Below are 72089 nucleotides of genomic sequence, written 5' to 3'. Positions count from 1 at the left end.
ATGGGTAAAAGATGTTATAATATCAATACAAAATGTTACATCTTTTTATCAGTATAACTTTTGAAAGAAGAAATAAGACCTCCGATATCCAAAAAAGTAGTTATCTGTAAAAATGCATAAAAGAAAAAAAAAATTTTCTCAAAAATTGTCTAAGATAGAAGCAGGTTTTACAAAGCTATTGACGACAATGGCAGAATTAATGGTCGCTATGTAATTTGCAATGCATGCGTGAAAAAAAGGTTGCCTTGGTTTGGCATAATCATGTAACAATTACCTAATGATTCCCATTCTTCACCCTACTGGTTATGTTCAACAGTAAAACCCATGCTAAAGTGGGGCGTCCGTTTGGCTGTGCGGGATGTAAAATTTGCAGTCACGTCCGGTCGGAATGGGGACGTTAAATCCGATGCCTCGTGTAAAGAGAGTGCCAAGCTCTTTGCACGATAAGAACCCTTGCAACAACTCTTTGAGGGGTCCGTAGGTGACCTGTTGCAAGGCTTAATTTCTGTCCCTATCCAATATACCCTCATGTCCCGTGGATGTCTAAATTTCCCCGACGCCCCTATTACAGAACCTACCTATTGTATTTATTGTTAATTTGTTCTCGTCCTGAATATACATGAAATATTTGCAACTGGACGTTAAGCAACCAACAGTCAATCAATCATCTTTCGAACAAGAGGCTCTCAAGAGCCTGAATCGCTCACCTGTATTTCAGAGGAGAAGATTTTTAAATGTTAGCAAACTTGATGAACAAATTGTGTAAAATTGTCTTTAAAGGGCAATAACTCCTTAAGGGGTCAATTGACAATTTTGGTCTTATTAACTTTTTTGTTGCTTACAATTTATATATATCTATAATAATATTCAAAATAATAACAAAAAACTGCAAAATTTTGTTAAAACTACCAATTCGGTGGCAGCAACCCAACAATGGGTTGTTCGATTCGTCTGATAATTTCAGGACCGATAGATCTTGACCAATTAAACAATTTTACCCCATGTCACATTTGCTCTAAATGATTTAGTTTTTGAGATATAAGCCAAAAACTGCATTTGACCCTTATGTTCTATTTTTAGCCATGACGGCCATGTTTGTCGATGGATACAAACTTCGGATACAATTTATAAACAAGATACCCTAAGGAACATTTAGTTAAAGTTTGAAGGTAATTGGCCCAGTTGTTTCAGAGAAGAAGATTTTTAAATGTTGGCAAACTTGATGAACAAATTGTGTAAAATTGTCTTTAAAGGGCAATAACTCCTCAAGGGGTCAATCGACAATTATGGTCATTTTACTTTTTTGTAGATCTTACTTTGCTGAACATTATTGCTGCTTACAGTTTATATATATCTATAATAATATTCAAAATAATAACAAAAAACTGCAAAATTTTGTTAAAACTACCAATTCGGTGGCAGCAACCCAACAATGGGTTGTTCGATTCGTCTGAAAATTTCCGGGCTGATAGATCTTGACCACTAGAACAATTTTTCCCCATGGCAGATTTGCTCTAAAAGCTTTAGTTTTTTTAGATATAAGCCAAAAACTGCATTTGACCCCTATGTTCTATTTTTAGCCATGGCGGCCATATTTGTCAATGGATCAAAACTTCGGATACAATTTATAAACTAGATACCATAAGGAACATTCAGTAAAAGATTGAAGGTATTTGGCCCAGTAGTTTCAGAGGAGAAGATTTTTAAATGTTAGCAAACTTGATGAACAAATTGTGTAAAATTGTCTTTAAAGGGCAATAACTCCTTAAGGGGTCAATTGACAATTATGGTCATATTAACTTTTTTGTAGATCTTACTTTGCTGAACATTATTGCTGCTTACAGTTTACATATATCTATAATAATATTCAAAATAATAACAAAAAACTGCAAAATTTTGTTAAAACTACCAATTCGGTGGCAGCAACCCAACAATGGGTTGTTCGATTCGTCTGAAAATTTCAGAGCTGATAGATCTTGACCAATTGAACAATTTTACCCCATGGCAGATTTGCTCTAAAAGCTTTAGTTTTTGAGATATAAGCCAAAAACTGCATTTTACCCCTATGTTCTATTTTTAGCCATGGCGGCCATGTTTGTCGATGGATCAAAACTTCGGATACAATTTATAAACAAGATACCATAAGGAACATTCAGTTAAAGTTTGAAGGTATTTGGCCCAGTAGTTTCAGAGGAGAAGATTTTTGAAATAGTTTACGACGACAGACGACGGACGCCAAGTGATGACATAAGCTCACATGGGGCCCTTTATGCCCCGGTGAGCTAAAAAGGATGTTTAGAAGAATTCATATTGATGACAGTTTGCATATCATCAGCACATTTGTGTTTGCTTAAAGGATTTTTTTCATTATTTACATGATATTAAATGCTCTGAACACATTTTGAGTCTCGTGGCTGATTTTTAGAGTCAAAGTTATCATTTTTAATCTGCTTGACGGATATACCAGCATCTATCTCTGATTTAACTTGCGATTTAGTCTCAGGTGAAGTTCTTGTATATACTTGATATGTTATATTAGAGTAACCATGCTTGTTAACTAATTCCAATTTCCTCGTCTGTCCCAAAAACCAGTTTTGACGTGTCAATACCGCGAAGTTTAACCTTTACATAGTTGAAAAAAAATATGAATCATTCGAAATCACTGTTGTGTAGAAATATAATACAGTATTATCCTAAACAAAAACTTGTGTAAGCATACTCACCAAAATGCATCCCTTTGATTTTTACCTCTTTTTTTGTTATAAAAAAGCACATGAAAGTTTCTAATGTTTTATTTATAAAAAAAAACATCAAATAAACTAACCTACCTTACAGTGTATTTACAAGTTATCACAGAAAGTTAATTTGCAAGATAATTTGTATCACAATGTTCCTAAATAAATGAAATTATTTCTTTGTAGGCAAAGGAGAGGTTGAAATAATTCTGCACTGTGACAGAAACCACATCAGAGGTTTTATTTACTGTCCTCTCCTTTGGCACTGTAACATGCCGGTCCATAGTTTGTTGGAATAACGGTATGTTTTAATAAATGCTTACTATCTTTCATATGATTTTGCAGAGGCATGCACTTCATCAACAAACTTGTAGAAACAATGGGGTTTCCTTTTAAGTTTCACAAAAGTAATGGTGGAAGCAAGCTGTGGGAGTGCATACTCCCTCATCACCATTAGTCTGAAGAATAAATTTATTAATGTCATTAAGGCATTGGTGAAGTTTCGTCTGCATCTCTCCATAATCTTTTTGGTTTTTTTTCTGGAACAATCTTGTGTTATTTCAGTCTTTTAGGCTCATGCCTGGAACAGTACAAAAGATGCAGACCACATCAATTCATGAGAAAAGGTTTTGTGGTATTTTCAATAGTGACTTGAAAATTAAACATAATTTGATTGTCATTAAAAATTACCTCACTGATTGTCATTAAAAATTACCTCACCATATTTTCCCTCTTTCCATACTTTTTGTCAGTTTTGTGGTGATGTTGGTTATACCAGCAATAAAATAAACCACCTTCTTCCCAGTTTTATCTTTGAGGCCATGTTATGCATAATGAGCTAGTTTCTCAATGGTGGCATCACGAAAATGTTTTATCTCAGCTGACTCTAAAATTAGACCAGCCCTCTACTGCTGGCATATATGTTTTTCATTCTGCAAAAAACATGATAATATATATTAAGCAAGCAATCTTACAAGTGAAATGGCCAATAAAGTTTTATTTTTGTTGTTTTTTTTCAACTTTTATCTTCACTGTTCACCTCCTGCATACTAGCATGACAAAACCTTGTTTTGTCAATACCAGTGCTAGCTCTTTTCAGGGATAACAGTTTTGTACAGTTGTAACCATATTGCATGACAGTTGGTTCACGACTACTAGCATACATGTTGCTGTGAAAACTGATTCAACAATATCTAGACTAAGCCTTTGGGGTATTGTGTGGGATTCAGATGGGTACATGGATTGGAATTGTTCAGAAGATATGTATTTTACTAAGTCTAGGAATGCAGATATTGTTAGGTGCACATCTTGCCTTGTTTGTCAATAAATGTGGTGCTTTTGAACTTCACTTGGCATGATTAATTTATTTTCAAGGTCATTTTCCCTATTTTGAGAACATAGCTTTTAAATCAGAAAGTTGCTAAAACTTGCATCACTATCACTTTTTATAGGAGTCTCACTATTTTTTGTAAGATGGGGGAGGGGGAGTCTGTCATGAAATATAGAGGGCCATTAGTATATGGGTTAATACGAAAATGTTTTTCTAATGATTTCAAGGAAACGTTGCAGTATTAGTAATGATGAACCTTCGGTTTTCTGAAGCACCTTTACAAATTCTGAGCAGAATATTAATTCCAAGTTATTAAGCAAAGAAACCCCTTCCCCAAAAGTTGAGCTGATCTGAAAACTAGTTAGATTTCGCACAGTTATATATGCACATTGATAATTAACATTTGAAAATAACTTTTCAAAGAAAAATTGCAAAATATTTTTTACTTCCCCAGCTATAAATATCTGTAAATCCTTATAATTCATTTGTTTTATGACTGATAAAATGGCCATGAATATTGTAAAATGCACAAAGCATTATATTTTTCATTAGTAAGATTTCATAACTGCCTTATTATTTTAAAGTTATCGCAAACAATCTGAGCTTTATCAAAAATATTTCATAACAATATATTGTTTATTCATAGCTTTGATCAGCTGATGTGCATTTACATGGGTAAAAGATGTTATAATATCAATACAAAATGTTACATCTTTTTATCAGTATATATTGAAAGAAGAAACAAGACCTCCGATATCCAAAAAAGTAGTAATCTGTAAAAATGCATAAAAGAAAAAAAAAAATTTTCTCCAAAATTGTCTAAGATAGAAGCAGGTTTTACAAAGCTATTGACGACAATGGCAGAATTAATGGTCGCTATGTAATTTGCAATGCATGCGTGAAAAAAAGGTTGCCTTGGTTTGGCATATTCATGTAACAATTACCTAATGATTCCCCTTCTTCACCCTACTGGTTATGTTCAACAGTCAAAGGGTTATGTATGTTGAATGTTTTCCTTGATGATTATAAGCTCCTTCCTTGCGTTCGAGTGTGAAGACGGGAGGAGACGAAATTCTTCTGGTATGATTCACTGTTCTTAATGTGGAGATAACAGGTGATGAAGATCTATTTCTAGACTGAAATGTTTCACTTAGGTAAAAAATTAGATGCAAATCTCACAATTATAATATTATAAAAAAACATGAAACTATATTTTCTGTATGAACAGTTTTTAGGAGTAAATTTTGTACATGTGTTAATACTGCTTTTACAATAGTTATTAATACTTTCAATACTTTTGACCCCCAAGGGTGACTTGGGAATAGAAGTATGGCCACCATTGGTCTTCCTCCGGCCGGCAGTAAAACCCATGCTAAAGTGGGGCGTCCGTTTGGCTGTGCGGGATGTAAAATTTGCAGTCACGTCCGGTCAGAAGGGGGACGTTAAATCCGATGCCTCGTGTAAAGAGAGTGCCACGCTCTTTGCACGTTAAGAACCCTTGCAACAACTCTTTGAGGGCTCTGTAGGTGACCCGTTGCAAGGCTTAATTTCTGTCCCTATCCAATATACCCTCATGTCCCGTAGAAGTCTAAATTTCCCCGACCTTAATCCCGGACGCCCCTATTACAGAACCTACCTATTGTATTTATTGTTAATTTGTTCTCGTCCTGAATATGCATGAAATATTTGCCACTGGACGTTAAGCAACCAACAATCAATCAATCAATACTTTTGTGTCCTGTATGTTGTAAAACAGCGGTCTCTGGCATTCCTTCATCAAATAATCTTGTTATAGTAGTTTTTCTACCTGAATGGTTTGCGAATTTTTTGCACTTGTCGACATTTTATTTCTTGACCGAATTTTTCATTAGATTTTGTAATTTTGTCACCAAGTGGTTGACATTTGTACCAATGTTTCACAGTGTAGATACTATTCTGTACACTATCTGGAAGTCGCAATTTTCGAAGCGATGATTTCCAACTGGCTAAGAGGACGGTTTTGCCTACGGTGACTTTTCTCATCATTTGTTTACTCCTATATCTATAAAGTGCTTTGAACATCTTCAAGGTATGTATAGCATCATAAATATGAGTAACTGTAACAAAAACATGCATAAGAATATAAAATATACGTGTGCATCACACCAACTTGATAGAAAAAAGTGAAATCGATGGACAATTTTGCCCTCGTAGTACAAAGCAAATAATCTTTTAATGCAAATATTTGCATCAGTTTACAGTTAAATATATACTGTTTCAATATTCTTTTCGTATTTAAGTAGAATATTCGTATTTCCCATAAAAAAATATGTATTTCTTGAGGATCCCAAAATAAATTACTGTACGATCAGTCTAGAACTGACTGTATTCTAGAAACGATTTCAGATTTTTTGATTGTATGACCAGTCGTGATTTTGAAAAAGAAACAACGGCAGTTTGAAGGTATATACGTGTCTATGTGATATTATGAACTGTCCAGGGAACTATAACGTGTAATTTCTTTCATCAGACAATACAAATATATTTCTGATGATTTTTGTAGACAGCATTTGTATGGGAACATATATTTGGAATCCCTTTTCTCCTGGATTGGACCCCCTCTCTATTTAAAAATGGCTGGAACCCACAACGTATATTAAGTGGATTATGAGGAGATGCACTTACAAAACCGACGAAACATATTGTACCGGTCCAACGGAAAGACGGACTTCATTCATTATCACCATAAACCCCCGCTTTACAAAGTGGTGTACAATTGAGTGTCAAAGAGACAGCTCTACATCCAAAACAAAGTGAAGGAACTGTGATCAATTATAGGCTACAGTACGGCCTCGTATGTGTGTAAATACATGCTATTTTATATAACAATTAGATCTGTGTGTTTGTACAATTTTAAGTATAACGGAGGACATTTCTGAAACTTATATATACAACAAACCTTCCTCTTATTTTAGCAACATTTAAACTTCCTTATACTTAATATAGTAAGTCGAGTACACCCCATCAAGCTAAAACATGTTTCATAAGTTTTCAGGATGTGAATTTATTGAAATATATTTGTGTTATTTAGAAAAATGCCACCTTCTAATGTATCATAAATAACTTTGAAATCACCACTAGAATACAGTGAAATAAAGACTGATCATACAGTTTCAAAATATACAAGCGAGACTGGTCGTACAGTGAGAAATTCAAACAAGTGTAATTTTCTTATTTCTTGCTTCAAAGATCTGGTTGAAACTTTTACCACCACTTGAAATATACTTCATTTAGTTAATTACGTCTGGTTTTTACGTCTGGTTTTTACGTTAATTTGTACACTAAGAGGGTAAAAAGATTGTTTTTAGGTTCACCGACTGATTTTCCTTAGTGATGCACTTGAAAATCTCTTGATTAAGGCAAAGATACGAATAATGAATGTGCTGAATTTAATTCTTAACCATTTGAGAATATCGATGTCAGCTGAATTAATCATTAAGCAATGTACAGATGATCAACTTACCGTTTAATTCAGTATATCCATCAAATTTAAAATGTGATCCAAAAAGTTCTCGCTTCGAAAATCGCGACTTCCGGATAGCATACAGAATAGTATCTACACTGTGTGTTTGGCCTTCAATGATCTGTTTACTCACAATTATAAAGGGGATTCAGAACGCTGGCAATTAACGGAACAAGTGAACAACAGCTGCCATTTTCCTGACTTGGCACAGGCATTTTCCGAAATAAATGTTGGTTTCGGTTTATTTACCATTGGCTTGTTATTGTTGCTCAATCCTAAACTGTTGTTAACATATTAGTCAGTTTGTTAGTGTTTTTTTATGACGCCGCCGTAGGCGAATAAGGCATCAAGTGTTATCGTTGACCTTCCAATTTTCGTTTCTGTACATAAACTTGAATAACAGAAGTGTTGTTTCCTTTTTACAGACCCCCAAGGGTGACTGGGGAATAGAAGTATGGTCACCATTGGTATTCCTCCGACCGGCAGTAAAACCCTTGCTAAAGTGGGGCGTCCGTTTGGCTGTGCGGGATGTACAAAGTTGCAGCCACGTCCGGTCAGAATGGGGACGTTACTTAGTCCATTTTCTGCCTCTCAGCTTTCAAAACAAGCTGTGATGATACCAGGTAAACAATGTACCAAAGCCATCATTACTCCAAACGAACTGTCGCTTCTAGGTTATTATTTACCCAAACAGATCAAGATAACTGTGCCGAATGATATGGGACAACAATTGATGTAACTGGTGACAAATAAAAGGAGACTAATTCAGATAAAGACTGAAAGAATTAATTGAAACTATTTGAAATGTATCAGGTACCCAAATATGACTTAACGAATTAGAATTATCACCGGGTTTGTACAAACATGAGCAACACGACGGATGTCATATATGGAGCAGGATCTGCTTACCCATTGGGAGCACCTGAGATGACCCCCAGTCTTTGGTTGGGTTCGTGTTGCTCAATCTTTGATTTTCTGTTATTTCTTTTTTCTGTTTGTCTTTTTTCTTTTAAGCCATGGGGTTGTCAGTTTATTTTCGACTTATGAGTTTGAATGTCTCTTTGGTATCCTTCGACTCTTTTTTGTTCCAAGGGGTCGATCAAAAGTAAACAGTGAAAAAATCAAACAACTCCATTGAAAAAAGACAGACAGGAATAAACTAAACCTCATTACAGACGACTCAGTATTTAGAAAAATGAACCCTACGAAAACCAGCTTGAAATCAGGCACTCTAGAAGGGTCAGCTGGAACTGTTTCTGTTCCACTTCTCTAAATAAGAGGGCATACTAATTTGCATTTGTCCGTCCGTCCGAAACATAACTCAGGTGTTGTAGAAGGGTAGGTAGTAACTGTTTCTGTTCCAAGGTTCTTAAGTAGAGCACATACTAATTTTCAGCTGTCTGTCCGTCCGTCCGTAACACAATTCAAGTGCCCGAGAAGGTAAAGCAGAAACCGTTTATGTTCAACGTTTCTAAAGTAGACAGACACATTTAAAGTAGAGTATACTTTTTTTATCTGTCTGTCCGTCCGTCTATAATACAACTCGGGCGCTTTAGAAGGGTAAGCAGTAATTGTTCCTGTTTCATTGTTCTGTAGTATTGGTCATACTAATGTTTATCTGGCCGTCCGTTTGCATAAAATTTCTATTGCATGTATTCGGCAAAAACCAAAGAGACAGAAAAGTTTGCCTTGCAACAGACCTACAGACCCTCAAAGAGTTTTTGCAGGATTTATTAACCCACAGAGATCGTGGCAGTCTGTGTATATCGGAGTAAACGTCCCCATTCTAACTGGACGCGGCTGCTTGCACATCCCCAACAGCCAAACGGACACCCAAAGTTGGCAAGGGTTGCTCTGAAGAAGCATTAAGTTACCATATTTCTATTCCACAGGCACCCTTTTTCACCCTTCGTGGTGGTGGTGGTTGGGGATGCTTTTATGGTATAGTTTTTGTCATCTATCAACATCGTAAAACTACCTAGTAAATTTTATCAGGTTTGAAATCAACACTGATAAAAGGGCTATTTACAATTACCAAAATCGTATATACGCCGATCTGCTTAAACAGATTCAATAATAAAGCTAATAAAGGGTCTACGTAATCTAACATCCCTGCCTTTCAATTGATGATTTTTAGCGTTCGCAATGAAGGTAAAACAAAAAAAGGCACTTCTGTCGAATGACATGTTTACCGAAAGAGACCAAAGGGTTATTCAATCTTATAAGTATCGGAGAACACAACATAGAAAACTAAAGACAAAGTACATCTACACTAACAATGTTAACTTGGACCGTATACGGAAATATTAATTTCTTCTTTATAAACAAGATTTTTCTTAAATTTCTAGAAAAGGATTAAAAAAAATGGATTTCTACATTTTTAATTGCATTAAAGTTGTTATGATTAATTACTTTAGTAAGTACATATCTAACCCATTATAGAGTCAAATGCATAATGTGAATCACTATTAAAAAAAATGAGATGTGGTATGATTGTCAATGTGCAAACTTTTCACCAAAGTTCAAAAGAAGTGGATATAAGCAGTTATAGACAACCGTTCTGCCTTCAACAATGAGAAAAACTCATACCGTATAGTTGGCTATAAACGGCCTCGACATGAAAAATATGAAATTAATCAAATGAGAAATCTAACGGCATAATATACGGAATTTTATGCGACTGTCGTACAAGTGAGAGGTTAAGCTAGCTATTAAACCAAGTTATATCCACCATTTTCTACATCAGGAAATGCTTGTACCAAGTCAGGAATATGACAGTCGTTTTCCATTAGTTTGATGTGTTTTAGCTTTTGATTATGCCATTTGATAGGGGACTTTCCGATTTGAAATGTTCTTGGAGTTCGGTATTTTTGTTATTTTAATTTTTAGCTCACCTCCCTTTGACATGTTTTTTCTCCGCTGCTCGTCGAAAGACCCGCGGTTGACCGCTAGAACGTGAGTTTTCCTCATCACTTGGCGTCCGTCGTCGTCCGTTAACTTTTACAACAATCTTCTGAAACTACTGGACCAAATAAAACCAAACTTTGCCTAAATCATCCTTAGGGTATCAAGTTTAAAAAATGTATCCGATGACCCCGCCCATCCACCAAGATGGTCGCCATGGCTAAAAATAGAACATGGGGGTAAAATGCAGTTTTTGACTTGTATCTCTGAAACTAAAGCATTTAGAGCATGGTAAAAAATGTTCATCAGGTCAAGATCTATCTACCTTGAAATTTTCTGACCCATCCGACAACCCGTTGTTGGTTTTGCTGCCCCTGAATTGGAAATTGTAAGGAAATTTTGCAGTTGTTGGTTATTATCGTGAATATAATAATAGATAGAGATACACTGTAAACAGTAAAATTGTTCAGCAAAGTAAGATTTACAAATAAGTCAACATGACCAAAATTGTCGATTGACCCCATAAGGTGTTATTGCCCTTTAAAGTAAATTTTTCACAATTTTACGTTAATGTTTGTAATCTTTTACAAAAATCTTCTCCTCTGAAACAACCGGGCCAAATTGAGCCAAACTTGACCTAAATCATCATTAGGGTATCTTGTTTGAAAGGCCAAGTGAGCTTTTCTATCATTTGTCGTCCGTCGTCGTCGTCGTTAACTTTTAACTCCTCTGAAACTACTGGGCCAAATAAAATCAAACTTAGCCACAATCATCATTGGGTTATCTTGTTTTAAAAAAGAGGCCACCGACCTCGCATGCCAACCAAGATGGCGGACATGGCTAAAAATTTAACATAGGGGTAAAATGTAGTTTTGGCTCATATCTCTGAAACTAAAGCATTTAGAGCAAATCTTACATGGGGTAAAAATGATAATCAGGTTGAGATCTGTCCTCTCTAACAATTTGCAGACGAATCGGGCAACCCGTTGTAAGGTTGCTGCCCTTGAATTGGTAATTTTAAGGAATTTTTGCAGTTTTTGGTTATTATTTTGAATATCATTATAGATAGAAATGAGCTATAAACAGCAATAATGTTCAGCAAAGTAAGATCTACAAATAAGTCAGCATGATCAAAATTGTCAATTGACCCCTTAAGGACCCCTTTAACAAAAACCTCCTCTGAAACTACTGAGACAAATTTTACCAAACTTGGCCATAATCATCATTAGGGTATCTAGTTTGAAAAATATGTCCGATGACCACGCCTGCCAACCAACATGGCTGACATGGCTAAACATAGTACATAGTGGTAAAATGCAGTTTTTGTCTTATATCTCTGAAACTATAGCATTTAGAGCAAATAGCGTGGGTAAAAATGTTCATCAGGTTAAAATCTGTCTGCCCTGCATTGGTAATATTTTACGGTAATTTTGCAGTTTTTGGTTATTGTCTTAAATATTATTATAGATAGAGATAAACTGTAAAAAGCAATAATGTTCAGCAAAGTACTATCGACAAATAAGTCAATATGATAAAAATTGTCAATTGACCCCTTAAGGACCCCTTTTACAAAAACCTCCTCTGAAACTACTGAGACAAATTTTACCAAACTTGGCCATAATCATCATTAGGGTATCTAGTTTAAAAAATATGTCCGATGACCACGCCTGCCAACCAACATGGCTGACATGGGTAAACATAGTACATAGTGGTAAAATGCAGTTTTTGTCTTATATCTCTGAAACTATAGCATTTAGAGCAAATCTGACGTGGGTAAAAATGTTCATCAGGTTAAGATCTGTCTGCCCTGCATTGGTAATTTTAAGATAATTTTGCAGTTTTTGGTTATTGTCTTAAATATTATTATAGATAGAGATAAACTGTAAAAAGCAATAATGTTCATGAAAGTACTATCGACAATTAAGTCAATATGACCAAAATAGTCAATTGCCCCTATAAGGAATTATTGCCCTTTATAATAATCTTTTCGTAAATTTTTGTAATCTTTTACAAAAATCTTCTCCACTTAATCTACTGGGCCAAATAGAATTAAAGTTAGCAAGAATTTTAAATAGGGTATCTTGATTGAAAAATGTATCTGATGACCCTGTCATCCAACCAACATGGCCGCCATGGCTCAAAATAGAACATAGGGGTTTACTATAGAAGTCGAAGGGAAAACTGTCAAAAAACAATTTCATATGGTCACAAATTAAAAACTAATTTAAATAATGATAAAAGGTCTTCAGTAACTATTGTAAGACTAAAATAGGATGACCTGCTTTGAATTTAACTACCGGGCCAATTTTGGCCTCAATCATTATTAGGGTATCTAATACTATTTATTATGATTTTAACCTTATTTTACATGATTTCCAAAAGAACACAGTAGATACAGGTGAGCCACACATTCTCTTGAGAGCCTCTAGTTTTTATATAACAAAATAGTTTAAGAAAAAATATGACATACATGAACCAACTACATCAACTTACTACAGGCTACTGACTTGGGACTGTGGTGACGTTCAACCTGTTTGAAGGCGCCGAACATAAAACTATAAATTTAAAATGAGGTTGATATTGATACAGGATGAAGTGTGTCAAAATAGTAGAAATAAATAGGCACCAATAGTGGAAATGCCGATCGATATATCAATTGATCAAAATGTTAACAAGTTTTGCGCAATTCAATGTCAAACATGTGCATATGATTATTGTGTCAATAGGTTGTTTTGTCATTGAGATTTACTTCAATATTTATATTTAATAACAAAAACAATATAATTCATATTTAAGATGTTTGAGAAAAACCGTTACAAACCAGTCCCATCGTTTTCAAATTAAAATCGTAGACAAACCCCTGTATTCGATACAAATCTATCAAAATAAACAATTTATCTTGCCATTTAAAAGCGTACTAATAACAAAGCGATAATTTCTGGCTCAAGGGTAATAAACAGATAGTTTTGGTTTTCCAATTTGTGCATACGTTTTTGAATGATAAATTAATGCTGGATTAAGTTTATTGAAAATTTTCAAAGAAAGGTAAATACAAAATGAATTAAATATATCAAATGTATTTTTATAAATTTGGAAAAAATTAATTAGCGTATTGTACATAAAATCAAACAATATCATACTTTTGTGCCTGTAAACAAATTATTTTACTTTCAAAGACTTCAAACTGACATTAAATGAAACACATGATGTAAGAACCAGAGTAACATATGTAGATTTTTTTTTCTTTCTTTTTTTTTTTTTTTATTTGTTTGGGTTTTTTTCGTCTTTAGTCCTCAATCTAACCTATTTTACTGATTTGTTTTTTTCTCAATTGTTTGAGTTTTGTGGTTTTAGTTTTTTTTTCTATAAAACAAGGCTTGGCATGGTCAAAGTAGAAGAAGATACATAGGTGGAAAGCATTGAGTTTCTTATTTCAAAAAATTCGTGAATGACATTATAATGACTGAAAATCGCAAATTGTTCAAATTTGATAATGAAGACTTGATTGAAATAAGCGCTATCGTGTATTTGTAAATTTGAAAGAAACACGAATGTGTCCATAGTACACGGATGCCTCATTCGCACTATCACTTTCTATGTTCAGTGGACCGTGAAATTGGGGTCAAAACTCTAATTTGGTATTAAATTAGAAAGATCATATAATGAGAAACATATGTACTAAGTTTCAAGTTGACTGGACTTCAACTTCATCAAAAACTACCTTGACCAAAAACTTTAAACTGAAACGGGACAGACGACGAACGAACGGACGCACATACCGGAAAACATAATGCCCTTTGGTGGGGCATAAAAAAGGCCAATGTTAAGTAAATACTATGGGATAGCAATGCATGTTTACATACGTAACATACAATATACGTGTATATAGCAAATAAATCTAGAAGTTATCGTCGAACATGTTTATACATTATGTTTTGGAAGGTGGTTTATTGTCATTTACATTGTACGTTACTGAGCTAATTTTTGGCCCATATTAAAGATTGGCAATGTAATGACCAAGATTTGAAAAGGTGAAGTCCGAGCTGCAGGTATTGAGGGGGGGGGGGGGCACATTTACTATATAACGAGTGTTAGGGTGTATTATGGCACTGTTTCAAGCTTCATGATATATGATAAGGTAAAAGAAAATTAAGAACAATGTATGACAAAGTTGCTGATTGAAGCATTTTTATAAGACATAGCTTAATTATGACAACTAAAGGTATTATTTTGCATTCCAAATAAAAAATAAAGGTGGGTACTGGATATCTCAGCTACCCTTTTTAATATAGACCTTATTTGTATTTGTGAATCTGTGATACTTGACCTGATAATTTTCGACGATTGAACAACATCTCATTATTTAATTTTTATTATAAAGTACTCTGTTAAAGATATTCACAATTCATCAGTGTATAGAGCTGAAGATGGCATAAACACCAACAATCAATCAATAACTCACTACAAAATATATACAGTCTTGTTAGCATATTTTTAACTGTTAGTCAATATCAAAAGTGTAAGTCTCCCGAATTAAAGACCAATGTCTGTTGTTCGACTAAAACTTACATGTTAAAATTTGACTGGGAAATTTGTGGAAGAAAATTAATTTCGGTTTGTTTGTTTTGTCCTGATCATTAAAATTTAAGAAGTACTTGTGTATTTTATGTCGTTTAAATTGTTCTATAGATTATTTTGTGTAATTTTAAAATGTTATTTTACGGGTAATTAACTGAATCTTTACTAAATTATATATAAGTCATGTTTCCACCAACCATGACGTTTCCATACGTGATAATTCAATTACATCCTTTTATATTAGCAGTTTAGACAACAACTACGAGAACGATATATTTTCTAACATAACATGTATCGTCTAAATAAAATGGCGAAAGACAAAATTAACAATAAGAAAAATACTACAATGTTTTTTAACTTAGAATTAGTGTGTGAATACTACATGTATTTACAGTAAGATACTCAGTCCTATATAGGTGCTGAGTATAGTAATAAGAATATGGATTCTTTATGGGCATAAATATTATTAACATTACACTATAATATGTCTTATTAAATTATCAATACAGTAAAAGATTTATAGATACTTCAAATCAAAAGATAGATGGTCGATTATAAATATTTTTAATTTTAAAAATACTTCGGCTTCGAGGTCACTGAACAGACATTATTTAAATGTCAAAAAGAGCATCTGGTTCAGTAAAGTTGGCATCGTTAAGGTAAATCTACACGCCATTTGTAAACAGTCATGCTATATATTGTTTTTTTCAGATTCATATCAAGTTTTATGGTTATAAATTTCCTTTGATTTGATTTTTGCTGATATAAATAATATTTTTATTTGCACTATTGTTTATAACTTGTCTACGACAGTAAAATGCAGCACCGATTCACATATAATTATTTAATGCTTGTAAATAAAAGATTGTTAAAAAATCATTGCGTAAATATTGTAAATACTTGCATATTAAAATTTTGAAATCCAGATTAAAGTAACCATACCTAATGTTCAAGAGAATTTAGAGCATAAGAGCCCTCATTATACAAGGTATAACGCATCTCCTATAACAAAATAATTTCAAAACACTAGTTTGCAAAAGACATGCGCAAATATTTAGCTGCTCACAAAGACGAAAGTCATAACCTATTCAAAGGGGCACTAGCTACGAGATATGAAAAAAAAATGATTTGTTTTGTTTATTCATTAATGAAAGTGAAATAATAATTCGCTTTTAGCAGCCAGTTTGGTCATATAACCCGATATAAACATATATATTGATATAAATAGCTAGCGAACTCGTGCAATTGGATTTTTCTTGGTCTGTTTGATTTCATATTATAGGTTTTAAATATGTGTTAATCATCGTTTCCCCCCGCAGTGTGACTGTGGAAAAGAACTATGGTCAATACAGGTCTTCTTCCGACCGGCAGTCTTCCGAGGTCACCTCGATGGTTAATTAGATAGCGTCTAGACTAAAACACACACGAAATGCTGATATATATTATCGACCCCATGCATTGTGGTTTGTTTATTTTAGAATTTTTACCCCCCGGTGGATCGCTATCCTTGCCGTGGTCGGGGAACTTGCGTGTCTTAGTGACCCCAAGAGCTATGCCAGCTGTAACATTGTCTCCTGATATGGTCACCCACGCTGGACAGGTCGAAGGGTAGAGGCCAGACTAAAGTGATCCGAACATCGTACGAGTTGCCCGATGTTTTGAATAAAATAGGCATTTCAACCCGTTGGTTGCTGACCGTGTCGGTGGTTTACTAGATCCTTGCGGATGAGGGCTGTAGCCAGACTCCTTTATGTCAGAAAAATATCCGAACGGACGAGACTATAGTTCAATAAGCTGCTTTGGCTCCGATATCACTTAAACGGGAGGTCGGATGGACCCGGTCCGATCAATCGGCTGGCCCTTTTGTCAATTCTTAACAATAAGCTTTGTGACAATATTAACTTTATTCACATGTATTTAAATTAAGCTATTTATATTTAGGATAACTGAAGAAGACGATGGCTCATGGGTCAATCAAGTGGTACGCTTTCTATTTCGCTTAAGGAAACGCCCTGCTTGAGTATACTATTATTGAAACATCTGGTGCTTTCCGCAGTGGATCTTGGGTTCTAATTTTGGGGACGAGCTACATTATACTTGAAGCTCGATTTCGGCATTAACACTTGACCCCGGCTCGCCACGGAAACTTGGCATTGCCCTTGTAGGCACTCCGAGGTGGATGGATGACAAGAATGGTGAACCTCTATCATTTCCTATGGCACACCTAAACCAACCCTCTAATAAAATTGAGAATGGAAATGGGGAATGTGTCAAAGAGACAACAACCCGACCATAGAGCAGACAACAGCCGAAGGCCACCAATGGGTCTTCAATGCAGCGAGAAACTCCCGCACCCGGAGGCGTCCTTCAGCTGGCCCCTAAACAAATATGTATACTAGTTCAGTGATAATGGACGTCATACTAAACTCCAAATTATACACAAGAAACTAAAATTAAAAATGATACAAGACTAACAAAGGCCAGAGGCTCCTGACTTTGGACAGGCGCAAAAAAAGCGGCGGGGTTAAACATGTTTTTTGAGATCTCAACCCTCCCCCTAAACCTCTAGCACATGTAGAAAAAACAAACGTGCAACAGTACGCACAGTAAAACTCAGTTTAAGAGAAGTCCGAGTCCGATGTCAGAATAGGAAACAAAAGAAAATAAACAAAATGACAATAATACATAAATAACAACAGACTACTAGCAGTTACTGACATGCCAGCTCCAGACCTCAATTAAACTGATTGAAAGATTATGTCTTCATCATATGAATATCAGGCACAATCCCTCCTGTTAGGGGTTTAGTATTATACCATCATAAAATATATGAGAAGAACATAACCCATGTCATGCCAACAACTGGTATTAGAATAAATATGTTAATTCCGATGCAAATACCCTATAAGTGAATCAATATTAAAGCCAAAATATGCAATATTTAATGACCTGACAACAGTATCGTAACTACCGTATAGCGGGTTATTTTCGCGGGTGTAAAATTTCGCGATTTAGGGGCAACAAAGTATACGAAAAATTTTGGCGGTTTTTATTTTGGTGAATTCTCAAATCCCAGTTAAATATTTTGGCGGATACTGAAATTGTTGCAGTTAAAAAGTTGTAAAACTTGACAAACTAGTAAGTGTTTATTGTTATGGAAAAATGATTTGTTTTTACCTAAATGACGTCTTATTAATTGATTATATTCTGATACAGTTAATAAACAGAATACCGATGACTTAGATATTTGTTACAGGTATTCAAACGTCTTGTAAATTTTACGGTTGATTAGTTACAAAATTGACCGGACCTTTGATGTACTTACTAATTAGGTTACAAAATTATCATGAGTGTTTACAACTCTTGTATAGTTTGACACTAATTAATAAGGGTAATTATCTGATCAGAGTACCTTACACTCTTATTCTAATTGACACTTATTAATAAGGGTATACACACCTGACAGTCATTTTATAAAATACATGTATGTACAATGCCCTTTGGCATTTATGTTGTTTAAACTAACATATACCGCTATTGACTTGCCGACCGGGAAAAATAGATCGTTTACAAAACGCTTTAGCTATTAGAAAGTACCCAACGTATGCATACATTTTCGCGGAATTTATTTTCGCGATTTTCGTTTATCCAAAATAAGCGAAAATAGACACCCAGCGACAATAACCCGCTATACGGTATATCCCTTCTTAATAAGTCTGTTTAAAGGTTTTGTTAGCTTTTGAGGTGAATACTGACATTTTTGTGCTTTGTAAAGATTATTACCATAAAAGATTGGATTTGAAATACCCGAACATATAAGATGTCTGCATGTTGAGTTATATTTACGAATGATGTCCTTATACCGATGATAAAATTTAGTAAATGTTTTGACTAGTTTATGATATCGAAAACCCTGGTGTAATAATTTTTCAGTAAGACATAAATTTCTCTCGCTAAAATCTAACACGTTGTTACATACACGAGCGAATCGTACAAGTTGAGATATATAAACACCATAAGATGGTGACCAGGGAACGTCATCATCTAAAAATGGATAATTAACGATAGGAAATGAAAAATCATCTCTTTTATCATAAATTTTTGTATTAAGCTTCCCGTTAATGATATAGATATCAAGATCGAGGAAAGGACAGTGGTCATTGTTAGTATTAGCTTTATTTAAAGTAAGTTCAACAGGATAAAATTCTTTAGTATACACACTGAAGTCGTCATTATTCAGAGCCAATATATCATCCAAATATCTAAAAGTATTGTTAAATTTTTGTATCAGATGTTGTTTCGATGGGTCTTTGCTGATTTTAGTCATCAATTGTAACTCGTAACAATACAAAAACAGGTCCGCAATAAGTGGTGCACAGTTAGTCCCCATTGGAATTCCGATAACTTGACGATATACGGAATCTCCAAAGCGAACAAAAATGTTATCAAGTAAAAATTCAAGGGCAGATGTAGTATCAAAGCATGGCCAATTGACATAGCTCTTTTGTTTGTTGCTACTAAAAAATGACATAAAAGAGTTCGAACATATGTATTCGCATTTCGACTTTTTAAATGCCCATTTAATTAGGTGTGTGAATTTTTTCTTAATAAGAATATGAGGCAAAGTGGTATATAGGGTAGAAAAATCAAAACTTTAAACAGATTCAAAATCACCAATATATGCATGCAATTTATCAAGTACTTCCAACGAGTTTTTGACACTCCAAAAGTAGTTAATTCCACTGTTTTCAAAGGCCTTATTTGAACAATTTATTATCAGGTTTTTGATTGTACCAAGTGTACTATTAAGTAGAATAGACAATTAAGTAGTGGAACAATGACTTGAAGACGAAATAAATCTATATTTGTAAGGTGATTTGTGTAGCTTCGGAAGCCAGTACATAGTTGGGACTTTCGTTGTATTTGGTTCTGCTTGTAAAGAAGTAGCTAATAGTTTATGTTTGTTACAGATATCGTTTTCTGAAAATGAAGTCAGTTGGAATGTTGGTGAATTCGTGATTTCCTTTTGCAGAACCTCAATGTAAAATTTACGTCAAACTATAATGATATTATTAGCAGCTTTATCAGCCGTACACAAAAACAAATTCCTTGGCTAGTTCTTTTAGTTTATGTTTGATACGAGAAATAGGATTTTTATGGTTGTTGTTAAGAGTAAAATGTTCTTTAAAATGTAGTATACGTATATCAACTATCTTCATTACTGAATTAAAATAAGAGTTCAAAGATTTTTTGTCAGCCTTTTCCCGTTTTATCCATTTCAAACAGTAAGCACGAAGTGAGTCGTGGATGATATTACGACACTCATTCCAATTAATAATTGACGGGGGACGATATTTAGGTCTCTAAAACAGCTATAATAAATGAAAAAGGAAATGTGATGACTCAGCACCCTATCCGGAAGAAGACAGTTGGCCCCGATTTATAGTAAATACAGGTACAGATGAAAAACCTATTTCAAAGATATCTTCATTTGTGATTCACAAACAAATCCAAAGAATTGCTGGCACTGTGAAAAACGTTTCAAAGACGAGATCAGAAAATTAATTTGTTGGTTGAATATTCAAACAAAAGCGATTCAATAAATTTGCTGACAATAAAAATCATTACCAATTTTACTGTTTCTCCCTCTCCCCACAATAGTTTGAACAGTTGTAAAGGAATCATTCGAGACAGAAGTCAATATCTGGCTGACCTTACAGTAGAAGAAATTTGTGAAGAACTTTCAAACCAAGGTGTAACTGATGTTAGATTTCAAACCAAAAAGAATGGAATTATAATCGAACTAAACACTTATCTTTTAACCTTTAGAACTCCAACTCCTCCTACATCTATTAACTTGGGATGTTTCGGAATGAGAGTTGACAGGTTTATCCCTAATCCAATTCGATGCTTCAAATGTCAAAAGTTTGGTCATGAAACCAAACAATGCCGTGGTAGGCAGAAATGCTTAAAATGTTCTGACGAAGGATACGAGGAAACAACCTGTACCTCTGAATCTTCTAAATGTGTAAACTTTGGTGAATCCCATTTTTCATCTAGGTTTACCTTAAACCAAAAATTAAAATTAAAATCAAAACAGAAAGAAACATTAGTTACCCAGAAGCTTAACAGATAGCTTTTGTTTCATATGATCTTCCAGATTAATAAAAAACCATCGTATGACAGTAAAGTTGGCCGTTTATTCAGTTACGAGTCTACACAAAGTCGCATGACCTTGTTAATTGATGCTGACACTTTTACAATGTTGCCTACTGAAACTGTATCATCTGATAAAATTCTAACTCCAAACAAACCAAATTCTACTAAAACCAGTAATCAGTCAACTCAATCTTCCTTACAGAGCTCAATTGCATCCCCTAAAAAAAATAAGATAAGAAATCAAATAAAAAAGATGTAGATAAATCAGGCAGTTGGGGCAATGGATCTATCTGCGATCTTCCCGATGACATAGATGATTCATCCGTCGTAAATTGTCTTCCTACATCTGCATAAATAAAAAGTCTACTAGTTTATCTCTGCATGTCGTAAACAGTCTACTAAAGCCCCGTCTCCTCTTCGTTCTCCAAAACATCAGAACGTCCCCCAAAACCCCAGCAAATCCGTCCCCTCAGAAGGCTTCTGATAGGCGGTCGCGAGGTAGGGGTCGAGGTGGAGTAACATCAGCTGCGTCTAGTCAAGAAAATCGACGACTCTCCTCACAAAATAGATTTGCCACACTTAACGATGAATCAGAAATGAAATGCGAAAGTGTTGTGATACCCGAAAGATCACAATCGAAATAAGAATTCTGGCAAACTCGATAGCATTCGTCATTCTATTCATAAACCATGACAGATATCATTCAATGGAATTGCCGAGGTCTTAAAATAAATCTTCTGGAGTTAACGCTTCTAGTTTAGTCATTTTTAATTATTGCATCTTGTCTTCAGGAAACTCATCTAAAAGAGAGAGACAATGTATTTTTAAAAGGATACAACATCTTTAGCACATTTTCTAAGGAAGACGAACGTGCTGCAGGCAGATCAACCATTTTTGTGAAGGACAACGTCATTCATAGCACAGTCCAACTCAACACAGATCTGCAGGCAGTTGCAATTCGTTTATCATTATCATGTTAAAAAAAAAAAATATGTTAAAAAAAAAAGAATTACATTATGTTCTATATATATTCTACCTAATTCAAATATAGATAAAGCTAAACTCAAAAACCTTACTGATCAATTACTTTCACTCTTTATCCTTATGGGAGACTCCAATGCCCACAATTCCTTGTGGGAGAGCAAGTCTCATAATGCCAAATGTAAGATCGTTGAAGACTTTTAATGGATCAAAAACTTATCTTCAACCTGCAAACGTGTCTTATTCTGCTATTGATATCACTATTTGTGATCCGTCCTATCTTCTGGATTATTCATGGCGTCTCCATGATGATCTTTGTGGAAGTGATCACTTCCAAATAATACTTGAACATCTTTTTACCTCTGTTCAAGAGGGAGTTCCACGTTGGAAACTGGACAAGGTGGACTTTGTTTGAGAATCTCTGTCGAGCAGAACTTCAGTCAAAGATGTTTGAGACTACAGGATCCAATTTTAACTTTTAACACCGTTTTAACGTCAATTGCTGACAGAACAACTCCTAAGACCTCGGCAAATCCGAAGCATCCCAGCAAACCATGGTTTGATGACGCTTGTAATCAAGCCATAGATGACCGTAAAAAATCAACATCCTACGACGGAAAATTTAAGTAATGTCCGTATTTTTCTCGCTAAGACAGACGTCTTGGGAAAAATTTGTCTCAGCGATAACATCTCGCACTCCGATGACAAAAGCATGGAACATGATACAAAAGATAAAAGGTAAAATTTCTAAAGCCACGGAAAAACATTTGAAAGATGGCAATATTTTATTAACATCTGAAAAATATATTGCCAATAAGCTTGGTTAAACTTTTGCAAAATTTTCCTCTTCAAACAACTACAGGGAAGTTTTAAAAAAATGTTAAAAAAAAAAAACGATAGGTTCAAATAAAGTTGAACGTTAAATCGAAAAATGGTGAAAATTATAATAAACCCATTTCTCTGGAAGAACTTAAAGGAAACATCTTGGTCAAAGGCCCACGATACAGCCTGTAGGCCTGATAATATCCACTACCAACTAAAACACTTGCCAGATACTTTGCTGGAAGCTCTTTTGCAGTTCATGAATAACATCTGGGAATCTGAAGATTTGCCATCAATCTTGAAGCTTGCGAGCGTCGTGTCTATTCCAAAACCAAGTAAAGATCACACGAATCCTTTTAACTATCGACCAATTGCTCTTACCAGTTATGTCTGTAAAACATTAGAACGGATGGTCAGTGATCGCCTTGCTTGGTTCCTGGAATCAAATGGGCTATTAGCCAATATCCAGTGTGGATTCCGACAAGGCCGCAGTACTCTTGATCATCTTGTTCGATTCGAATCATTTGTCCGTAATGGTTTTGTCAAAAATGAACACGTGGAGTCAGTCTTTTTTTCGATCTTGAAAAGGCCTATGACACTACATGGAAGTATGGTATTTAAAAAGATCATTTTAATATGGGGTTGAAAGGCAATATGCCAAATTTTATTTCGAATTTTCTGTCTAATAAACAATTTAACGTAAGAGTAAATTCAACCATGTCTGATTTGTATGATCAAAAGATGGGTGTCCCTCAGGGGAGTATTTTATCTGTTACATTTTTTAGTCTTAAAACTAACAGCCTTGTTGAAGTTTTGAAAAGTAATATTGAAGGTTCATTGTACGTTGATGAGTTTTATGCCCCACTTAGGGGCGTTATGTTTTTCGGTCTGCGTCGTCCGTTCATTCATCCGTCTGTCCCGATTCAGGTTAAAGTTTTTGGTCAAGGTAGTGTTTGATGAAGTTGAAGTTCAATCAACTTGAAACTTAGTACACATACTCCCTATGATATGATCTTTCTAATTTTTATGTCAAATTAGAGTTTTGACCCCAATTTCACGGTCAACTGAACATAAAAAAATTATAGTGCGTGTGAGGCATCCGTGGGCTATGGAAACATTCTTGTTTAATATGTTACAGAGGCAAACATATGAACAACATAGAACGACAATTACAACTGTGTCTTGGAAGAATTAAAAAATGAGCCTCGGAAAATAGTTTTAAATTTTCTACATCAAAAACGGTTGGGATGCATTTTTGTAACAAAAGGAAATTCCATCTTGATCCAGAAGTCACCGTTAACGGAAACCCTATTAAAATGGTTGATGAAACCAAATTCCTGGGTTAGTTTTTGATAAAAAGTTAACCTTTCTACCCCATATCAATATGTTAAAATCAAGATGTTTAATCTCATTAAATATTTTAAAAGTTAAAAGCACTGACTGGGGTACTGATCGCGACATTTTACTTTATTTATACATATATCTAGTTAGATCTCAACTAGATTATGGCTCAATAGTGTATGGCTCTGCAAGAAAGTCCTAGAATCAGATTCTCGATGCTTATCATCACCAGGGTTTGCGTCTCTGTCTTGTCGCCTTTAAAACCTCACCAGTTGAAAGTCTGTACGTAGAAGCTGATGAGCACTCACTCTCCAACAGACGTTTGTCGCTGTGTTTTTAATCCAATTGATGAAGATATATTTACAAAACCTGAAAATAAAATTCCTCCTTAAGGAATTCGTTTAAAACCACTTTTAACCACTTTTGATTTAATCTTTTGCTTAAGTTGAAACTTGCAAATGCCCTCCATGGGAACTTACCAAATCGAAAATGATATTTGATCTCTGTAAATACAATAAAACTGAAACAAACCATTTTTTAATTCAACATAATGCTGAATTTAAGGCAAAATATTCAGATTTTTCAACTGTCTATTCCGGTTGATTGAAGGATGAACCACAATGTATACATTGCAAAAAGTAAAATAACAAAAATACCGATCTCCGAGGAAAATTGCGAGTATACCATTAAACATGTTTTAATTAATTGTATTGATTTTGCTGATATTCGAAGGCAGCATTTCAATGTCAATAATATGTATGATTTATTTGCTAGTGTTCCAATTACAAATATTGTTTCATTCTTAAAAGAAGTTGGAATATATTATAAAATATGAAAATGTTGTATAAATTTAAATAGATTTTAATTTTTATCACGTTATCTTAGTGTAGAATTTTATTTGTAAATAAGCAATTTTGCTTTAGACTTGAGTTTTAGTATATTGAAGGACCGTTTGTTTGTTTTTATAATTTGGATATACGTTTTAGTATGTTATAAATCAAATATGTGAATTTGAGTCAAATCAGAGAACATGACATTGAAAGCTAATGCCTCTGAAAGTTTAATGGTTAGACTAGCGTTGGAATTAGGGAACATAGCATATGACTTCAATTAAATTTGTCGAAATGATTGTCCGTATTATAAGTATATCTAGCAACAGGTTTTTAAATTAGATTTTTCACAAATTGATAATTCCGTTAATACTGCTATTGATAATCAACAGGTTTGTCTATGTGAACTATGTCGGTCGGCATTAGAGTTGTTCGTGGTCCAGACTGGAATTATGGAGACAAAGATGGAGGAGAAGGTCACGTGGGCTCAATCATTGCTGTCAGTCAAGATAATTCCTGCGATGTAGTATGGGACAATGGCCGTGAAATGAAGTGTAACATCGGAAAAGGAGGAAAACGTGATCTGAGAGTCGTGGACAACGCACCAGCAGGTAATGTAGAAAAGAGTATATTAAGTATATTAAAAATGAGACAGCAACAACTCAAGAACAAAAACAAGTAACTTGTTATTACAATTCTAATTATTTACGCTTTTTCCCTCTATGCTAAGAGGATACATATGTACACGAGCAAACAAAATAGTAAAGGGTTTTCTCAGAACTATTTGGCCCCCAAGGGTGACTCGGGAATAGAAGTATGGTCACCATTGGTCTTCCTCCGACCGGCAGTAAAACCCGTGCTAAAGTGGGGCGTCCGTTTGGCTGTGCGGGATGTACAAATTTGCAGCCACGTCCGGTCAGAATGGGGACGTTAAATCCGATGCATCGTGTAAAGAGAGTGCCACGCTCTTTGCACGTTAAGAACCCTTGCTACAACTCTTTGATGGGTCCGTATGTGACCTGTTGCAATGATTAATTTCTGTCCTTATCCAATATACCCTCATTTCCCGTGGCAGTCTAAATTTCTCCGACCTTAATCCCTTAATTTATTACAGAACCTACCGATTGTATTTATTGTGAACTTGTTCTCGTCCTGAATATGCATGAAATATTTGCCACTGGACGTTAAGCAACAAACAATCTCAATCAATCTCAGAACTATTTAAAAGCAAACAAGTGTGATAAAAGGAATTAAACGGTTTCAGGTTTTGGTAACATCTATTGTTTTAATTCGATGCGAAAATTGTAAACGATTTAAAACAAATTAAATGTGATGACCAGATAAATTAAGTTACACAATTATGTTAATTATTTTATTAATAAAGCCGGAGGAGAATACTGCTGCTGCTGGTGATGACGATGATGATGCATTGTTTTTAAATGTGCAGTGGCAAATATAACATGTAATCAAGTCAAAAATTTGTCAATGTGATATGAATATGAAACTAACCTGATTATGATATAATAGTTTAAAGAAAGACTTGGCACCCTTTACCGATAAATTGTTCTCACCTCGAGCCGATCATTCTGCGCACTTACAATGTACTTCGAAATGTTGCTTGCGTAGCGGAGAAGCAGTAAATACACAAAATTTCAAGTCTTAGAGCTTTCATGCTATGGCGTATAGCCATCTTTGTGACCCAGATCAGAGACTCTGCCCAGATAAATCCAAAGTTTTTTTTAGCAGATTCCTGGTCTTTCATTCTAAAACTCCTATGTATGTTTTTTAATGCAATACATTAATTGAAACAACTGAAAAACACTAGTGGGTTTGAGATGTTTCAACATAAAGGGGACGACCGTTGACTATCAAAGAACATAGAAGTACGAGTGAAAAAGTGCATTTTTATACCTGCGATTTTGTTCTTGAGGTTTTTCAGCAAAATATTGAATCATATTAGTTGTTGATTTAATATTGAAAATTTGACTGAATTATCTCTTATATGGTTTTATGTTGTTTAATTCGTGTTGCTCTTGTTCATTCATAAAATTATCGTAAAATCACTACGCACGTTAAAGTAATGTAATCCTATCTCGCATTAGAAGTAGCACAGTTTACGCGTTCTAATTGATCTTACCATGTTTTAATACTGCCATGAAATAACGGGCCCTTTTATTTATTAAAGCTTTCCTGAATTGGTGTTGATACTGATAGACTCCACTCTGTAAGCAAATGATATAATGACAGTCTCAAATGTTATAATAACTAATGATTACCTGCTTGTTTACGTATCTAAAAATAGACAAACATAACTGACCTTGTAATTTTGTTTGTGCAAATAATTTTGAGGAACGAAACCTGTGTTAAAACACATATCAAAAGTTCGTTTTCCTTTTTTGTCATAAATCCGTAAGATTTATCGATCATCTAATAAGTGAAATGGACCCGTCCAAACGTCAAAGTTAATAGTATGAGATATATTCCCAAACAATTTTGAATTTTCTTGTTTCGTAGATTAAAAAAAAAGTTCGTCCATTTTGGATATCAAAAACGGGAATGCATGACAAATGATAAACCGATATCCTCGTCTTTCCAGTGGACGAGTCTACTTCGTTTTTGACACGGATCTGGTAAAGTCGGCGTGTTTGCAATTTTATGTCACACGTTTTCGAGCATGAAGATCATTATTCACCATGTTTCCTGAAAGTTGATAAAAAGCTATGTGGAGCTGTTTTTTCTAGTGCGTGAAATGACAATTTAATTTCATGTTTGTCCGTGATACCTCTTTTTCGAAATTGTATGACGATTGCACATATTGCATGTATAAAACAACTTAGCAATAGTGTTTGGCACTAAGATTAAAGAAATGATGACTAAGTAGCTTTACAAAAATATTGTTAGATTCTTAGTAAGCTGAAATATAAATTTAGTTTTACCTGTTTATGTATTGTCTTCTTTCCTGCCGACCGATCTGACTTTTTCATGTGAAAAATCCGTAAACCAACAAAATAAAATAGACACTGTCCTTAGTGATGAAAGGGGTAAAGCGTAAGCCAGTTCCAAGATTAATCGACAGTTAACGTGCATTCATGAAAATTTCAGAAGGTGGTCCCATCTTTAAACTCTGTAATCGGTATGTTTAATTGAATGATTCTTATTATAAAAAAAACCCCTACATTTCGGTAGAACATTCGCGTCAATAAAGTTGATATCATCAACTGAATCAGTGGCGGATCCAGGGGGTCGGGGGAATAACCCCCCCCCTCTTTTTGACGATCAATGCATTTGAATGGGGACATATAGTTGTAACCCCCCATTTATCTTGGGTTTGGACCCCCCGTTTGAAAATGGTTTGATCCGCCCCTGTGAATGCTTAAATTTAACCCACTTATGATACAATTGAAATTAAAGCAATAAAGATAGTGAAGCCTGGATGTTGCGTGGATTGTCGTGTAAATTATTGCTCAGTAATAAAAACTCTATAAGGGGATACTCTATTATGGTTTCTTCGTGAGTTATATGTTTCCACACACACATTTACTTCCACAGTTAGGCTGGTAAACGTGTCGTCCCCCTTGTAAATGTAAAATATTGTAAAAATGACTTTTTGCTGGATAAGTAATTTATTGATTCAATATATATAATAACTCATGTCAGGTTTAATTCTTTTACATGTGTATGGAAAATAAAAGTCACCAAAAACATTGACCTGACAGCAATTGCTTTAACAGCATTTAAGTCCATTATCTTAATGGATAGGGGCTCAAATTGTATCTAATAAAAGGTAAACCCACAGATCTTTCTTATAGTTGATGCTAGAGTTCGGTAACGTGTAGACACCGTGGGAATCTCTCTTTACATGGAATAAATGTCCTCATTTCGTCCTGATGTTTTTTTTATGTATCGCGCACAGTCAAACGGACAATCATGATGATCTTTACCAAATACTATACTGCCGAATGAAAACCGTCAAAGGGATGACAATAATTGTATACCACAGTCACCTCTGGGATTTCCTGCCTCGGGCATTGCTCCCACGAAGAAACATTGGAGGATTCATGGGGTTGGTTCCGGGTTTTTGACCCCCTTTCCAAAATGGCTGGATCCGCACCTGAGAAAATTTTAGATGTGTAATTAATATATTTGTATCGGGTATACTTATAGGTATCGGACTTATTTCAAATACGTAAAATGCATTATTTATGAGTTACAGGCCTCCGACTTATTTATTCAGGTTAAGGGCGTATCCACTATACGTTTCTTGTAAGTATTTTTAGTAATGGGACATTTATAGCGATCGATCAAATATAGCTCAATGGTATTTCGAAATGAGTTGGTATATTTTCTTGTACTAAGAAGTGAGCTTTTTTATTTCGTTTGACACTACGGTTTTACTGGGATCATTATAATTGTCCCAGGGTAATAATTGTAGTTTTTAAATTGATAAATTATACAAACATTTTTATCGTCTAGTAATGGCCTTCTGATTATACTTATTATACCCTATCTAGGGTATTATATAAATACCAGTAACCACTTTCTATTGACCAAGCACTCCTGAATGGGAAGTCACTGAACAAAATTAATACATAAAAACTGTCAAAGAAAAAATGAAATCACAGATACTTCATAAAAACCTTCAACCTAATATATAAGTATTAAAACCTAGAATAAAGCTATTTCTAAAAATGTTTATTACATACAATAACGTACGAGTTCAAAATTTTTGAAACTCGCCAAGCTGGCTAGTGGGATTTCAATTTCGCGAGTTGAAATGAAAAGCTGCTCGCCAAATTGGCGAGTTCCAAGAAAAAAGGGCATATTTTCTTTTTTATTTTCTTAAAACATAATATAAAACCCATCTTCTCACAATTTATTTCAATTCTATCTTATAGATTTCTTTTTATGCACAAAAATGTGTTTTTTCATGATTATTCTAAGCAAATTTAGTCAATTTTCAACGACTCATAGCTTGAAAAATAGCACGGTAACCCATCTTTTTTATTATATTTTTGAAAAGAGCATAGTAAAATCTTCATTTTGGCAAAGTATAAGAAAATTCTATCTCGGGGAAACATATACCTATGATCTACCTTAAACCCTCACTAAAAAGGTGATAAATTGTTAATTAAAATTGACTTTGATTTTGGCTTACAGTCACCTCCTGAGTTCTAAACATCTGTACATTTTGTTTTTCATTTATTTGTTGTTTGTGTCTATTTAGGGTGTCAAGATCTTTTCAACTCTGGTATTTTTTTTTACGGTTTGTTCTTATTTTGTCAGTTGTCCAAGTTAAAGGAGACGAAATATTTAACTAAAGGTCGATCATCGGTATATATTTTCTTAGATAAAATGTTCTTATACTTTGCAAAAACGAAGATATTTTTTTCACAACTATAATAAAAGTGAGGGTCGCTGTGCTATTTAACTACAAGTCGTGGATAAATTGCCCAAATTTGCATAGATTGTTCATGTAAAAACACATTTTTGTGAATAAAAGAAATCTATGAAATAGAATTTTTAAATAAAATATGACCATAAAATAAAAAGAAAACATGGCGTCACCGAATTTGTTTTCTTTCTACAATTAAATAAATTTTAGGTTACATCTATTAAAATTATCTAATAAAAGTGAGCGATTGATGGTTAAATTTTATACAATTATCTAAAAAAAAGATAGACAAATTTGTTGTAAGTATTAATAAAATCATCAATAAAGAAAATGGCCGATACAAGGTTACATCTTTTTAAATTATCTTTTGAAATTGCCTAAATGTATTGTAACATGTAGTAAAATTAGCAATCAAGAAATTGGCTCACTTAAGGTAAGTTATAGTAAGTGTATCACTAAAAAAGAGTTTGAGTTAAGCTAACGTTTAATGCATTTAAGAATTAAAATGTGGCCGATTGAAGAGTACAAAAAAAGTAAAATTATTAATCAATAAAGTTTCAAAAGTTAGGGTAAAAATTAGTAAAATGATCAGTTAAGAAAGGTGTCGATTTAAGGTTAAATCTATAAAATTATCTATAAAAAGTTGTCGAAATTATTGTAAAATAATCAATAGAGAAATTGACCGATTTAAAGGACATCGAATAATACTATCAAATAAAAGTGATCGATTTCAGGTTACATCCATTACAATGACTTCTAAAAAAGTGGTCGAATTCATTGTAAAATGATCAACAAAGAACGTGGCTGATTTAAGGTTACATATTAATAAAAATATCTAATAAAAGTGACCGATTTAAGGTTACTTCTAATACAATTATCTATAAAAAAAAATGGTTGAATTTATTTTAAAATGATCACTAAAGAAAGAGGCCGATTTAAGGTTACATCCAATAAAATTATCTAATAAAAGTGATGAATTCATGATAACATGTCGTACAATTATCTTTAAAAGAAGATAAATTTGTTGTAAATTATAGTAAAATTATCAATAAAGAAAACGGCCGATTTAAGGTTACACCAAACAAAATTTTCTAATAGAAATGACCAATTTTAGGTTAGGTCTTGTACAGATATCTATAAGAGAAGTAAAATTCATTGTAAAATGACCAATAAAAAAGTGGCCTTCTTAAGGTTACATCTAATAAAGTAATCTTATCAAAATGACCAAATTTAGGTTACATCTATTAAAATTATCTTTAATAAAAGTGACCTATATAAGGTTGCATCTTATACAATTATCTTTCAAAATAGGGTTAATTTATTGTAACCTGTAATAAAATTACCAATAAAGAAATTGGCTCACTCAAGGTAAATCATATTAAGTGTATCACTAAAGAGAGTTTGAGTTAAGCTAACGTGTAATGCATTTATAAATTAAAAAGTGGCCGATTTAAGAGTAACAAAAACAGTAAAATTATTAATCAATAAAGTTTCAACAGTAATGGTAAAAATATTAAAACTATCAGTTAAGAAAGTGGTTGATTTAAGGTTACATCTTATAAATGATATATAAAAAGTCGTCGAAATTATTGTAAAATAATCATTAGAGAAATTGGCCGATTTAGGGTACATCGAATAATACTATCTAATAAAGAAATTGGCTCACTCGAGGTAAATTATAGTAAGTGTATCACTAAAAAGAGTTTGAGTTAAGCTAATGTTTAATGCATTGATAAATTAAAAAGTGGCCGATTTAAGAGTAACAAAAATAGAGAATGGCCGATACAAGGTTACATCTTTTTAAATTATCTTTTAAAATTGGCTAAATGTAGTGTAACATGTATTAAAATTAGCAATCAAGAAAATTGCTCACTTAAGGTCTGTAATAGTAAGTGAGTCACTAAAAAAGAGTTTGAGTTAAGCTAACGTTTAATGCATTTAAGAATTAAAAATTGCTGATTTAAGTGTAACAGAAATAGTAAAATTATTAATCAATAAAGTTTCAAAAGTAATGGTAAAAAATAGTAAAACTATCAGCGATTAATTTAAGGTTACATCTTATAAATTATACATACAAAGTTGTTGAAATTATTGTAAACAAACAATAGAGAAATTGGCCGATTTAAGGTACATCGAATAATACTATCTAATCAAAATGACCGATTTAATGTAACATCTATAACAATGACTTCAAAAAAGTTGTCAAATGTATTCAAAAATGATCAACAAAAAAAGTGGCTGTTTTAAAGTTACATATTAAAAAAATATCTAATAAAAGTGACCGATTGAAGGTTACTTCTAATACAATTATCTATAAAATATGGTCGAAGTTATTTTAAAATGATCACTAAAAAAAGAGGGCGATTTAAGGTTTCATCCAATAAAATTATCTAGTAAAATTGACCAATTTTAGGTTATATCTTATTAAATTATGTAATAAAAATGACCAATTCCAGATAACATGTAGTACATTTATCTTCCAAAGACGACCAATTTGTTGTAAATTACAGTAAAATTATCATTAAGAAAACGACCGATTTAAGGTTACATCAAACAGAACTATCTAATAAAAGTGACCAATTTTAGGTTACATCTCGTACAATTATCTATTAAAGAAGTAAAATTCATTGTAAAATGACCAATAAAAAAGTGGCCGTCTTAAGGTTACATCTAATAACTTAATCTTATAAAAATGACCGAATTTAGGTTACCTCTATTAAAATTATCTAATAAAAGTGACCGATTGAACGTTAAATTTTGTACAATTATTTAAAAAAAGGAAGACAAATTTGTTGTAAGTATTAGTAAAATTATAAATAAAGAAAATGGCCGATACAAGGTTACATCTTTTTAAATTATCTTTTAAAATTGGCTAAATGTATTGTAACATGTAGTAAAATTAGCAATCAAGAAATTGGCTCACTTAAGGTCAGTAATAGTAAGTGAGTCACTAAAAAAGAGTTTGAGTTAAGCTAACATCAAACAGAATTATCTAATAAAAGTGACCAATTTTAGGTTACATCTCGTATAGTTATCTAAAAAAGAAGTAAAATTCATTGTAAAATGACAAGTAAAAAAGTGGCCTTCTTAAGGTTACATCTAATAAAGAAATCTTATAAAAATGACCGAATTTAGGTTATATCTATTAAAATTATCTAATAAAAGTGACCGATTGAACGTTAAATTTTATACAATTATCTAAATAAAAAAGGTAGACAAATTTGTTGTAAGTATTAGTAAAATTATAAATAAAGAAAATGGCCGATACAAGGTTACATCTTTTTACATTATCTTTTAAAATTGGCTAAATGTATTGTAACATGTAGTAAAATTAGCAATCAAGAAAATGGCTCACTTAAGGTTAGTTATAGTAAGTGAGTAACTAAAAAAGAGTTTCAGTTAAGCGAGTGTCTAATGCATTTAAGAATTAAAAAGTGGCCGATTTAAGAGTAACAAAAATAGTAAAATTATTAATCAATAAAGTTTGAAAAGTAATGGTAGAGAATAGTAAAACTATCAGAGGTAATTTAAGGTTACATCTTATAAATTATACATAAAAAGTTGTCGAAATTATTGTAAGCAATCAATAGAAAAATTGGATGATTTAAGGTATATCGAATAATACTATCTAATCAAAGTGACCGATTTAAGGTTACATCCATAACAATGACTTCAAAAAAGTTGTCAAATTCATTGAAAAATGATCAACAAAAAAAGTGGCTGTTTTAAAGTTACATATTAAAAAAGTATCTAATAAAAGTGACCGATTTAAGGTTACTTCTATAACAATTATCTATAAAATATGGTCGAATTTATTTTAAAATGATCACTAAAGAAAGAGGGCGATTTAAGATAACATCAAACAGAATTATCTAATAAAAGTGACCAATTTTAGGTTACATCTCGTACAGTTATCTAAAAAAGAAGTAAAATTCATTGTAAAATGACAAGTAAAAAAGTGGCCTTCTTAAGGTTACATCTAATAAAGAAATCTTATAAAAATGACCGAATTTAGGTTACATCTATTAAAATTATCTAATAAAAGTGACCGATTGAACGTTAAATTTTATACAATTATCTAAATAAAAAAGGTAGACAAATTTGTTGTAAGTATTAGTAAAATTATAAATAAAGAAAATGGCCGATACAAGGTTACATCTTTTTACATTATCTTTTAAAATTGGCTAAATGTATTGTAACATGTAGTAAAATTAGCAATCAAGAAAATGGCTCACTTAAGGTTAGTTATAGTAAGTGAGTAACTAAAAAAGAGTTTCAGTTAAGCGAGTGTCTAATGCATTTAAGAATTAAAAAGTGGCCGATTTAAGAGTAACAAAAATAGTAAAATTATTAATCAATAAAGTTTGAAAAGTAATGGTAGAGAATAGTAAAACTATCAGAGGTAATTTAAGGTTACATCTTATAAATTATACATAAAAAGTTGTCGAAATTATTGTAAGCAATCAATAGAAAAATTGGATGATTTAAGGTATATCGAATAATACTATCTAATCAAAGTGACCGATTTAAGGTTACATCCATAACAATGACTTCAAAAAAGTTGTCAAATTCATTGAAAAATGATCAACAAAAAAAGTGGCTGTTTTAAAGTTACATATTAAAAAAGTATCTAATAAAAGTGACCGATTTAAGGTTACTTCTATAGCAATTATCTATAAAATATGGTCGAATTTATTTTAAAATGATCACTAAAGAAAGAGGGCGATTTAAGATAACATCAAACAGAATTATCTAATAAAAGTGACCAATTTTAGGTTACATCTCGTACAGTTATCTAAAAAAGAAGTAAAATTCATTGTAAAATGACAAGTAAAAAAGTGGCCTTCTTAAGGTTACATCTAATAAAGAAATCTTATAAAAATGACCGAATTTAGGTAACATCTATTAAAATTATCTAATAAAAGTGACCGATTGAACGTTAAATTTTATACAATTATCTAAATAAAAAAGGTAGACAAATTTGTTGTAAGTATTAGTAAAATTATAAATAAAGAAAATGGCCGATACAAGGTTACATCTTTTTACATTATCTTTTAAAATTGGCTAAATGTATTGTAACATGTAGTAAAATTAGCAATCAAGAAAATGGCTCACTTAAGGTCAGTAATAGTAAGTGAGTCACTAAAAAAGAGTTTCAGTTAAGCGAGTGTCTAATGCATTTAAGAATTAAAAAGTGGCCGATTTAAGAGTAACAAAAATAGTAAAACTATTAATCAATAAAGTTTGAAAAGTAATGGTAAAGAATAGTAAAACTATCAGCGGTTAATTTAAGGTTACATCTTATAAATTATACATAAGAAGTTGTCGAAATTATTGTAAACAATCAATAGAGAAATTGGCCGATTTAAGGTACATCGAATAATACTATCTCCTCCCAAGGGTGACTGGAGAATAGAAATATGGTCACCATTGGTCTTCCTCCGACCATCAGTAAAACCGTTGCTAAAGTGGGGCGTCCGTTTGGCTGTGCGGGATGTACAAATTTGCAGCCACGTCCGGTCAGAATGGGGACGTTAAATCCGATGCCTGGTGTAAAGAGAGTGCCACGCTCTTTGCACGTTAAGAACCCTTGCAACAACTCTTTGAGGGGTCCGTAGGTGACCTGTTGCAAGGCTAAATTGCTGTCCCTATCCAATATACCCTCATTTCCCGTGGCAGTCTAAATTTCTCCGACCTTAATCCCGGAAGCCCCTCTTACAGAACCTACCTATTGTATTTATTGTTAACTTGTTCTCGTCCTGAATATGCATGAAATATTTGCCACTGGACGTTAAGCAACCAACAATCAATCAATCAATAATACTATCTAATCAAAGTGACCGATTTAAGGTTGCATCTATAACAATGACTTCAAAAAAGTTGTCAAATTCATTGAAAAATGATCAACAAAAAAAGTGACAGTTTTAAAGTTACATATTAAAAAAATATCTAATAAAAGTGACTGATTTAAGGTTACTTCTAATACAATTATCTATAAAATATGGTCCAAATTATTTTAAAATGATCACTAAAAAAATAGGGCGATTTAAGGTTACATTCAATAAAATTATCTAATAAAAGTGACCAATTTTAGGTTATATCTTATTAAATTATCTAATAAAAGTGACCAATTCCAGATAACATGTAGTACAATTATCTTTCAAAGAAGACGAATTTGTTGTAAATAACAGTAATATTATCAGTAAAGAAAACGGCCGATTTAAGGTTTCATCAAACAGAATTATATAATAAAAGTGACCAATTTTAGGTAACATCTCGAACAATTATCTATAAAAGAAGAAAAATTCATTGTAAAATGACCAATAAAAAAGTGGCCTTCTTACGGTTACATCTAATATAGTAATCTTATAAAAATGACAAAATTTACGTTACATCTATTAAAATTATCTAATAAAAGTGACCGATTGAATGTTAAATTTTATACAATTATCTAAAAAAAGGTAGACAAATTTGTTGTAAATATTGGTAAAATTATAAATAAAGAAAATAGCAGATACAAGGTTACATTTTTTTTATTCACTTTTAAAATTGGCTAAATGTATTGTTACATGTAGTAAAATTAGCAATAAAGAAATTGGCCCACTCAAGATCAGTAATAGAAAGTGAGTCACTAAAAAAGAGTTTGAGTTAAGCTAACGTTTAATGCATTTAAGAATTAAAAAGTGGCCGATTTAAGAGTAACAAAATAGAAAATATTTTAATCAATAAAGTTTCAAAAGTAATTGTAAAAAATAGTAAAACTATCAGCGGTTAATTTAAGGTTACATCTTATAAATTATACATAAAAAGTTGTCGAGATTATTGTAAACAATCAATAGAGAAATCGGCCGATTTAAGGTACATCGAATAATACTATATAATCAAAGTGACCCATTTAAGGTACATCGAATAATACTATCTAATCAAAGTGACCGATTTAAAGTTACATCTATAACAATGACTTCAAAAAAGATGTCCAATTCATTGAAAAATGATCAACAAAGAAAGTGGCTGTTTTAAAGTTACATATTAAAAAAATACCTAATAAAAGTGACCGATTTAAGGTTACTTCTAATACAATTATTAGAAAATATGGTCGAATTTATTTAAAATGATCACTAAAAAAAGAGGATGATTTGAGGTTACATCCAATAGAATTATCAAATAAAAGTGACCAATTTTAGGTTATATCTTATTAAATTATCTAATAAAAATGACCAATTCCAGATAACATGTAGTACATTTATCTTTCAAAGTAGACGAATTCGTTGTAAATTACATTAAAATTATCAGTAAAGAAAACGACCGATTTAAGGTTACACCAAACAGAACTATCTAATAAAAGTGATTAATTTTATATTACATCTCGTACAATTATCTATAAAAGAAGTAAAGTTCATTGTAAAATGACCAATAAAAAAAGTGGCCGTCTTAAGGTTACATTTAATAAAGTAATCTTATAAAAATGACCGATTTTAGGTTACATCTATTAAAATTATCTAATAAAAGTGGACTGATTGAACGTTAAATTTTATACATTTATCTAAAAAAAGGTACACAAATTTGTTGTAAGTATTAGTAAAATTATAAATAAAGAAAATGGCCGATACAAGGTTACATCTTTTTGAATAATCTTTTAAAATTGGCTAAATGTATTGTAACATGTAGTAAAATTAGCAATCAAGAAATTGGCTCACTTAAAGCCAGTAATAGTAAGTGAGTCACTAAAAAAGAGTTTGAGTTAAGCTAACGTCTAATGTATTTAAAAAATAAAAAGTGGCCGATTTAAGAGTAACAAAAATAGAAAAATTTTTAATCAATAAAGTTTCAAAAGTAATTGTAAAAATTAGTAAAACTATCAGCGGTTAATTTAAGGTTACATCTTATAAATTATACATAAAAAGTTGTCGAGATTATTGTAAACAATCAATAGAGAAATCGGCCGATTTAAGGTACATCGAATAATACTATATAATCAAAGTGATCCATTTAAGGTACATCGAATAATACTATCTAATCAAAGTGACTGATTTAAGGTTACATCTATAACAATGACTTCAAAAAAGTTGTCACATTCATTGAAAAATGATCAACAAAGAAAGTGGCTGCTTTAAAGTTACACATTAAAAAAATATCTAATAAAAGTGACCGATTAAAGTTTACTTCTAATACAGTTATTAGAAAATATGGTCCAAATTATTTTAAAATGATCACTAAAAAAAGAGGCTGATTTAAGGTACATCGAATAATACTATCTAATCAAAGTGACCGATTTAAGGTTACATCTATTAAAATTATCTAATAAAAGTGGACTGATTGAACGTTAAATTTTATACAATTATCTAAAAAAAAGGTACACAAATTTGTTGTAAGTATTAGTAAAATTATAAATAAAGAAAATGGCCGATACAAGGTTACATCTTTTTAAAATATCTTTTAAAATTGGCTAAATGTATTGTAACATGCAGTAAAATTAGCAATCAAGAAATTGGCTCACTTAAAGTCAGTAATAGTAAGTGAGTCACTAAAAAAGAGTTTGAGTTAAGCTAACGTCTAATGCATTTAAGAAATAAAAAGTGGCCGATTTAAGAGTAACAAAAATAGTAAAATTATTAATCAATAAAGTTTCAAAAGTAATGGTAAAAAAAAGTAAAATTATCAGCGGTTAATTTAAGGTTACATCTTATAAATTATACATACAAAGTTGTCGAAATTATTGTAAACAAACAATAGAGAAATTGGCCGATTTAAGGTACATCGAATAATACTATCTAACCAAAGTGACCGATTTAAGGTTACATCTATAACAATGACTTCAAAAAAGTTGTCAAATTCATTGAAAACTGATCATCAAAGAAAGTGGCTGTTTTAAAGTTACATATTAAAAACAATATCTAATAAAAGGGACCGATTTAAGGTTACTTCTTATACAATTATCTATAAAATAAGATAGAATTTATTTTAAAATGATCACTAAAGAAAGAGGCCGATTTAAGCTTACATCCAATAAAATTATCTAACAAAAGTGACCAATTTTAGGTTATATCTTATTAAAATATCTAATAAAAGTGACCAATTCCAGATAACATGTAGTACAATTATCTTTAAAAGAAGACAAATTTGTTCTAACTTACAGTAAAATTATCAGTAAAGAAAACGGCCGATTTAAGGTTACATCAAACAGAATTATCTAATAAAAGTGACCAATTTTAGGTAACATCTCGTAGAATTATCTATAAAAGAAGTAAAACTCTTTGTAAAATTACCAATAAAAAAGTGGCCGTCTTAAGGTTACATCTAATAAAGTTATCTTATAAAAATAACCGATTTTAGTTTACATCTATTAAAATTATCTAATAAAAGTGACCGATTAAACGTTAAATTTTATACAATTATCTTAAAAAGGTAGACACATTTGTTGTAAGTATTAGTAAAATTATCTATAAAGAAAATTGCCGATACAAGGTTACATCTTTTTAAATTATCTTTTAAAATTGGCTAAATGTATTTTAACATGTAGTAAAATTAGCAATCAAGAAATTGGCTCACTTAAGGTCAGTAACAGTAAGTGAGTCACTAAAAAAGAGTTTGAGTTAAGTTAACGTTTAATGCATTTAAGAATTAAAAATGGCTGATTTAAGTGTAACAGAAATAGTAAAATGATTAATCAATAAAGTTTCAAAAGTAATGGTAAAAAATAGTAAAACTATCAGCGGTTAATTTAAGGTTACATCTTATGAATTATACATACAAAGTTGTCGAAATTATTGTAAACAATCAATAGAGAAATTGGCCGAGTTAAGGTACATCGAATAATACTATCTAATCAAAGTGACCGATTTAAGGTTACATCTATAACAATGACTTCAAAAAAGTTGTCAAATTCATTGAAAAATGCTCAACAAAGAAAGTGGCTGCTTTAAAGTTACATAGTAAAAAAAATATCTAATAAAAGTGAACGATTAAAGGTTACTTCTAATACAATTATTAGAAAATATGGTCGAATTTATTTTAAAATGATCACTAAAAAAAGAGGCTGATTTAAGGTACATCGAATAATACTATCTAATCTAAGTGACCGATTGATGGTTGCATCTATAACAATGACTTCAAAAAAGTTGTGAAATTCATTGAAAAATGATCAACAAAAATAGTAGCTGTTTTAAAGTTACATATTAAAAAAATAACTAAAAAAAGTGACTGATTTAAGGTTACTTCTAAATCAATTATCTATAAAATATGGTCGAATTTATTTTAAAATGATCACTAAAGAAGGAGGCCGATTTAAGGTTACATCTAATAAAATTATCTAATAAAAGTGACCAATTTTAGGTTATATCTTATTAAATTATCTGATAAAAATAACCAATTCCAGATAACATGTAGTACATTTATCTTTGAAAGAAGACCAATTTGTTGTAAATTACAGTAAAATTATCAGTAAAGAAAACTACCGATTTAAGGTTACATCAAACAGAATTATCTAATAAAAGTGACCAATATTAAATTACATCTCGTACAATTATCTATAAAAGAAGTAAAGTTTATTGTAAAATAACCAATAAAAAAGTGGCCGTCTTAAGGTTACATCTAATAAAGTAATCTTATAAAAATGACCGAATTTAGGTTACATCTATTAAAAATATCTAATAAAAGTGACCGATTAAAGGTTACTTCTAATACAATTATTAGAAAATATGGTCGAATTTATTTTAAAATGATCACTAAAAAAAGAGGCTGATTTAAGGTACATCGAATAATACTATCTAAGCAAAGTGACCGATTTAAGGTTGCATCTATAACAATGACTTCAAAAAAGTTGTAAAATTCATTGAAAAATGATCAACAATAAAAGTGGCTGTTTTAAAGTTACATATTAAAAAAATAACTAATAAAAGTGACCGATTTAAGGTTACTTCTAATACAATTATCTACAAAATATAGTCGAATTTATTTTAAAATGATCACTAAGGAAAGAGGCCGATTTAAGGTTACATCCAATAAAATTATCTAATAAAAGTGATTAATTTTAGGTTATATCTTATTAAATTATCTAATAAAAGTGACCAATCCCAGATAACATGTAGTACAATTATCTTTCAAAAAAGACCAATTTGTTGTAAATTACAGTAAAATTATCACTAAAGAAAGAGGCCGATTTAAGGTTACATCGAACAGAATTATCTAATAAAAGTGACCAATTTTAGGTTACATCTCGTACAATTATCTATAAAAGAAGTAAAATTCATTGTAAAATGACCAATAAAAAAGTGGCCTTCTTAAGGTTACATCTAATAAAGTAATCTTATAAAAATGACCGAATTTAGGTTACATCTATTACAATTATCTAATAAAAGTGACCGATTGAACGTTAAATTTTATACAATTATCTAAAAAAAGGTAGACAAATTTGTTGTAAGTATTAGTAAAAATTATAAGTAAAGAAAATGGCCGATACAAGGTTACATCTTTTTAAATTATCTTTTAAAATTGGCTAAATGTAGTGTAACATGTATTAAAATTAACAATCAAGAAAATTGCTCACTAAAGGTCTGTAATAGTAAGTGAGTCACTAAAAAAGAGTTTGAGTTAAGCTAACGTTTAATGCATTTAAGAATTAAAAATGGCTGATTTAAGTGTAACAGAAATAGTAAAATTATTAATCAATATAGTTTCAAAATTAATGGTAAAAAATAGTAAAACTATCAGCGATTAATTTAAGGTTACATCTTATAAATTATACATACAAAGTTGTCGAAATTATTGTAAACAATCAACAGAGAAATTGGCCGAGTTAAGGTACATCGAATAATACTATCTAATCAAAGTGACCGATTTAAGGTTACATCTATAACAATGACTTCAAAAAAGTTGTCAAATTCATTGAAAAATGATCAACAAAGAAAGTGGCTGCTTTAAAGTTACATATTAAAAAAAATATCTAATAAAAGTGAACGATTAAAGGTTACTTCTAATACAATTATTACAAAATATGGTCGAATTTATTTTAAAATGATCACTAAAAAAAGAGGCTGATTTAAGGTACATCGAATAATACTATCTAATCAAAGTGACCGATTTATGGTTGCATCTATAACAATGACTTCAAAAAAGTTGTGAAATTCTTTGAAAAATGATCAACAAAAATATTACTGTTTTAAAGATACATATTAAAAAAATAACTAATAAAAGAGACCGATTTAAGGTTACTTCTAATACAATTATCTATAAAATATGGTCGAATTTATTTAAAATGATCACTAAAGAAAGAGGCCGATTTAAGGTTACATCTAATAAAATTATCTAATAAAAGTGACCAATTTTAGGTTATATCTTATTAAATTATCCGATAAAAAATAACCAATTCCAGATAACATGTAGTACATTTAGCTTTGAAAGAAGACCAATTTGTTGTAAATTACAAAAAAATTATCAGTAAAGAAAACGACCGATTTAAGGTTACATCAAACAGAATTATCTAATAAAAGTGACCAATATTATATTACATCTCGTACAATTATCTATAAAAGAAGTAAAGTTTATTGTAAAATAACCAATAAAAAAGTGGCCGTCTTAAGGTTACATCTAATAAAGTAATCTTATAAAAATGACCGAATTTAGGTTACATCTATTAAAAATATCTAATTAAAGTGACCGATTAAAGGTTACTTCTAATACAATTATTAGAAAATATGGTCGAATTTATTTTAAAATGATCACTAAAAAAGAGGCTGATTTAAGGTACATCGAATAATACTATCTAATCAAAGTGACCGATTTAAGGTAGCATCTATAACAATGACTTCAAAAAAGTTGTAAAATTCATTGAAAAATGATCAACAATAAAAGTGGCTGTTTTAAAGTTACATATTAAAAAAAAAACTAATAAAAGTGACCGATTTAAGGTTACTTCTAATACAATTATCTATAAAATATGGTCGAATTTATTTTAAAATGATCACTAAGGAAAGAGGCCGATTTAAGGTTACATCCAATAAAATTATCTAATAAAAGTGATTAATTTTAGGTTATATCTTATTAAATTATCTAATAAAAGTGACCAATCCCAGATAACATGAAGTACAATTATCTTTCAAAGAAGACCAATTTGTTGTAAATTACAGTAAAATTATCACTAAAGAAAGAGGCCGATTTAAGGTTACATCGAACAGAATTATCTAATAAAAGTCACCAATTTTAGGTTACATCTCGTACAATTATCTATAAAAGAAGTAAAATTCATTGTAAAATGACCAATAAAAAAGTGGCCTTCTTAAGGTTACATCTGATAAAGTAATCTGATAAAAATGACCGAATTTAGGTTACCTCTATTAAAATTATCTAATAAAAGTGACCGATTAAACGTTAAATTTTATACAATTATCTAAAAAAAAGGTAGAGAAATTTGTTGTAAGTATTAGTAAAATTATAAATAAAGAAAATGGCCGATACAAGGTTACATCTTTTTAAATTATCTTTTAAAATTGGCTAAATGTAGTGTTACATGTAGTAAAATTAGCAATCAAGAAATTGGCTCACTTAAAGTCAGTAATAGTAAGTGAGTCACTAAAAAAGAGTTTGAGTTAAGCTAACGTCTAATGCATTTAAGAAATAAAAAGTGGCCGATTTAAGAGTAACAAAAATAGTAAAATTATTAATCAATAAAGTTTCAAAAGTAATAGTAAAAAATAGTAAAACTATCAGCGGTTAATTTAAGGTTACATCTTATAAATTATACATACAAAGTTGTCGAAATTATTGTAAACAAACAATAGAGAAATTGGCCGATTTAAGGTACATCGAATAATACTATCTAATCAAAGTAACCGATTTAATGTTACATCTATAACAATGACTTCAAAAAAGTTGTCAAATGTATTGAAAAATGATCACTAAAAAAGTGGCTGTTTTAAAGTTCCATATTAAAAAAATATCTAATAAAAGTGACCGATTTAAGGTTACTTCTAATACAATTATCTATAAAATATGGTCGAAGTTATTTTAAAATGATCACTAAAGAAAGAGGGCGATTTAAGGTTTCATTCAATAAAATTATCTAATAAAAGTGACCAATTTTAGGTTATATCTTATATTAAATTATCTAATAAAAATGACCAATTCCAGATAACATGTAGTACAATTATCATTCAAAGAAGACGAATTTGTTGTTAATAACAGTAATATTATCAGTCAAGAAAACGACCGATTTAAGGTTACATCAAACAGAATTATCTAATAAAAGTGACCAATTTTAGGTTACATCTCGAACAATTATCTATAAAAGAAGTAAAATTCATTGTAAAATGACCAATAAAAAAGTGGCCTTCTTAAGGTTACATCTATTGAAGTAATCTTATAAAAATGACCGAATTTAGGTTACATCTATTAAAATTATCTAATAAAAGTGACCGATTGAACGTTAAATTTTATACAATTATCTAAAAAAGGTAGACAAATTTGTTGTTAGTATTAGTAAAATTATAAATAAAGAAAATTGCCGATACAAGGTTACATTTTTTTTAATTACTTCTAAAATTGGCTTAATGTATTGTTACATGTAGTAAAATTAGCAATAAAGAAATTGGCCCACTCAAGATCAGTAATAGTAAGTGAGTCACTAAAAAAGAGTTTGAGTTAAGCTAACGTTTAATGCATTTAAGAATTAAAAAGTGGCCGATTTCAGAGTAACAAAATAGAAAAAATTTTAATCAATAAAGTTTCAAAAGTAATTGTAAAAAATAGTAAAACTATCAGCGGTTAATTTAAGGTTACATCTTATAAATTATACATAAAAAGTTGTCGAAATTATTGTAACCAATTAATAGAGAAATCGGCCGATTTAAGTTACATCGAATAATACTATATAATCAAAGTGACCGATTTAAGGTACATCGAATAATACTATTTAATCAAAGTGACTGATTTAAGGTTACATCTATTACAATGACTTCAAAAAAGTTGTCACATTCATTGAAAAATGATCAACAAAGAAAGTGGCTGTTTTAAAGTTACATATTAAAAAAAATATCTAATAAAAGTGACCGATTAAAGGTTACTTCTAATACAATTATTAGAAAACATGGTCGAATTTATTTTAAAATGATCACTAAAAAAAGAGGCTGATTTAAGGTACATCAAATAATACTATCTAATCAAAGTGACCGATTTAAGGTTGCATCTATAACAATGACTTCAAAAAAAGTTGTAAAATTCATTGAAAAATGATCAACAAAAAAGTGGCTGTTTTAAAGTTTCATATTAAAAAAAATATCTAATAAAAGTGACCGATTTAAGGTTATTTCTAATACAATTATTAGAAAATATGGTCGAATTTATTTTAAAATGATCATTAAAAAAAGAGGGTGATTTAGGGTTACATCCAATAAAACTATCTAATAAAAGTGACCAATTTTAGGTTATATCTTATATTAAATTATCTAATAAAAATGACCAACTCCACATAACATGTAGTACATTTATCTTTCAAAGTAGACGAATTTGTTGTGAATTACAGTAAAATTATCAGTAAAGAAAACGACCGATTTAAGGTTACATCAAACAGAATTATCTAATAAAAGTGACCAATTTTATATTACATCTCGTACAATTATCTATAAAAGAAGTAAAATTCATTGTATAATGACCAATAAAAAAGTGGCCTTCTTAAGGTTACATCTAATAAAGTAATCTTATAAAAATGACCGAGTTTAGGTTACATCTATTAAAATTATCTAATAAAAGTGACCGATTGAACGTTAAATTTTATACAATTATCTAAAAAAAAGGTAGACCAATTTGTTGTAAGCATTAATAAAATTATAAATAAAGAAAATGGCCGATACGAGGTTACATCTTTTTAAATTATCTTTTAAAATTGGCTAAATGTATTGTAACATGTAGTAAAATTAGCAATCAAGAAATTGGCTCACTTAAGGTCAGTAATAGTAAGTGAGTCACTAAAAAAGAGTTTGAGTTAAGCTAACGTCTAATGCATTTAAGAATTAAAAAGTGGCCCATTTAAGAGTAACAAAAATAGTAAAATTATTAATCAATAAAGTTTCAAAAGTAATTGTAAAAAATAGTAAAACTGTCAGCGGTAAATTTAAGGTTACATCTTATAAATTATACATACAAAGTTCTCGAAATTATTGTAAACAATCAAAAGAGAAATTGGCCGATTTAAGGTACATCGAATAATACTATCTAATCAAAGTGACCGATTTAAGGTTACATCTATAACAATGACTTAAAAAAAATTGTCACATTCATTGAAAAAGGATCAACAAAGGAAGTGGCCGTTTTAAAGTTACATATTAAAAAATATATCTAATAAAAGTGACCGATTTAAGGTTACTTCTCATACAATTATCTATAAAATATGGTTGAATTTATTTTAAAATGATCACTAAAGAAAGAGGCCGATTTAAGGTTAAATCCTATAAAATTATCTAATAAAAGTGACCAACTTTAAGTTATATCTTATTAAAATATCTAATAAAAGTGACCAATTCCAGATAACATGTAGTACAATTATCTTTAAAAGAAGACAAATTTGTTGTAAATTACAGTAAAATTATCAGTAAAGAAAACGGCCGATTTAAGGTTACATCAAACAGAATTATCTAAAAAAAGTGACCAATTTTAGGTAACATCTCGTAGAATTATCTATAAAAGAAGTAAAACTCTCTGTAAAATTACCAATAAAAAAGTGGCCGTCTTAAGGTGACATCTAATAAAGTAATCTTATAAAAAGGACCGATTTTAGGTTACATCTATTAAAATTATCTAATAAAAGTGACCGATTAAACGTTAAATATTATACAATTATCTTAAAAAGGTAGACACATTTGTTGTAAATATTAGGAAAATTATCTATAAAGAAAATTGCCGATACAAGGTTACATCTTTTTAAATTATCTTTTAAAATTGGCTAAATGTATAGTAACATGTAGTAAAATTAGCAATCAAGAAATTGACTCACTTAAGGTCAGTAATAGTAAGTGAGTCACTAAAAAAGAGTTTGAGTTAAGCTAACGTTTAATGCATTTAAGAATTAAAAATGGCTGATTTAAGTGTAACAGAAATAGTAAAATTATTAATCAATAAAGTTTCAAAAGTAATGGTAAAAAATAGTAAAACTATCAGCGGTTAATTTAAGGTTACATCTTATAAATTATACATACAAAGTTGTCGAAATTATTGTAAAAAATCAATAGAGAAATTGGCCGATTTAAGGTACATCGAATAATACTATCTAATCAAAGTGACCGATTTAAGGTTACATCTATAACAATGACTTCAAAAAAGTTGTCAAATTCATTGAAAAATGATCAACAAAGAAAGTGGCTGCTTTAAAGTTACATATTAAAAAAAATATCTAATAAAAGTGAACGATTAAAGGTTACTTCTAATACAATTATTAGAAAATATGGTCGAATTTATTTTAAAATGATCACTAAAAAAAGAGGCTGATTTCAGGTACATCGAATAATACTATATAATCAAAGTGACCGATTTAAGGTTACATCTATAACAATGACTTCAAAAAAGTTGTCAAATTCATAGAAAAATGATCAACAAAGAAAGTGGCTGTTTTAAAGTAACATATTAAAAAATTATCTAATAAAAGTGACCGATTTAACGTTACTTCTAATACAATTATCTATAAAATATGGTCGAATTTATTTTAAAATAATCACTAAAGAAAGAGGCCGATTTAAGGTTACATCCAATAAAATTATCCAATAAAAGTGATCAATTTTAGGTTATATCTTATCAAATTATCTAATAAGAGTGACCAATTGCAGATAACATGTAGTACAATTATCTTTAAAAGAAGACAAATTTGTTGTAAATTACAGTAAAATTATCAGTAATGAAAACGGCCGATTTAAGGTTACATCTCGTACAATTATCTATAAAAGAAGTAAAATTGATTGATAAATGACCAATAAAAAGTGGCCGTCTTAAGGTTACATCTAATAAAGTAATCTTATAAAAATTACCGATTTTAGGATACATCTATTAAAATTATCTAATAAAAGTGACCGATTGAACGTTAAATTCTATACAATTATCTAAAGAAGGTAGACAAATTTGTTGTAAGCATAAGTAAAATTATAAATAAAGAAAATGGCCGATACAAGGTTACATCTTTTTAAATTATCTTTTTACAATTGGCTAAATGTATTGTTACATGTAGTAAAATTAGCAATAAAGAAATTGGCCCTCTTAAGATCAGGAATAGTAAGCGAGTCACTAAAAAAGAGTTTGAGTTAAGCTAACGTTTAATGCATTTAAGAATTAAAAAGCGGCCGATTTCAGAGTAACAAAATAGAAAAATTTTTAATCAATAAAGTTTCAAAAGTAATTGTAAAAAATAGTAAAAGTATCAGCGGTTAATTTAAGATTACATCTTATAAATTATACATAAAATGTTGTCGAAATTATTGTAAATAATCAATAGAGATTGGCCAATTTAAGGTACATCGAATAATACTATCTAATCAAAGTGACCGATTTAAGATTACACCTATAACAATGACTTCAAAAAAGTTGTCAAATTCATTGAAAAATCATCAACAAAGAAAGTGGCTGTTTTAAAGTTACATATTAAAAAAATATCTAATAAAAGTGACCGATTTAAGGTTACTTCTAATACAATTATCTATAAAATATGGTCGAATTTATTTTAAAATGATCACTAAAGAAAGAGGCCGATTTAAGGTTACATCCAATAAAATTATCCAATAAAAGTGACCAATTTTAGGTTATATCTTATCAAATTATCTAATAAGAGTGACAAATTCCAGATAACATGTAGTACAATTATCTTTAAAAGAAGAGAAATTTGTTGTATATTACAGTAAAATTATCAGTAATGAAAACGGCCGATTTAAGGTTACATCAAACAGAATTGTCTAATAAAAAGTACAAATTTTAGGTTACATCTCGTACAATTATCTATAAAAGAAGTAAAATTCATTGTTAAATGAACAATGAAAAGTGGCCGTCTTAAGGTTACATTTAATAAAGTAATCTTATAAAAATGACCGATTTTAGGTTACATCTATTAAAATTATTTAATAAAAGTGACCGATTGAATGTTAAATTTTATACAATTATCTAAAGAAGGTAGACAAATTTGTTGTAAGTATAAGTAAAATTATAAATAAAGAAAATGGCCGATACAAGGTTACATCTTTTTAAATTATCTTTTTACAATTGGCTAAATGTATTGTAACATGTAGTAAAATTAGCAATCAAGAAATTGGCTCACTTAAGATCAGTAATATGAGTGAGTCACTAAAAAAGAGTTTGAGTTAAGCTAACGTTTAATGCATTTAAGAATTAAAAAGTGGCCGATTTCATAGTAACAAAAATAGTAAAATTATTAATCAATAAAGTTTCAAAAGTAATTGTAAAAAATAGTAAAACTATCAGCGGTTAATTTAAGGTTACATCTTATAAACATACATAAAAAGTTGTCGAAATTATTGTAAACTATCAATACATTATTAAAAAAAATAAGATGTGGGAACAGTGTCAAAAAGACAACTCGAACATGTCTAGTCTGGATTACCTTACGGTCTGTCAGACGAGATGTCATGAAATGTCCTGCTTCTTACGACTCGTTCATATCAACACAGACAAAAGGAAATTTGGTATTGTAGTCAAAAGTAATATGTTCAAGTATATCAAGCAGTTTAGTATGATTGTCAATGAGACAGCTATCAATCAGAGATCAAAACAAACTGTAAAAAACAACGGGGTAGACATTGGGCTAAACATTATGTAACAATACACCCATGCGATTGCACGTACATGTATGGTTGTCAACAGCATAGAAAATATAAAGTAGAAAAAAATATTAGGCGAATGAATGCATAACGTACTAGAAAAAATTTACTCAATCCTAAAAATGATTGGAATTGAATACATCTTAAACAAATAGATCGAAATGTCAGCCAAAATATAGTTCTGGCAATATGCACACTTCCATAATAATAGTATAATTCACAATGGAAAGTTTATTTTACATTGTACATGTACTTGTTATGCTTCACATGTGTTAACGACTTTAACACTGTTAAAAAATGTTAAGTATAAACTGCCGATAATCAAATCACTGTTAAGTTAAAAGTATATTGAAATATATATAATTGATATGTGGCTATTAAAAGGGTATTAAAGGTATGTAAAATGCAAAATGAATATGATTTAGTGAATATAGACAGGAAAGAATAAAAAATGGAACATACCCTCCGCCTCAGTAGGTACTGGGGATTACTAAGCTATTGTAGACATCATCAATCCATGCTCTACAATAAGAATATTTTTAATAATGCAATATTTAAATGAACTTTAATTGAACGAATAGATATGCCCCGTCTAAATAAAACAGTTACACTGCACGTGTGTCTAGTCCGTAGGTTCCAATTTAACAATTGAAAAATGAAAATGAGATTTTCATCAAATATTTAAACAAATACCTTGTGCATCCGAAGTGTAGGTCTTATATGCGCGACACTCAAGAAGGAATGTTAGGATTTCTAATTACCAGAAAAAATTGACGTCTTTTCCAGTTCAAAAAAGCTTCAATTTCGAAAAAAAAGTGATTTGTGTTTAAGTCAGGTTTAAGATCCCAAAACCATGTCATCCCTCCAAGGCGATACTCGTAATCCCCTGGAAGAAACTACAAACGCAGAAAATAATGGTGCTCCAAAACAATAAGAAACATATATTTGAATAATCTAAGCCACGTTTCGTAATTATTTTGATATTTCATTGGATGTCATCACGTGTATACATGTAATTTTCTCTATCGTTTACTGCATAAATACAAGTATTCATTAAAAAGACCGGTAATGGTATAATAAACTTGTCTTGTCATGTCTTGTCTTGGTAATCATTGTACTTCTATGCAGTAAGTGAAGTTAATATATAAATCACCAACATTGTCATCAAAAAGATTTTTAATTTCTGGTGTACAGTGGTATAAATCTCCATTAATCAAAATTTGGACAAGGTCTCTAGCATCTCTGAAACAAAAGAAATGACTTGTAATACTAAACCAGTTATTAACGTCTATAAAACTACTTCTTAAAATAGACTTTACCACTAGCCAGGAACTATTATACACATTACTCGTCCCAGCACTAACTGGACATATCGGCCCTGCAGCATCTATTGAACCCTGTATGTATTGATAGCCTATAATAATATAGTAAATAAATTGTCCATGGTTGAATGGGAGAGAGGACATTGGGAAGAGGCCGGACCCAAAAAATATGAGACCTGTCGGTATTTTAAGTTAAATGCTAAAAAGGTGCGCATTGTCATGTGGAAAGGACTTTATCAAGGCGGGACATTTTGTTTGACCTCGGCGGGACATTTTTGTTTACCTCAGCGGGAAAATTCAAAGTTTTCATTTATTTCCGATCTCGGGATTAGATGATTTTTACCTGGGATCCCAGGATCAAACCCCTTATAACCACCCCAAACGTGGCTGCGTGTAGGCTGAGCATATAGGATTATATTACGGAAAAGGGGCAAAGGGGGTCCTAATAAGAGCAGAACAGTGAATTGATTTTGACAATAACAGTTAACAGCTAAAAAATATTCACAATAGCCGATAACAATGAATAAAAAACGCCCAGAACACAAGAACAGTAAACGTCACCTTGCCCCCCTCTAAAAAGTATAACGGAGGTACACATGTGTATATTTTAGCGAATATTTACAATTGATGGACATTGATGTAATACAATAGATATATATTGTGGTGTTTTAATGTGTCTATTGTAATTGAACACTTAAACTACTATTTCGTCACATAAAATGGCTAAAATCCGTTTAAATCGTAGAAAAATATATTTTCGAAAAGCACTCACGTCTTTTTCGTCGCCATCTTGCCATCAGGTTCAGGGTTGATATCGAGTTAACTCGAGGGTTGTAAAAGGATAAAACTCGGGTACATCGATTGCAACTCGAGTAACTTGGGTTACCCGACTTGGACGAATCGAAGTAGGCTCAGGATATATATAACATCCCGCCCACAAAATAAAAAAATACTAAATTTTTACAATGGTCAATATGTTTATGTGTTAAAAATAATACAATTTATAATTATTTCCAAAATAGAAAGTTTACATGAATAAAGTTAATCTCTCAACGCTCTAGTAACCATTTTTAAAATACACATTTCAACGCTGCAAAACCGAAAGTCTGGCATCTCGGAATCCTCCCTCGGATGACCTTATGCACGCATTACTTTCACACAAACACTTACAGTGATACACACATATTAATGGCATTTCCTACTAGACAAACTGAATTCATTTTAAATAGCTGAATATAAATTTGATAAAATCATCAGAGACCTTAAACTCTTAAATTAAAGGTTTTATGTTATAGATATTTCATAGATTTTGGATAGTTTTTCTGTGTATCGTAAATTATACCATAGTTTTTGTTGAAAGCCCCGGCCTTAACCTCACGAGACAAGGTACTACGGTATATTTTACGATATACGGAAAAACTATCCAAAATATGAAATATCTGTTTTAACCTATTACAACTTTCACTGTTAAAAATATTTTGCATATATTTTTTTGTTTTTGCATTAAAAATAATTTGATAAGATTCAGTAAAAATATTCCCTTAGTCAAACCCCGCCCACTTTCTAAAATTTACGGACTTCTTAAAAGGCGTGAATTAGAATAAGATTATCCTTATATGTGTGGGATGAAGAAGTAGATATTACCCTGACACAAATATGTGAAGATTTAGATATATGGTAAAACACCCAATTCTTGACGATTACAGACTTTCACGGATTTTTGCAAACGGAAAAAAAATTTCACAAGTACAATTTTAAGAATGACGGTTTAAAAATGTTATTTGTCGGACTATAATAAGACTGCATGGACGATTCCAAGTTGAAAATGAAATTGTTGAACTGAAATTCGGCAAAGAGTGAGTATTTGTTTTATCAATCAATATTTAATTTATTAAGTTAAAAATGTTTTAATTTTCATCTTTAAGATTTGGAATAAATCATACCCTGTTTAATTTATATCAAAAGCCAAAACCGTAATTGTTATTTAATTTCTAGACCTACGAATATGCTACGTAAATTGGCCAAAATTTAAGCTTCGTTTTGGGTAACTCGACCCTAGCTAATTTTGACGGTCTTCCCTGACATTTTTACAAGTATGCAAACTCATGTTGACTTTTGAGATGCAGTCTAATCTTGATTATTTCGAATCTACATTAACATTTTCAACATGTCACCCTTAACATACTTTTTTTTGAGGCCTAATAAAAAATGTGATTAATTTAACCTTTGGAATAAAAATTATATATTTTTGTCAGGATAGAAGTCTCGTATAGAGGGAAGGAAAGACACAAACGATTACAAGAATCGATGTACGCAATTTTTTTATTTTGTAGAGCAGCAAGGACGCATGTCGGGAGAAATCGTTAGAAAGAAATTGAATCTTGCCATCGCAGAATTAGAAGATTAAAGCCGATGATGAGTTAGAAAACAGCTTTTGCTGAAATATCTGTTTTAACCTATTACAACTTCCACTGTTAAAAATATTTTGCATATATTTTGTTGTTTTGCATTAAAAATAATTTGAGAAGAAAATGTCTTTGAATTCTGGTTAGACGATTGACATTTGAGCTCGTGACGTTTGAAACTTTCTTCTAAATCTGCTTCTAATCAGTTTCGTGGTTTTCACTGCAGGGCACTTTGATCTTGTTCTTGTTTAGTTAAAAGTCTGTTTCTAAGTTTTTTAATAACAAGTCATGGACATTAAAAAATCCTCTCGGAAGGAACGGACATTGCTGGTACTGCTTAAACACGTCTTGCGATTATTGATTGATTGATTGTTGGTTGCTTAACGTCCAGTGGCAAATATTTCATGCATATTCAGGACGAGAACAAGTTCACAATAAATGCAATAGGTAGGTTCTGTAATAGATTAAGGGATTAAGGTCGGAGAAATTTAGACTGCCACGGGAAATGAGGGTATATTGGATAGGGACAGAAATTTAGCCTTGCAACAGGTCACCTACGGACCCCTCAAAGAGTTGTTGCAAGGGTTCTTAACGTACAAAGAGCGTGGCACTCTCTTTACACGAGGTATCGGATTTAATGTCCCCATTCTGACCGGACGTGGCTGCAAATTTGTACATCCCGCACAGCCAAACGGACGCCCCACTTTAGCACGGGTTTTACTGCCGGTCGGAGGAAGACCAATGGTGACCATACTTCTATTCCCCAGTCACCCTTGGGGGTTTTTGCGATTATAGATCAACGTGGAAATTCCGCTTCGTTATCAGACCACCACTCAAACAAATCGTTAATTCAAACATGTAATGTAATAATCCGTTGTGTAACAATTAGTCCAGTAAAAAGAAGTTATCCATTCCTAACATGAAGGTCGCTCAGTACAAATGTCTGTTGTTAATGATTCTCCCTCCTCCTCGTCTGCCAGCGCCTTTGGTGGTGTTACTGTTACAACGACAATCTCCTCTCAGACTGTCTTTCTGCTGTTGCAGTTCTATTATCATCTCTTTATCCTTGTCTTTATTTCTTGGCTATTTTCTTCTTTCACTTTTTTCTTACTATCGTCATTCCTATATCGGTTAGCCAATTTCGTTTACTTTATCTTTGAGCTTTCTAAAGGCACGGCAACTGTCCCCTTTGTTACTATCTAACACTTTTCAAGCTCCTTCCCAAGTGCTGGTCATTTCCTTTGTCGTTTTGGCATACAGTACATCTGAAGATCTGATTACGAAAACTAGTCCTTACTTCTGAAGTTACTTCAGAGGTCTTTTCCTTAAAGACCCCCCAAGGGTGACTGGGAAAAAGAAGTGTGGTCACCATTGGTCTTCCTCCGACTGGCAGTAAAACCCTTGCTAAAGTGGGGCGTCCGTTTGGCTGTGCGGGACCCTCCCGATCAAAGTCATGTAACACTTTAATATTTGAAATTATTCCAGGTAACTTGTTTTAAAAGTAAACAGTAAAAATATGCCTAAGTTTATTAAAGATGTATATTTTGATTAAGATTAATCATGTTAATAGCCTCCCTGTTGCATTTTTTTTAATTTCACGATTTTACGTATTTTATTGTGTTTGTAATGTCCTGATACTTTCAAATATTAATATGAAATATATAAACGTTTACATTTAATTATTACCACTAATGAGATCATGAGCTGGATTATGGCATATATTTTCTATTTCATCTATATTTTCTGTTTAAATTTTCTAAATTTTATGTATGCTGATGATTTTTGTATTAACATGTAGATGTTTTCTCTTTATTCACTGCGACTTCTCAAAACGTTGCAGAAATTTAGCCTTGCAACAGGTCACCTACGGATCCCTCAAAGAGTTGTTGCAAGGGTTCTTAACGTGCAAAGAGCGTGGCACTCTCTTTACACGAGGCATCGGATTTGACGTCCCCATTCTGACCGGACGTGGCTGCAAATTTGTACATCCCGCACAGCCAAACGGACACCCCACTTTAGCAAGGGTTTTACTGCCGGTCAGATGAAGACCAATGGTGACCATACTTATATTCCCCAGTCACCCTTGGGGGGTTAAACGAAAGAATCCAAAAGCTACATGAAAAATGGGTTGAGAAATACAGGAATAATGGGGCGAACAACGAGAATACGGAAATCAACAAAACTGAAAAAGGGAATTCAAAGAGCTGAAAGACACTAGTTCAAGCCGTCGTACTCTAAAGGAAACTAACACTATTGAAGATATTAAACGTGATTTTGATGAACTAAAGGAGATGATTGGTGAGAAAGGAATCCTATATGAACGTAAGGAGTTTAGTGGTGGACTTGGAAAAGCCAAGGACGTCGTTATGACTTCTGATATGGAATAAAGTGAAATAAAAGTGTGCGGAATTATAATTAACTACTGTGAATAATTATATACTTTTGACTGTGAATGCAGGTTTGGTTATGTTCCCATGCAATGTTTATAAAGTATTTTTTGTGTAAGGATGCCGGAAAAAATATTGTTATATTTATAAAACATTAACAATAGATGTCCTACCAGAAAATCATCCAGCGCGAGGGGGAAAGAATGACTTTTCAGTCAAAGGTGAAGAAAGAACATCAAAAACCAGTGTCATACAAAAGAAACATTAGAAATAACGATCAGCTACCAAATCAGAATAGAAAATCTTTTCTTCGGAAAAAAAATATATAAATGTATAGTTTCTTGAAGTTGCCTTATCATAACCGTCGAGAACAAATGCAGCCAGATGACATGCACACAATTGTGAATGTAATTTGCAATCACTTTTCCTTCATAAACGGATTAGATGACGGGGAAGAAGGTACGGAACGGAGATGAAGAGTTTGATCGATTTAAGGATTCTTGGAACAGAGGTACCGGTAATAGTGTTGAGGAAATAGTCACGAGAAGCAGAAAAAGAAATCGATTGCAGAAAACAGAAAAAAAAAACTAAATTAGCTAGAGTAGAATCCACCACATCAGAAAATATGACTATCACCCAAAACAGCATTTTTCAAAGCCATGGACACTTAGGCCTATGCATGGAAAACATCAGGTAATTAGCCATTAATATTGTTTGTATTGTTAAGAATGATAACATGGAGATCTATGACTAGCATCATTGCTTTTTTAATTTGCACTTTTGTTCTCTCCAAAATTAAATTTGGAACAAATGGTTAAGTTAACAGGTAAGTTTTGTCAGGATCTACATGGACCAGTGATGTATACAAGGCCAATAAAAAAAAAATTATTGCGTTTATCTTGTGTTCACGAGGCATCGTAAGTACTAGTACAGATCATCTTTCAGAACAAATATGACGTCGAGACAACTAATGCTATCATGACTTCCCGTAAAGACGAGATAAACGAAGATTTAAGTGGAATAGTACTCATTGTTGACACACAAGGAGTAACGTTATACATCTAGATATACAGCCAGAAATAGTGAAAACAAATGAACTATTTAATCCACCCTGACTTTATTTCTGAGAAAGATTTTGGAACGGATAATGAGCTCCAATACTGAAAGTGTTGATATTGTTTTGCTGTATTTGTCAAACGCAGATAACGCCTCATACAACTGCTAGAAAAAAGGGCTTATAGTAAAGGTGAATATTCAATCTTTTCATTGATTGTTGTTTACTTTACGTCCATGGCATATATTTCATGCATGTTTAGGAGGCCGCCCCGGATGTTGGGGAAATTTGGACGTGCCACTGAATATATTGAATAGAAAAAAAAACACTTTGCACCTTCGTTTATCATACAGCATACTCCAACTTAATCTATGTAAAAAAACATCAATTAATTATCTTTAAAACTAACTTTATTCTATTTCAGATATCATTTTGTTAGGTTTTGAGAAGTCGCAGTGAATAAAGAGAAAACATCTACATGTTAATACAAAAATGACCAGCATACATAAAATTTAGAAAATTTAAACAGAAAATATAGATGAAATAGAAAATACATGCCATAATCCAGCTCATGATCTCATTAGTGGTAATAATTAAATGTAAACGTTTATATATTTCATATTAATATTTGAAAGTATCAGGACATTACAAACATAATAAAATACTTAAAATCGTGAAATTAAAAAAAATACAACAGGGAGGCTATTATCTATTTGGAAGGCTTATTGCATGCATTGGGTTGACAAATATTTGAATTTTTCACTATACAATAATCAAAATGTGAATCTTATTACAGATAAGAAATCTGCTGTGTGTGACAATGATGACAGGTGAAGTTGTACAGCAAGTACATGTAGAACGACCATTAGGAAGAGAAGATTGCAAGTTAAAAGGAATCTTTTTGAAGACAAAAAAGGTAAAAGTGAATCCTAGTATTGAAACTATTACTTATAGGGCCTGGGGGTACATGTATAATCAAGATGTGTCAGAACGACATAAACGGTCCCTTTTCAAATAAAGTGAAAACCTGCAATATCAATTACAAGTGGGGACAGAAACATGCACGGTCCAGCATTCAACTGTTTATTTCAGATTATTTCAAGTTCAGTTAGAGTCTGTAATTTCAGCAAAAATAAGCAGAGCAGCATGAAACTTAAAACTGATTCGCAACTCATCATAATTGGATTTCCCGCCGCAAATGTTTGCACCTGTCCTAAGTCAGGAATCTGAAGTACAGTAGTTGTCGTTTGTTTATGTAATTTATACGTGTTTCTCGTTTTTTATATAGATTAGACTGTTGGTTTTCCCGTTTGAATGGTTTTACACTAGTAATTTTGGGGCCCTTTATAGCTTGTTGTTCGGTGTGAGCTAAGGCTCCCTGTTGAAGGCCGTACATTGACCTATAATGGTTTACTTTTAAAAATTGTTATTTGGATGGAGAGTTGTCTCATTGGCACTCACACCACATCTTCCTATATCTATTTACATATTAAAAACAAGCTCAAGATCTGAAGACACATAGAAAAGAGTGTATCAGTCTGTGTATATTTCTATTAGTCCAAAGGCTGTAATTTTCTAGCAAAAATCAGCCGAGCAGAACAAAACATAATCTAAATCTGTAAATCATCAGACTGGAACAAAATTAGCACTTGATCTGTAACCTGTCATGGTTATACTATATACAAAATATCAAACCAACTTACTCAAGCATGACAAAAAAAAGTGTGGAAAGCTGATTTGCAGGGTGGAAGTATAGACAGACGGACGGACAGAGTGCAAACCTAAAGTCCCCTTCAACGTCAATTGTAGGGGACTAATAAGAATTTACTTACCGACTGAAAAGATGCTGTAATTTTCAAGTATCATATATGACTTCCATGGTTGGAGAATTCAGAAACAAATCGGATTGTCTTTTGTACCTACATGTATAAATAAATAATAAAATGAATAGCCTCTCAAAACTTGAATAATGTGATGTTTTACTTTCAGGTAAAAGTAATAAAAGGATTTTGATAGACCTTGGACAAATTGACAAAATGAATATGGTCCATCAATATGTATTAGATTCAAGGAAAGGTAAATTTAACCATTTATACATGTTGTAATCAATAGAAATATGTTATTCCTTTCGTCAATAATAATCTTGCATTTGAAATTCTAAATGCATAAAACAATGTAAAAATTAATGACAGGAGACTACTTTTTTTTTCATCATATTTGAAAATTTAAATGATGAGCACTTTTTAATTGACATGAATATCATAATTATTAGTACATTTGTATCTACTGTACATGTGCATGTACCAGTCTGTGTCAAAATGTTTTAGGGTTTGTCTGACCGAAAAAGAAATTTGACATTTTTCTACTATATATTCAACTAAAAATTCTGAAAATTTCTGTCTGACATCGACTGAATGGCTTTTTGTCTGACATTTTGTCAGACAGACAGAGTTTGAGATACTCTGATATACTTTATACTTTTATCGCCAAGACACAGGAATATAGGCAACAGTAGTATACTGCTATTCCATATTCATAAACAAAAAAATATAATTAAAAAGAGGACACAGAACTGACATCTGGGACCCTCTGGAATCAATTTTTCTGCCCGTTCATCTATTTTCATTTTACTGCTTTTTTGGGAGGTTTCATTATAAATCATTTGATTAACATTTTGTTGATACAATGTACTTCATTATGATCAAATCATCTAGCTACCTTTAATCTCTGAGGTCCTTAAATATTGTTATCACACCAATGAAATTACTTAACCTGGTTCCAAAAGTTAAGAATATCTACGACAAGTAATAGATGTAAACTGTTAACCAGTGTGTCATGATTTGACCAAGTACCCCATGTTACAACAAAGTTCAATGTATTAAAATGAACTTTTATGTTTTAAAAAATAGTTCATTCTGCCTGATATGAAAATCTCTATAGAACTTTAAATCCTTGTTTTTGGTCTTAAAATATTTAAAGAGTAAATTAGTTACTAGAACTTAAGTAAGATTTTTTTAATATAGTTCTGAAGAATTTCACCTGTATTTCAAATAAATGCATTTCCTACATATAACTGTATTTTATTTACAGTGATGGCAGATGTTCAAAAGCCTAAAACAGAGATGGACTTTTGCAAAGATCCGTTAGGTGATGAGAATAGAGAAATTATAGATGTCATCAAATACCAAATTCGTCTTGAAAAATATCCAGGCAACAGATCATTTCAATCTTCCTTAGACATTGCTATGGCTATATTACAAACTGCAATTTCAAAAGAACATAATACACTAAAGAAAGTGTTTTTAGAATCAAAATATAATCCTAAGATATCTGGTAAACTAAAAAAAGCAGAAATTCTTTTGAAAAAATGGAAAATATATTTCTTTTAACTCAATTTTGGTCGGGTTTCCATTTTAACTGAATTCAAATGGTGATCACCTTGTTGTGGTGATAAATTTATCCTAGTTTGGAAGGATTATTGGGTTTTTCTTTTTTTGAAACTCATATTAATAAGCTGAATGTTATGTTATTTCAATGAAAGAGAAAGCAATTCAAAATGAAAATCTTGTTTTTATTGAACTTTTCATTGGACTGCTTCAATATCAATTTTACATGTTGATGTATATACATGTACAATGTATATGGTAGTTAAACCATCAAAACTTTTCAAGCAAAATGTTATTTGTTGGCAACCAAACACTAAAGTTACTTAGTTTTTTTATGTTCATTTCAAAAACTAACAGTAGTCACTTGACAAATATAAAAGGTCAACATTGAAACCAAGTGTTTGTATACTTTGAAGGTTTTATGAAGTTTGAGTTTGTTATGTAATAAAGATAATGTTAGTGAAAAATGTAAATACCATTTCTGTGAGCTTCCTCTCAACAAAAAACATGCGGTTTTAACAATGGATGGTATTTAAATATAGACAATTGCATAACAATAAATGAGAATAAGTTATGTTCAGTTATGGTGACAGGGAAACATTAAGGTGGCAGTTAAAGGTGTGCACAATTTAGGTACTTTTGAGTTATTTGATCTTTATCCATCTATTTTGAACTGTTTAATAGGTTTCCATTTACAGTAACAAATTTTGCGATTACATGTGTAATATTAATATTTAACCAGTTACATTGTCAAAATGGATGTCAAGCTTATCTACCTAATCATTTATTTTGTATCAATAAAGAATGAAAACATATAAGTTAAATGGAATATTTTCTATACTACTTTGTCTTAATATATTATGAGTTCTGGATTTTTGCTTACACACTTACTTACATGCTAAGGATTACAATTATATATTTTTCTCAAATTCGTCAAATGCAGAAAATTTAACTAAGAATAAAGATTTTAAGACTTTTATGTACATGAAAAAATTGTTTATTCCAATACATTCATAATCATATCATAAATATATTGCCACTGAAAATTGTGTTGTTTTAATTTATTGAAAATTTGGAAATACAAATGTATATAAAAAAGATGTGGTGTGATTGCCAATGAGACAACCCTTCACAAGAGACAAAAGTTAAATGACACAGAAATTATAACAACTATAGGTCACCATACATCCTTCAACAATGAGCAAAACCCATACTGCATAGTAATCTATAAAAGGCTTCGAAATGACAAATGTAAACCACTTCAAACAAGAAAAGTAATGGCCTAATCAATGCACAAAAAAATGAATGAAAAACAAATATGTAACACAGTAACAAACGACAACACACTATCCTGACTTAGGACAGGCACATACATACATAATGTGTCGTAGTTTTTGTAGCAACATAAGCGATGAAATTTTAAAAAAAAAGTGGCAGGACAGGAGTTTCAAGTAAGAAAAAAACAAAACAGAATGAACGACTGGGCCAAAAAAAAATCCAGGATAAACTTGTAAAAAATGACAGGACCGAGTTAACTAAACAAGAATGTGTCAGTTTTCGGTAGAGTTGTTTTAAAGAGATGGGAGTTTTTTCTGCTTTTGACCATCCACAAGAACTTGCGGTCATCCGATGTTCAGTACTTCAGTACTTTGATAATTTCTGTCTGCACCTAATATTTTTCAGAAACATATGGAACTTGTTCTGAACTCTGTTCCAATTTGTTTTATTGGACTTCAGATGGGTTTTGTTAGTTCAAGAACTAACTTACCCAGCCCATCCATGGCTACTTCCAGACTTAGGACAGGTGCAAAACTGCCAAAATCATGCATTTTACCCGCGATTCATGCATTGTCATCTAATTATTTTCTGTGATCTATGATTTTCTCTATAATCTTGCAATTTTTGCTGAATTTCATGCGTTTGTTGAAAATTTGGCACATCTGCAAGTGCATGCAAAATATAAAAACCCAGAGACAGACAAACAACAAAAAAAGAATTAGGGACATGCCCCCAGATTGATTGATTGATTGTTGGTTGCTTAACGTCCAGTGGCAAATATTTCATGCATATTCAGGACGAGAACAAGTTCACAATAAATACAATAGGTAGGTTCTGTAATAGATAAAGGGATTAAGGTCGGAGAAATTTAGACTACCACGGGAAATGAGGGTATATTGGATAGGGACAGAAATTTAGCCTTGCAACAGGTCACCTACGGACCCCTCAAAGAGTTGTTGCAAGGGTTCTTAACGTGCAAAGAGCGTGGCACTCTCTTTACACGAGGCATCGGATTTAACGTCCCCATTCTGACCGGACGTGGCTGCAAATTTGTACATCCCGCACAGCCAAAACGGACGCCCCACTTTAGCACGGGTTTTACTGCCGGTCGGAGGAAGACCAATGGTGACCATACTTCTATTCCCCAGTCACCCTTGGGGGGCCCCCAGATTGAAAATTTGTGATACTTTTGTCAAACAACAATCACTTTTGCGGCGTAGCAACTTTAGATAACATATGTATAAGGCCAATTATAACATACAAATAGCCAAGTGTATCAAATAGAAATTAAAGGGATAAATCAAGTATACAACTTATCAGTTAACATAGGGCTTTTTTCTTCCGATTCTTCATAGTTTATGAAAATTAACTTTAATTAGACTGTAATAGCTGCAGAAAAGTACATGTAGCTCTTCTAAAGCCCCTGGTTTTTTTTTATTGTAGTGCACAACATCTATGGTCCACAAACAAACAAAAATAACATCAGGACCTAATCTAGTCCAAATAGTCATGATAGTTATGACGTCTTTGAAGGCTATTTTAAATTTTTGCTTTGACGCCTTCCTGCGACGTAAGGCGTCAAAGCAAAAAAAATATAATAGCCTTTCAAGACGTCATAGTTATTTGACTAGACTTAATCATGATTGAGCTGGGTTTTCACAGCTTCTGCAACAAAACAGGGAGCCTTAGTTAAAATATTGCAACTTGTGCAGTGTTTTTTTGGTCATTTGATGTTTAGGCCTCACCAATTTAATTACTTGTTCGACAGACCCGCCCGCACCATTTTTTTTTAATTATATATAATTCTTTTGGAAAATATGAGCCCTTCAGTACTAAAAAGTGTTTTACCAAAAAAAAATATTATAACTTATATTGACCCCTTTATAAATGGGATATTTATAACATAGGGGTTGTTCCCAACCTGATTATGACATGGATGGAGAAGTCTTATTGGCACACATACACCATCTAATTATTCAATTATTTCTGGGTGAACAGGGAAAAAACACTTCATAAATAAAAGAAATGTCAGTGTACAAGTGATAAATCAAGTTTTAATATTGTAAAAACCTACCATTTTAAGTTTACAAAATAAAAATATAATCGCTCGCCTTTACTTTTCAACCTTCACCTCAAAAATTTTCAGATTAAATATTTTTTTTACAAAAATTTTCAAATCGCTCGCTCGCCCCAATTTTTGGAGGTCAAAAATCCGTAGAACAAGAAATTAATTGGTGTGGCCTAAGTATAACTGAGACAAAATAATAAAAAAGTTAATACACAGGAATGATGAAATTATAGACAGTAAATTTTAGTAGCCTGCAATCACTGTGCATCTGCATGTGTGTCACCTTGATTTTAATAACATTTCAGATTCCTGTGCAAACAGAGAGATGCACCGAACAGCTGTACTTATTCAGTTTATAGCTAGCCACAAAAGTTGAAGAATTCTGTATTTAAATTTTCATATGTCTGGAGATACTTCGTATTTGAAATGCCAATTAATGGTCATTTCAACTGCAATTTTTTCAGGCGCAATTTTATTATTAATATTTATGACAGGTTTTCGCAATAGATACATTGTAGCAACTCATCAAACTAAAGAAATGATTAATTAAATATCCTCTTGACAGGCATCGCTAATTCATCGGATTTAAGGCAGGCGACACGACCAACAGGATAGAAACACGTGTTCTGGTCAAAAATTGACATTCTGACACCAATATATCCGCTAATAGAGGTATTTTCTCCATTATTATTTGACTTACTTGATGCATGCGATCATAAATGTCCTAACAATCACTTTTCTTGCCCAAAGAAACATAATTCTACAGTTTATTTCAGGTTTTTCTAGGAAAAGTCACTTTACTCGTTGAACAAACAGGTGCTCTCAACATTCAGAATACAAGCATCCAAAAGACCTCGAGGAGATTTTGATTGGTCGTTTAGTCTGAATAGGCGGGGCCAAGTCCGCGATAGAAAAACTGCTAAGATAAATAAACTTTACTTATAAATGTTATTGTTATGGCAAATCATAGTACCTTAAATAATTATACACCATATCGGAATACTTTTGACAACAATGCATCGTCTGTATTAACCATATAACGAAATCTTTCCTTGCGACGCTCAGTGTGCATTGATGACGTCATGAATAATAATAAGGAACATGGAGTTATCTCCGCTTGGTAAAAAATGTCCAAAAATGCCTAAACAGTCCCGCGCCCGGACGCCCCTTTTACATAACCTACATATTGTATTTATTGTTCTCGTCATGAATATGCATGAAATATTTGCCACTGGACGTTAAGCAACCAACAATCAATCAATCATCCTTCGTTTAACTTAACCTCTTTACGGTAGTATGTCCTCCTGGTCTTTAAACTATCATTTTTTCAGGAGTTTTGTTCATGAGTTTTTGCATGTCAGCGGCTAAACTATTAAAAAGTTCTTTAGTCGCTTCAATCATTGTATCATTGTAAAACACAGAGGCTCCTTCTGATCCAAATTTATGCGCGAATGTTGCTGCATTTATTCTAGCATATATTGGGAGGTTGTCACCTTCGTATTTCCTTAGATCTCTCAACAGGTTAGCAATATAGTACCTTTTTCAAAAATTCTCTCTATTTTTCCAGAGTGTTCACTGATCACTTCTTCTCCTTTAATTTGATCGCTCAATCAAAATTGGAATCGATATAATTTTGAAAGAGGGGCGAAAGATACCAGAGGGACATTCAAATTCATCGATCGAAAATAAACTGACCACGCCATGGCTAAAAAAGAAGACAAACAGACATACAATAGTACACTAGACACAACATAGAAAACTAAAGACTAAGCAACACGAACCCCACCAAAAACTGGGGGTTATCTCAGGTGCTCCAGAAGGGTATGGGAAGTATGTTCCGGTTCATCGTTCTCCTTTGTCATTTTTGGCTCATCTTCATAATTTCAGTATCGGATTCCGTATTTTCTTGTGCTCTATTAGTCTCTTTATTGTCAATTTTCTTTAACGATAGCTTTCTCTTGTCCATTACTTGAAGTAGCTGAATTATTTTGTTATGTGGGTAACACTGTATGAATTATGTATATGGTTATCACATACTGACCTAAATTCCTATTTATATTGAACTTTGCCATGGAAATATTTTATTGTTTCAGACAGATTTTTACGAACGTTTATCTAAACAGCTATACGTTTGTCATTGCTGCCATGCAAGGTGGTCATTTGTACTTTAATGTTATTATTATTATTTCATAATATAAATTTATGTCTTATACATTTAAACACTAACTAAGACAAAAATATGCAAATTGCAGTAAGATGAAATTATACGCATATCAGATGGTAAAGCACTAATTAATTACACTATATCTTACAGAACTTTAAAGTTTGAAATGTTTACCTAACACAACAACATGTACTTTGGAATTCCCTAAGAGTTTTATCCTGTTTCTGGATTTACAATGCTGAATCAAGGTAGGTTTTCTGAATTCTGTGAAATGTTGATGAGCTTAATATTGAAAGTTTAAAGAATTAAGCCAATGTTGAAACTTCCTGAAAATTATTGCCAGACAACAGGATTGCAGATGCGTATATCAGGTCTCCGGCATGCATCCGTCTGTTAAGAAATGGCTGTGAGCTTCATCTATTTGCAACATGCCTACAATATACATCACATGTTTTCTTAATAAGCATATTCATATGAATAGTAGGGTGCCCAGTCGACGAATTTGATCGATTTGGGTTTACGGAATAACACACGGCTGTATTTTATATCATTGGAAAGAGGAGAACAAGTACTTTACAATACTTTCCGCTTTCGTTATATGATATATATAAACTATATTATAAGTACTATTATAACCACCAACAAAGAGCGCAATGATTTTATTTTTCATGTTAAAGATTCCCCGTACAATACCGTATCTAAGGGTACCCTGTAAAAACAAGAAATTTAGAAAATCGTGACCACGGGAACTTACGACGACAACCATGATTGTAAAATATTATGGTTTTTCCTTTAATTTGCAATTAAAATTTGCCATGTGTTATCCGTTAACTTAACAAATAGAATTACAAGACTAACATTTAGACAGCACACATTCTTAATTAATACATAAAAGTAACATTATAAAAATAGTTTTTGTTCATAGTAGGTGTAAATTTAATTTAATAATGGTATTTTCATTACTGTATAATTTAAGACACCAATATTTCATAAGGGATGTTTATTATTTTTTACAAGATAAATTAGGTATGTTATCAGTTTAAAGAAGCAACATGAAACATTAAATGGTTCGTTTGTTACAGTTGAAACAACAATAGTTTGTTTTTTTACAAACTTTCCCTGAAGGAACAAAAACTTGTTATGAATCTATTTTACTATTGTTATTTAAAAAAATAGTAGGTATTGTTGTATCTTTACCCTTAGCCCTGGGTTCTCCAAGCTAGGAGCAGATAACTGACACCAGTGGGCCTCTTGATGGATGTAGCTGAGGACGGAGTCTGCGCACGCCTGCAGCGCCCTCTTGCGACTGACCTTCGAAGTGAAGAGACGTAACACGAGAAGAGACAGCATCAACGCTGGATAAAAGAGATAATTACAGTAATAGAGCCTTCTCTTGTCATATATCATAAGTCCAGGTCGGGTCCTTTCAGGGGAAATAGTCTTTCCCGAGACGAACACCACATTATTGGTAGTGCGGGTGGTTCGAAAGCACATCGTGGGACCTTGGTAGCCATTTTGGTCAGGGAATTTTGACCAGGTGCAATCAAGCGTGACTTGCAGAATTTATTTGGCTATTATGTGACATCGGAAGTCGGTTTAGGCTCAAATAAAAGCTTTAGAAGCAGTACCTCATTGAAAAAAGCGTTTTGGGATAGGTTTTTCACTGTCTGTGAAAGTTTTCAAACTTTGTTCAAAGTATTGATTTTTTCAGATTGAGTCTCGCGTGATTTCGTGTTACCAGGTTACGACGATACTTGAGATCAATACCGGAAGTGATTTCCGTGATTTGTTTACATATGCAATACACATCTTTGCTATTTGTAAACGGGATTTAGAATCAATAAAGACTTGTTTTTTCTTTGGTTATTGTCTTGTCATTTATTTATATTGAGAGTATCATTGCGTATAGGTCATTATTAAACACAATGAGTGGGTATAAAATTAAAATCAACTCCAGTCCGGAGTCTGTTCTCCTACATGTACCTGGCATTGGTACGGCTACGGCTCATAGAATCATGGTTATGAGAAATAATGGCATAACAATTACACCTGAAATATTGGCCCAAATACCATATATGAGAAATAAAATGTCCCAGGTGTCAGAGATGATTGATTTTTCGCCATGTGAATTGAATGACATGGACAATGTTGATGCAAGGTATCAAGGTCAGCCACATGTGTCACAAGACTATGAGACAGATACCCAGGTAAAATCACATGAGGGAGGGGAGCCAATTTTGAGTCAACACCCTGTACTCTTCGTACTATTAGGCAGGAGATTGCTCATTTCCAACAATTTAAGACGGACACACAGAGGTGGATAGACCAACACGGTTCTACGTACGCACCTGTCCAGGGGGGTGAAATCTATACAAAACCTAAATTAGATCAACCGGTTTTTTCTGACTCTGAGATTGTCATGGATTCGACACTTGCAGTGCAATGTACAGTGTGGAACTCGCAGGTTGATCACAAGTCGACAAGATCCATGCCATCATGCATCGACGAAAATGAATATCCTACCCAGGAGATGGACCGTTGCAGAATATCAGATGATATTCTGTCCTGTTGTGAGGAATCACTACTTCACAGTCAAACATTACAACCAGAAGTAATTGGCTCTGGACGTGGATCACAATATGATAAACAGGAAAATGTCGAATATGAACCATCAGATAAGCCAGATCCGCCAAGTCAAGATCAGGCCTTTAGGTGTCAAGAAGACAACCAGTCTGTAGGTATTCAACACCACAATAGTGAAAGTATGATAGAAGTTCAGCTGAACCAGCAACCCAGGTTTGTGGGTGGAAACTGTAAAGCATACGAGCTATCAACTGTTATGATAGAGCGAGGTTTAGAGAACCCTGATCTCAATGATAGGTTTCAACAAAGTCAACCGCCTACTGAGCAGGACTTCTACAGCCAGAATAGGCAAACAAGCAACCAACACAGTCGGTCGTTAGATAATTCAGTCAACTATATTCAACCGCCTCAACAAACTGTTCAACTCCCTGTTGAACATACCATCAACTTCAACCAACAACGTCAAGAAGCTGTTCAACTCCCTGTTGAACATACCATCAACTTCAACCAACAACGTCAAGAAGCTGTTCAACTCCCTGTTGAACATACCATCAACTTCAACCAACAACGTCAACAAACTGTTCAACTGCCTGTTGAACATACCATCAACTTCAACCAACAACGTCAACAAACTGTTCAACTGTCTGTTGAACATACCATCAACTTCAACCAACAACGTCAACAAACTGTTCAACAGACTGTGGAACATACCGTCAACTTCAACCAACAACGTCAACAAGCTGTTCAACTCCCTGTTGAGCATAACGTCAACTACTCTCGATCACATACTCGAGCCATTCAACTACCTGGTGATCACACTGTCACCAACACACACCCAACTCAACAAACAATTCAACAATCTACCCGGCATACTTTAAGCAACATACAACATCAACCACAGGGCACATCCATGTCGAGCAGACAAATGCCTACTCGACCAACTTTCAACAGGTCAATTCCGACAACTGTCAATCAACCAGTCAACCATAGGGCTACAACCACCTCAACAGGTCAAACCCTATAACTGCACATAGGTCTACTCCACCAGTCAGGGAAAGGAAACCTTGTCAACAACCTCAACCGACCATCAACAGGGCCCATCAACCACCCTGTCCCAGGTCAACAAGACAGTCAACTAGTCAACAGAACTATACCATTCCAAGTAATACAGCCGAACGACAAAACTTCATCAGGGTGATTGATAATCAAGAACATCAACCACCGATCAGCCAACCTGTACCTATACCACCTATTAGCAGCCAAGTTCTATCGACACAACAATTTTTTAACAGACCAGGTCAACACCAACCAGTCAGGGTTTCAACAACCCCTCATCAACACAATTGGTCAACAGGGGCAGCCGCCTCAGACCATCCTGCACCAACAAGAATTTTACAGACAACAGCCGGTGCGACATCTCCACAATGTTACTGCACCTCTACATCAGCCTCAACAGCCATTTGGAAATATACCATATCAACAAGGGAGGCCTGATCAGCCTTCAACAACACAAAATCTTGCTCAGGGAACAGCTCAATCGTGTTATTATGGTGCAGCTCCACACTTGCCAGTGTACCCTCAACAACAACAACAACAGATGTACAACAACCGACCAGAGGCTCAGTTTCAGGACCGAAGAAGTATATCTAGGGTTACAAGCTGCTCAAATAGTGATTCAGATTCATCTAGTACTACATCAGGGGTAGTGTACCGTCTGAGTCGTGACAAAAGTAGAAACAACAGAACACATTCAAGACAAAGTGTATCAAGTAGACATGTTTCTCCCGTTGAGGAGGAGGTGAGTGATCACTCATCGCCACACCACAAGAGCTCAGGCAAGAAGCACTCTAAAAGGAAGTCAGACAGACATAGTCAGTCAGACACAGATGGTCACCATTCATCGAGCAACCGTCATAAAGCTAAGCCAGCTCCGATGAAACAAGATAATAAATTTTTCTTTTCTATGCCCAAAAACCTAAAGTATACAGGAAAAGGCAACTGGAAGGCATTTTACACAAAGTTCACCGGGTACGCTGAGGCTGCAGGTTGGACAGACAAACAAAAAGGAGACCAGCTTTGCTGGTGCTTGGAGGACAAGGCTAGTGATTTTTATACAGTGCTGCTGGACTCTAACAAAGACATTTCTTTTAGTGCAGTAGTGACTAAAATGGTGAAACGCTTTGGATTTCAGGAACCACAAGAAACTTCACAGATACAGTTTCAGACGATAACACAAAAGGAAGAGGAATCCCTGGAGGATTGGGCAGATCGTGTGTTATCTTTGGCAACACAATCCTTCAGAGATCTCTCTGAAGAGTACATGACAAAACAAGCAGTAATGAAGTTTTGTCAAGGTTGCAATGATCCAGAGGCTGGCCAACATGCATGTGGATTTAAACCAGTATCGGTTGAAAATGCAATTGATATAATTAAAAGGTTCCAACATTCAAGAAAAGCTGTACAAGCCCACATTGCTCAAGGAAAAACACCAGATGTGAAACAAGCAGCAGCTCCAACACCAGTAGCACAAGTTAGTGATACACCCTCAGTGCATGGGGTAGGCTCTTCCAAATCAGCCATAGACACACGAGTGTCACAGATGGAGCAGCAGCTTCGACAACAACGAGAAGAGCAACAACAGAGCATGCAACAGATGCAAAGCCTACTATCCTCAATGGCTACACTAACTGAGGAGATGCGACAATCAAACAGATCTAATGGTACTTCGCCCAGTCGTGACTATAGAGCAGATACCTCTCGTGGACGTGGACAAGGCAGGAGAGGTGGTTATAATAATCGTTCCGGTAACCGCAGGACACAGATTCCAGATGGGGCGTGTTTTTATTGTCACAAGCAGGGACATTACAAAAGAGATTGCCCAGAGTTAAATAATTCACCTGGCAGGCAGCCTCCCAAACAGAACAATCAAACAGCACGCAAATCAGTTACAATTAATGTGCCAGAGGACTCAGTTACTGAGGGGCCATCTAATGGGTTTACAGTTGTAGGAACTATTGGGACTGCTCGACTCTTGAGAGTGAAGGTACAAGTCCAGGACAAGCTAGTGAC

General features: G+C 32.4%; 1 long non-coding RNA gene across 1 annotated transcript; it reads left to right on the top strand.

The window, feature by feature from the left end:
• Positions 1 to 13428: 13428 nt before the first annotated feature.
• Positions 13429 to 54060, top strand: LOC127707303 (uncharacterized). Its single transcript, XR_007984756.1, has 3 exons — positions 13429 to 13516; positions 25575 to 25793; positions 54029 to 54060. It is a non-coding gene; the product is annotated as an uncharacterized LOC127707303 (long non-coding RNA).
• Positions 54061 to 72089: the final 18029 nt, after the last annotated feature.

The sequence above is a fragment of the Mytilus californianus genome, unplaced genomic scaffold (assembly GCF_021869535.1).
Source record: "Mytilus californianus isolate M0D057914Y unplaced genomic scaffold, xbMytCali1.0.p SCAF_62, whole genome shotgun sequence".
Classification (NCBI taxonomy): Eukaryota; Metazoa; Mollusca; class Bivalvia; order Mytilida; family Mytilidae; genus Mytilus; species Mytilus californianus.
The sequence above is the reverse complement of the archived record's forward strand: the minus strand, read 5'-3'. Positions and strand labels throughout refer to the sequence as shown.